Raw genomic sequence first — 72,089 nt, 5'->3', positions numbered from 1 at the left:
AAAATGTTCCACATTGCTAATAATCAGGGAGATGCAAATCAAAACAACAATGAGGTACCATCTCAAGCCACAGAGACTGGCACACATTACAAACAACAAGAACAATCATTGCTGTGAGGATGTGGGGAGAAAGTAACTCTCATGTACAGCTGGTGGGAATGCTGTCTAGTCCAGCCTTTCTGGAAAACAATGTAACTGTTTTCCAAAAAATATATATATAACATATAATATATATATGTTAAAACATGTATAACATATAACATATATAACATAGATAATATATATAACATATATAAAACATATACAAAATATAATTTTTTCCTCAAAAACTGGTAATTGTGCTACCATATAATCCAGCTATATCTTTCCTACGGATGGATATACCCTAGGAACACAAAAACACAATACAAAATCCCTTCCTGAAACAAGATTCATTCAGCACTATGTAGAATAGCCAGACTCTGGAAACAACCGAGATACCCTTCAACAGTCAAATGGCTAAAGAAAGTGTGGTACATATACATAATGAAATATTATGCAGCCATCAGGAGAGATGAAGTCGTGATATTTTCTATATATTGATGTACATGAATCCATTATGCTGATTGAAATAAGCCAGAGGGAAAAAGGGAGAAACAATAATTTCAGTGATCTATGGGTTTAAGAAAAATAAGAGACATTATTGTTATAATTGCCAGAGATTATAGTAACACTTAACAAAATATTAAGAATATTAGAATATCTCATACTATGCATGACAACAACATGAACAAATTGAAAAATATAAATATCATACTAAATTTATTTAGTACATTTTATGTTATTTGCTGCTGTGTGAATGGAACTGAAGGTATGATGAGTGAAGTGAGAAGGAAAGGGTCAGGTAAGAAAAAAATAGGCAGACTCTAAGGAAACATAGTCTGGGCATAAGAAAGGGTGAGAGACAGTAGACTTTGATAATGATTTATACAAGTGAGTTTACCAAAGTAGGTGAATGGGAGGGGATCCTAACAATTGTGGATAGAAGTGGACATTGTGTTGGGCAGTGTAGTGTCTGAACATTGTTTATATAAAATTGTAACTTTAACAGTATTAAAAATGATAGAGCTTCTAATAGAAATATTTACTATATTAATTCTTGGTCCCCAAACACTGCTGAGTGTATCCCCACCTTCCATTCCTGAAATGAAAGTTTTTATAGCTTCTAAATCTATAGGCTAAATTTTAATCTATCAAATCATTATATGTAATTTCAATTTTTGGTGCCATTTATAAAAGAAAATATATTTATTGATAGTTATAATATATGTTATTTATCTACATTTAAAATATAGTTCATTAAGCAACAAATGTTGAAATTTCTATAAGATAATTTTATTCCTTTATTTGACTATATTTCAAAGTTTTCTATACTGTTGGGAAAATCTCAGTTAAAACTACGATTTTTTCAGTGTTCAATATCCTCATATTACTAGTGGTTGCTATATTTCTTCTTATAGCCTCAGATCTAAATATGTTCAATACTTTGAGTAGCTAAGAATCTTGTCAGGTTAACTATTACATATCTTTTAGTTACTTTAAAAATACACTAAGTACCTTGCTACCCAACTAAGGATGCATACATTATTTTGCAAAGTTTATTTTTTAACTTGACCATACCTGTCCATTTGCAGGAAAGAATGAGAATAACACTGCAGTGAAACTCAGTAACACTGGGAATAATGCCATTTCTGGAAAAAATGGAACAATAAATTGTATAGTAATCCTTAGATTATAAATTAGTGGATACAGAAAAACAAAACAATATAATCTAGTATATCTAGTACATAATTAGTATATCTCAGTTATATCTCAGTAACAGAACAAGTGGAGATTATCACTTGGTGCATTTGAATGTAAATTAGTCTCAGAAACATCATCCCATTGTATAATAAATGATAATAGATGTACTTTACTGTAACTCTTGATATATTTCTATAAGTGTTGAAGATATGCCATTAAATTACTCCATAGGCCCATTATCTTATTTAGAATTTCTTCAATTCCAAGGAAAAGGCTCTCATTACTCAAGTATCAGTAGAATATTTTACTATTTGATGTCATTTTTACTCTTAATGGGATAATAAGGCATTAGTCCCATTTGGTTTTCTTTTTTTTCCATAAAATATTTTTTTATTTAAACACCTTGATTACATACATGATTGTGTTTGGGTTTTAGTCATAAAAGGAACACCACTCATCACCAGTGCAACATTCCCATCACCCAAGTCCCAAATCTCCCTCCTCCCCACCCGACCCCTGCCTGTACTCTAAACAGGCTCTGCATTTCCCTCATACATTCTCAATATTAGGACAGTTCAAAATGTAGTTATTTCTCTAACTAAACTCATCACTCTTTGTGGTGAGCTTCCTGAAGTGAGCTGGAACTTCCAGCTCTTTTCTCTTTTGTGCCTGAAATTTATTATTGCAAGAATGTCTTTCATTTTTCTTAAAACCCATAGATGAGTGAGACCATTCTGCGTTTTTCTCTCTCTCTCTGACTTATTTCACTCAGCATAATAGATTCTGTGTACATCCATGTATAGGAAAATTTCATGACTTCATCTCTCCTGACAGCTGCATAATATTCCATTGTGTATATGTACCACAGTTTCTTTAGCCATTCGTCTGTTGAAGGGCATCTTGGTTGTTTCCAGAGTCTTGCTATGGTAAATAGTGCTGCAATGAATATAGGTGTAAGGAAGGGATTTTTGTATTGTATTTTTGTGTTCTTAGGGTATATTCCTAGGAGTGGTATAGCTGGATCGTATGGGAGCTCGATTTCCAGTTTTTGGAGGAATCTCCATATTGCTTTCCATAAAGGTTGAACTAGACGGCATTCCCACCAGCAGTGGATAAGGGTTCCTTTCTCTCCACATCCCCGCCAGCACTGTTTGTTCTCATTCTTTGTGATGTGTGCCATTCTCTGTGGTGTGAGGTGGTATCTCATTGTTGTTTTGATTTGCATCTCCCTGATGATTAGTGATGTGGAGCATTTCTTCATGTGTCTTTTGGCCATTTGTATTTCTTCTTTGTCAAAGTGTCTGTTCATTTCTTCTCCCCATTTTTTGATGGGATTGCTCCTTCTGAGGAAACTGAAACCCATTTGGTTTTCTTAAGATCTCCTGAGTACTTTATAAATATCTCTCCATAAATATCCTTTTTAATTACTCAGTAGCCAAAATAAACTAATAAAATTTCTTTGTAATTAAAAATCTGGTTGATTTATAAATATCTAGAAAATCCATTGCCCTCAAAATAATTTGTGTCTCATTATATATTGCAATTAATATAGGTTTACAACTTATTTTGATAGAGTTGATAAATTTATAAGGCTACTAAAGAAAGTTAATAGAAAATTTAAGAGTCACATCAAACAAATTAGCCTTTAAAGCACTAAGAGCAGTGGGAGAAATAGTACATTATTTGAGGAACTTTCTTCCATGTGAACCTGGCTTGATCTGGGCATTGTATGAACAACAATCACTGCCAGGAACTAGCCCTGTGTACAGTGTTGGGTTAGCTTCTGATCATTTCCAGGTACAAACCTTACAGCTATAAAGAATATAAGTTTTTTGCTTTGTTTTGTTTTGGGGGGCACACCCAGTGACTATCAAGCACTCAGAAATCTCTCCTGGCTTGGGGGACCATACGGGATGCCGGTGGATTGAATTGCAGTCCATCCTAGGTTAGCATGTGCAAGGCAAACGCCCTACTGCTTGTGTCACTGCTCCAGCCCTAGAATATATGACGTCTTTAGAATAATATATTTTCTAGTGCTAAAATATTAGCTTTCCTCATGAAGAAAATAACATAGGCATTGTTCTTAAGGGTTAAAATATAGGAATAAATGTGTAGATTCCTTTTATTGTCAAAATTACCCCTCTTTATTTATTATACCTATAAGCAAAAGAATATGGCATGCATTTCCTGATTTTAATTTTTATTATGGTATTTAATTATATTATGATATGATATATTATGATAGTCAAGAATGTGAGATAGATACTGGAATGTATTTTCAAATCAATAGAATTGAATTGAGATCCTAAAGATAAACTCAAATTTTGGACAAACAATACATGACAAAAGAACCACATACAGAAATCAGAGTAAAGAAAATCTCTACAAATGGTCTCTAGATAGGTGTTTGGCCATATATTATTATATAAAAATATATGAAATTGTATGTAAATATATAAAATCTTTCATGATACATAAAAATTAAATCAAATTAGATTAAACCATAGACCAGAATGCATAGGATACATTGAGGAAAAAATAGGAATAGCCCTTCAAAATGTGAACTCAGTTATGTCTTCAATGACTTACCTATTTAGCAAAATAACAAAAATAAACAAATAGGACTAGATAAAGTTTAAAGGTTTTGCATGATAAAGGAGACTCAGACTAAAATAGAAAGGTTTCCACTGAATGGGAGAAAACAGTTGCACATCATAAGTCAAATAAAGTGCTAATGTCTAATATATATACAAATTTCACAAAGTTCATCAACAACAAAAAATAACAACCATAAAAATTTGAGAGAAGAGATAACGAAATTCTTTCACAAAGAAAACATACAAATGAGCACTAAAAAGTGTTGATTTCACTTACTATTAGAGAAATAAAAATATATAATCTAATGGCTCAATTAAAATGATTAGAAATAACTAGTATTAATGGGGAGGTTATTAAAGGAACTTTCATTCCAAGTTGGTGGGAATGTCATCTGGTTTAGCCTTTGTGAAGAAAAAAATACCTATAAAATTTCTCAAAAAAATTAATACTAGGGTTTCCATATTAGTTAGTAATTCCACTTTTAGCATCTATTTTATTCCAGTTAAACAAAAGCAAGGGAGTAGTCAGCAGCAATCTATGACAAGACCTTGACTTTAGATGAGAAATTAGGTTATCAATAGAGATGGAGGGGGGAGAACAAAGAGGCAGACTCAAAGCAACATAGTGCATAAAAGAAAATCTTAGGCATTTTGTAGAGGTGAGGTGTTTTAAATTTTGCATCAAAACAATTACCTTTAATACTGTTGCATCCATATTACTTAATATATAATCAAATAAGATATATGCATGTACCAGGTACATTATAGGTATTGACACATATTTGTATTAATCTTAACACAGGAAAGAAATGCAATCTTTCATTCTTTGAATCTGTTATTTAAGCTTTCTTTAGACTATTTTTTCACCATTTGTCAGTGAAACAAAAAATACTGACCCATTGTAGTATTTGAAGAACTTCTACATTTCATTATTTGGATAATCTGTAAATATATATACATTATACTCACTGAAATCTCAACTTTCCAAGAGTAAAATTAGTTCCTGTTTAACTGAATTTACTAAACAAAATTTCACTAAAGACTTAGATGACTCTGATTTCAAGAATGCTTGACTCATATTTTCCTTTCTACTTAAAAACCAAACTTTTCAGGATTAATTGACCTTGCAAGGAATCTTTAGATTTGCTCTTTGGTTTGTGATTTGTAATCAGTAAATATGTTTTGATCACTCTAAAGAATGATTTCTATTATAGGCATTTTTTTATGAGTTAGCTGATAGGCAAACTTAAATCTTATGATAATATATATATTCTCTAAGTTTTGTATATGACAATTTTCCACAAGCATAAAAACAAAAAATATATTTCACATTTCCATTGAAATCATTTTGTCATTTATTCATATGTTTATCCAGATTCACTTCTTATTTACTAAAGAATATTGAATTCTCTGTGAAAGTCACCTACTTATTAAAATATACATATCTAACATATACAGTTACAATATTTCAATTACTTATAAAATGTAGTTACTAGGTTGACCTTTGACTGAAAGTTCTAAATAGTTAATTTTTTCATTGTATTTAAGTACATTTCCTGTTTTTTTAATTATGCATTTTTGTTGATAATCTTTAAAAAGATATTCTATCTTAAGAAAAATGTTAAACATTTTCATGAATACATTAGACATAGCTTTCTGTGCTTGATTATTTAATACATTTAAATTAAGATATTACTACATGTTAACATGAAGTTATTAATATGGAAGTATGCACATATATAAACTTGGTATATCTTTTCTTATTAAAAGAAATACTAACACAATAAGTTAAAATGTCATCCATAGACATGAGAATTAATTTTGTTTCTTCTATAATGAAAGTTTAAAAAATTATTTAAATATTGATTGGAAATAAGTACTTTTGGATAAAGTTATAGTGATTCTTCTTGCTTAAATATTCTAAGACATTAAGATAAATTTAAAAAACTATCAGTACAATTTTGAAAATAATGCATTTCTTTATTTTCTATGATTTATCCCTAATAGAATATAAATATGTTGACACCAAAAATATATACCTTACAATTCAGATGTCTTCACTTGCTTCTTGGAGAAGAATAAAGTATCTGTTTTAGCTGCTGGGAGAAGAAAGGTGGAGAGAGAGAGAGAACAGTGAGACATATATACACTGAACTTATTTCCTGTTTTGGCAAGTTCTGGTTGTTCCAGTGCACTCAGGCCAGTAAAGGTGACTGAAACAGGATTTGTCATAATAATAGAGTCATATTTCACTGCTGTTTGTTCACTGCACCTTAGACATTATTTATAGATTATCCATACAGCTATTTAGGAAAATTTTCTTAATATTTATTTATTTTCTGATAATTGCCTTTTATGAAATCTATTCACAATGATCAATAATTTGATAAATTAATCTAAATATAATATTAATATTTTCAACATTAATATGTACAATATATATTTATCTATGAATGAAGACAATCTTATCATTTTGTAAACTCTAAAGATAAGGTCTTTACTTTCCTAGAAATCACTTAGCATGGAGGTAAGGTATTTGCCTTGCATGCAGGAGGATGGTGGTTCGAATCTTGGCATCCCATATGGTCCCCTGAGCTTGCCAGGCGCGATTTCTGAGTGTAGAGCCAGGAGTCACCCCTGAGCACTGCCAGGTGTGACCCAAAAACCTAAAAAAAAAAATAAAAAAAGAAATATGTTGGATTTTATTGTTTGTAAAATTTAATTTATTTCTTATTTTTATTAATATATTAATGTAAGCACCATGATTATGAGCATGTTTATAGTTGAATTTCAATCATATAAAGTACACTCCCCTTTACCAGTGCAACCTTTCCACCACCATCAATGCTCCTTTCCTTATTTCTCTCTTCCCCTACTCCCTGCCTTCTATTTCTCTCGCTCACTATCATCATGATAGTTGTTGGTGTCTTTATATCTCTAACTGTCTAACTGCACTCACCAATATTTATGGTAATTTTATTTTTTATTTTAAATTTAAAATCACAATGCCTTTCAGAGAAATATGGTCAAGATCCACATTAAATTGCTAAAGACATATAAGCAAGAGCTTCTCCTGTCATTATCTTTTACCTCTATGTAATTTAACATTTGCTTTCATTACCTACTTAATTATCAGCCTTTAGCTCTATGTATGAACCTGCACAGATGAATAATAGTCATACTGGTATTTAATAAATAATATTTTATAATAAAAGCTTGCATATTAGATTTAGTTCTTTACAGATTTTTTTTGTTATTCCTCAGAAGCAATAGGGACACATGGGGCCACTTCTGGTGCTATTAAGTCATCCAGGTTGGACTATTTAGTGTATGTCAGACAATGCCCATTGCTTGGATGCCTTAAAATCCTAAGATAAAATAGTTTGAAGTTATTCATAAGCTTCACTAGATCATTAAAGTGCATTTTCCTCATGTTATTTTTCATCCAAGGAACTGATAAATTAATACCTAACAACCTTCTCTATAGTGACTATACATGCTATTGCTTAAAATGAATTTAAATGTAAATCTAAATAAATGCTAGCAGAGAACATTCAAATGCATAATATGATAATTCTGGAGTTATTTTTAGGAAGAAAAGTTGATTTCCCTATTCATGAAGGTTACAAATATGTTCTTTTAAATAGGTAGATTATCAATAGCTAATATACTCAATGGTTGATCTATAACTCAAGATCTTTAATGACTGTCTTATTTATAATTACAGATATTTATTATGATTTATTACAGATGTTTTCTTTCAAAAATAAAATATAAGATAAAACCTACTTTGGTACTCTTGATTGTTTTCAATAGTTTTTGAATTGTCAGTAGGAAACTTGAATCTGTGTATGAAATTTGATGTGCGTGCCTACCACAAAATTAAATTTGAATTTACCAATAGCAAATGGTAAAACATGAAAGAATTTTAAAGTGCTTTCTGAGATTATTTTTCCAGTTCCTAAAAATGTGTATTACTTTAAAACATTTTGTTTACATAACAAGGATTATATTCTATATTGCTTTGAAGATTTCCCCAGGGGTTCTAGTTTCATTATCAGATTTGTAACTTTTTCTAACCAAAATTAATTATAGGTCTTAAAAAATAGCATAATGTTAAGGACTTGCCTTGCATGCAGCAGATCCTTTTTTGATACCTGGTACCACATATGGTCTTAGAGCACAACAGGAGTGCAAACCAGTGCAGAACCAGGAGTAAGGTCAGAGCCCCACTGATATGCACCCCCCCAACCAAGGAAACAAAAACACAACATTCATGACAAAATTTAGCATTTCCATCAACTCATTTAAAGAACGCAGTACTCTAGTTTGGCAAATGGCTCCAAAGAAGACATTAGTGGTTTTCTCCTGGCAGTTTTAAACAAATACTTCTGTAGGAGACAGAACATTTTGTAAAAACAGCCATACTAACTAAATAAAATTGTACAATGCATTACAAAATAAATGTGAACTCTTCCACCCTTTATTGTTCTCCCAAGAAAAATTTCAGTGGCAATTTAGTGTTTTCAGGCCAATGTTGTTGTTCAATCCACCTATGCTCCAGGACACCAAGGCAACAGAGGATTTCAGAGACACATGTAGTTATGTTAAAAGTTCCATGATGTGGCAGTTGTCTCAATCAGATCTAGGCATTTGAAATCATTTACTTCTGTTGACGAATCTCAGTGACTCTTATCATTAATAGTCAAATTTATTATTATTATATAATTATTAATAGTCAAATTAATACTCAAATTTTAAAGCATGATGCCTGCCAAAAAAAAAAACTGAGAATGGTACTTTTATTCAACTTTTTCTCCTCTTTCTTTGTTGCTCTGAAAAAGAACCAAATTTGCACTTAAAGCTCTATAAGCAGCTATTTTGATGGATTTTTGAAAAGAATGAGAGGTCTCAATCATCTCAAGAAAGTATATATTTGCATAACAGAAAAATTACATTTAAATACCCTAAATTTTATAAATGAGAAGCAGAGTCAGTAGTTTAGCTATAGTTCTCAAAAAGTCTAAAAGCAAAAAATTTCACTAAAAAAAATTCACTGGATATGGGGGTGACGAGGTGGCGCTAGAGGTAAGGTAAGCCTTACAAGCGCTAGCCAAGGAAGGACCGCGGTTCGATCCCCCAGCGTCCCATGTGGTCCTCCCAAGCCAGGGGCTATTTCTGAGTGCTTAGCCAGTAACCCCTGAGCACCAAACGGGTGTGCCCCCCCAAAAAAATTCACTGGCTACAATGAATGCTTAATATGACAATATTCCAATATTTCATTGTTCTTGATTCTATGGCTTAGATATTTATCTATGTCCCTTCTTACCATCACCAATGAACCTGAATTCCTTTGGCCCCTCTTCCCCATTATTTCACATCTGTCTTTCTCCTCAACTCAATTTATTTTCTCTTCTCACTATACTCTAGGGCCAAGAGTGTTCTTGAAGACCCCCTTTCAAACACTGAATTTCTTTATGAAGTTATTCTAAATACCACATATAACTGATATAATCTTGCATTTATCCTTCTGGCTTATTTCATCAAACATAACAGCTTACAGTTCCATCCATGTTGTACTGACTTGTGTAATTGTATCATTACTTACAGATATGTAATATTCCATTGTACATATGTAGACATGTACCATACCTTCATGATCCACTCATCTGTTGTTAGAAATCTAGTTTGATTCTACTCCTTAGCTATTATACTGAGTGTTGACATGATTAATGATGTTCATATGTCCTTTTGAATGTTTTTTTTTCCTTGGTAAGATACCCCAAAATGGAATTTCTCAATTCTAGTTTACTGAAAACCCTCTAGACTATCTTTTATAAGATTGAAATAGACAGAAATCTTACCAGAAACGAATGAGAATTTTCTTTTCAGCACAATCCCATCATCACACAAAAAAAGAAATGGAAAATATTCCAGGCTCAATAATCATAAGAATCAATGTTACCAAAAGGACCATATTAATATGATAAAAACTACTATATAGATTTAATGCAATTCCTATCCAAATTGAGAAAATATTCAAAAATTTAGAACAGTCAGTCATAGAGTTTATTTAGAACAATAAAATACCATATATAACCAACAAGAATTGAGAGGGACCTCAATACCTAACTTGAAGCTACAAAACCATACTATAGAAACAAAAACAGACATTTGGATAAATGTATCAGAATACAATAGAATATCCAATGACAATTTCCCAAGTATATTTTCAACTAATTTTTTAAAAAAAATTCTCAAATTTTGAGAACATTTTTTTTAATTTTTTATTTTGAATTATGAGAATAAAAGAGGCAAATAAAGAGGACAAGGTAAAGTTACAGTGGAAGGACAATCACCCATAACATAATTCTCAGAAGAAGTCCCCTTGCTGATATCTTAACTTTGAACTTTCAGCCAAAGAACGTTAAGATAAATAAAACAGAATTCATGTACAATTACTTTGTCCCTCAAGTCTGCAGATTCTAGCACATTATAATATTTCTTAACATCACACAAGGCAATCTAAAGCCATAAAACTTACGTAACTCTTTAAACATTAGAGGCATAGTATTTTTTACATTTCCATGTACATGCATATTAGCTTAAGTTAACCTCAAATTTTAAGTGTTTTTTTTTTTAAGGATTAGAGTCAAAGGAGCACAGTAAAAACGGTGTTAGAGTGGCAATTGTTGTTTGCATAGGCCCACCAAAATATGAGAGGCATGGAAAGGAATAATGAAATGAATAAAGATAGCCTTTTTAAGGGCCAGAACAGTTACACAGGCCTCAAGGTTTCTGCCTTGCACACTCTAGCCTAGGATGGACAGCGGTTCGATGCCCAAGCGTCCTGTGTAGTCCCCTAAGCCAGGAGCGATTTCTGAGCACATAGCCAGAAGGAGTAACCCCTGAGCATCACCGAGTGTGACCCAAAAATAAAAAAATGGTCTTTTTAACAAATAATGTTGGGACATTTGGATAGCCACTTGTAAGAAATTAAACTGGATCCATATATCACACCTTAGATAAAGTTTACTCAAAGTGGATCAAGGACATTGATATCAGACCTAAACCTATAGTATACTGAGAAAAATATAGGCAAATGTTCCAGACATAGATGTCAAAGGAGTTTTCAGTCTTTAAAGACAATAGCAAAGATTACAGAATAAAATATGAACAAACAAGACAACATCAAACTAAAAGGTTTCTGTATGGCAAAACAAACACAGGCTAAAACTAAAAGACAGCTAACTGAGTGGAAGAAAATATTTGCACTTAAGTCATTAGATAAAGGGTTGAAATATAGGATAGTCAAAATATAAAGACTAACCCCCCAAATTTAAATAACTTATCAGAAAATAAGGAAAGGAATGAATGACTCCCCAAAGAAGACAAACAAATGTCCAATAGGCACATGAAAAAAATGGACATCATCTTACCATCAAGGAAATCCATATCAAGTAATATCATCTTATACCTGTGAAGGTGGCAATGTCTTGCTCTTTTGAACCATCTTTCTAGTACATCTACTGAATTTATAAACTGAACAATGTATTTCAATGTGTTTCTCCAGATCATGATGGTCTCAAATCATTTGGCACATAACAATAAACATTTATTTTGCCATTTAGAAGTTATATATGCTTTCTGTACATAGTAACTCCTTTGGTGTATGGCTGGATATGTGAGTAAAAGGGATATTAAGAAGGTCAGATTTCACTGCTTGCTATTCCAAATGCAGTTAGAGGTCTTCTGAAATTCAGCACTTTAGTGTGCTCACATAGAATTCTCCTTTTAGCATCTATCATACTGAATATAGCTTATATACATGTCTGGATTTTGAACTGAACAAGGCCTAATCAATATGCTTATGTGTTGGTACAATTTAATCATTAAATTTGATGTTAAAGGCACAATTAGATGTCAAAGGCACAATTTTTCTGGAGAAATTCAGTGTCCTTACTAAAATAGCTTATCAATTTTGCTTTTCTATATCTTCTAAAAACTGAAATCCCTAGCCATAGTTACACTATAGAATTGTAAATTTTTAGTATATATAATACTTTCATAAATAAGTTGATAATTTGAGTTATTTTGATATATTTTAATAGAAGCAGTTTCAAGAAAAATTATCTTTTTTCAATTTATATGTTACTCCTTAAATTCCTGTATCTGCTATTAATTTGCCATTACTTTCCTTTCTTCCTAAACTATATTTAAATTTAGTTCTATAAAATTTATGATTGCTTTTATAATGAATTTAGTATACTTGTATATTATAATGTGGTTGTCACTATAATGATAATTACACAAAATGTCTAATGTATCTCTATTGCATTATCTAGTATCAAGTTAATTTTTTTATTGGTAGTTGAAAACATTAAGTTCTGGGGTCTTACAAGTTTGATGATTGCAATGGAATACTGTGATTTATAATTATCATATTGTACAGAAGATCTCATTGGAATTCATTGGATTTCATTGGAAATCACACCACTAAATAACATCTGTTGCACTCACCCTCATAGACCTCCTTTCTATATCTTATTACAAAAGAAAAGACTTGATGAGTTTAATTCTTTTTATAGATTGCACGTAGACAGAATTTTATACAGTCCTTGTTTACTGTGTGTGCATGACTCATCTGACTCAGCATAATGACATCCTGTTCAACCCATATTGTCACAGATTGCACATATCCTTTGTCGTGGCTGAATAATATTCTATTGTGAATATATCTTAACTTCCTTCTTGGTACTACATACCTAATTATGCTAGTAAAAAAAACTAAATTGTAAATAATCAATTGCTTCCTCAGTATTAGAGTCATTTGCATATGTCATACACACATCTATATTCTAATATGAAGTAATACTTACATAGCCTGACATTTACTGGGGATACATTCTTTAGGAAAAAGCAGTCAGTGAAAAACTAAGTAGAGTAGAATTATTGAGTACTAAGTAAAATCTCCTATTGCTTAATCTATAGGGGCAAAGCTACAAATAGTATTTTCTGACCCATAAACCTTATTTATTAACCATAATGGGATGAAAAGACTACATTAGAAAAGTGACTTCCACAAGTCAAATATTATACTTTAGAAGAAAAGAAGAAGTGGGGACTTGAGAACTCATATGCACAGTATCTATGGGACAGAACTACTGTCTCTGGAAAGAAGCTCTGTATGATGCCTAAACAAATCTACTAGTCTATAGGATAATGTTTATATTATTTTAATCAATGCATGTTATAAATGTAAACTAAAGAATAGTGATGCCATTTTTCTTCTCTGTGATTCAGCTATTAAAAATTAAAATCAGAGGGGTCAGAGAGACAGCATGGAGGTAAGGCATTTGCCTTGCATGCAGAAGGATGATGGTTCAAATCCTGGCATCCCATATGGTCCCCCGAGCTTACCTGAGTGATTTCTGAGCCTAGAGCCAGGAGTAACCCCTGAGCGCTGGTGGATATGACCCAGAAATAAACAAACAAACAAACAAACAAAAAATTAAAATCGGGGCCTGAGAGTTGGTACAAGTGGTAGGGCATTTGTTTTGTTTTGTTTTGGTTTGGTTTTGGTTTTTGGGCTACACCTGGCGGTGCTCAGGGGTTACTCCTGGCTGTGTGCTCAGAAATAGCTCCTGGCAGGCATGGGGGACCATATGAGACACCGGGATTCGAGCCAACCACCTTTGATCCTGAATTGGCTGCTTGCAAGGCAAACGCTGATGTGCTATCTGTCTGGGCCTGCGGTAGGGCATTTGTCTTGCACGCACACAGCTGTTCCATCTCCCAGCAACCCATATGGTTCCCCAAGCCAGGAGTTATTTCTGAGCTCATAGCCAGGAGTAAACCCTGAGCGCTGCCGGGTGTGTTCCAAAAGCTAAAAATAAAATAAAATAATATTGTAATCTGAATAATTTTAGAACTTTTCTGTCTTGGACAGAAACCAAAAAGAGGAATTTCTGGGTAATAAGGTAACTCAATTTTGAGTTTACAGAGAACGTTCTATACTGTTTTATATAAAGGTTGGATGGAAGATATTTTGTTAAATGAAGTAAGCCAGAGAAGAAGGATAGAGACTGATATAATTTATGTGTGGTATTTAGAATAACTGCATTAAGAAATGCAATGGTTTGAATGGGAGTTGTCTCCAACACCCACGGGCCCAGAATATAAAAAGGAGAAGGAAAGAAATGAAGTAGAGGAGGAGAAAGACAAATAAAAAATATGGGGGCCAGGGGCCAAGCTGTCTCAGGTTCATAGGAGAAGATTAGAAAATAAAGGACATAAAATATATCCATGCCAAAGACAACAATGGAATCAGAAGACCTAAACAATAACAATCTAAATTAAAAAGAAAATGTTATAGTGACAGGCTGGGGGAAAAGTGTGGGAGCAGGGATATGCTCTGGGAAAACAGTGGAGGGTATGTCAACACTGGTGTTGGGATTTGCCCTAATTCATTGTATATCTGAAACCCAACAATGAAGGACATATTATATCCGAATTGTTTCAGTAAAATAAAAAACAATATTTATTCCTAAAATCATGTTATAGTCTACCTTTAAATGAAAAAATAATGTTCAGGGTGAAAGATGCCACTGCACTATAAAAAATATCCTGCCACACCAACCCCCATTTTTTAATTTTTAATTTTACTTATACATTCTAGACTGAGGCACCCACCTTTTTCATAGAAACTTGGAATGCATTATTTTGTTTTACCTCATATTTCTACATTTTTCTACAAATTGAGAAAAGAAAAAATATTGGGGCCCAGGAACCAAGTGGTCACAGGTGGATTGGGTGGAAAAAAAATAATGGTCAGAAATAAATGCCCAAGCAAAGGCAATGACAATGGAAACAAGAGAACCAAGCTATAACAATCTAAATACAAAAATGGAGCTGTATCATTAGCAGTCCAGAGGTCTATGTGTGGGAGGTTTGGTATGCCTGCTGGGAACTTGGGTGGAGGGAGGTCACCACCTGTGGTCGGAATGGCCCTAATTCACTGTTACTATATGTCTGAAATACAACTATGAAGGACTTGTATTTCACAATGGTCTCAATAAAAATTTTTAACAAATGAGAAAATAAGATTTTACCTTGCTATTCTGGTTTTATTTAAATCTTATTGGCAGTTCAGTAAGGATAAAAAAACAACTCGTTTTCTTGACAGAGACAAAGTTTAATGTGACCTGAGAGATAGTGCAGGGTTCACTACACTTGACTTGTTTACTGCCTTCAGCTCAATCCCTGACACTGCTTATGGACCAAAGTGACCTCCAAGTACAGAGTGGGGAGTGGACACTGAGTACCACCAAGTGTGGCTGAAATTTAAAGTATATAAACATTTTTGTAACAGTATGGGGGAAAGATAAAATAAATATGTTCTTTTTTTATAGCCAAAGATCTTGCTTAGAATCTTGTGGTTAAAAGTTGATTAAAAGAAGCTTGTGATTAAAAGTTGGAATTTGGAAATGCTATATTTCACTCAAGATAGAAACAGAGAAGAAATTTCTTATATACATAAGACAAATTACATAGCAATGGTGCATAATACATAGCATTTATGCAAGTATTTGTATGAATGTTCTGATATTTTTCTCATTCAACTTTTAAGATATAACTTTAAATAACATTTTTGAAATTTTAGCTTTAGAATACCTAAAGCTTGTGTTTCCTGCACAAAGGAATCCAGCACCAGGGTCTGTACTCTAGTGTCCACTTTCTCCAAATATGTCCTAGTGTTTCCCCAGCATCCTAACCTACCTTTATCCCTGTGATAAATCCCCTAATGTAGACCACTTCTCAGGGTCTATTGCTTTTGAGCCTTTATTTTCTTACCTTGTTTATTTATATACCACATGAGAGAGAATTCTCATTCACATCACTCTGCAGAACCTTTTCCAGATTCAAGCAGTGATATTTTAATAAAAACAATGCATATCACTCAACTTTTGGTCAGATAATATTAATATCTAAGGTATTTATTTCTACACATTGCTATATGTATAGCTATAAGTAATATTTTACTTTGTTGATGCTTTTAAATTGCTTTATTCAAAGAAAATTTTGTAATTTTGTCTTTGAATTATGTACAATACAAATGACAACTAATATCCTTTGTTGCATTATATTTTAAAAGAAACACTAACAAAAATTAATATTTAACTCCATTTGAGAATGACATGCCCAATATATAATAGAGCAAACTTTCTTTTAATATCAAAATTTAAATTTTAATTATGTATTGTTCTCTTAAGGAAAAAGCCCACTGATGTTTATTGGCATCATAGTAAAATTTCCTTTGGAAATATTGAGAGTTATATAACAGTTATACAATATACAATGAAATATTTATAATTATATAATTGTGTTCTCTTACATAAGAAATGTTATAGCTTTCCATATTTTGGTTGCATTTTCCCTTCCATTCATTCATTTTGATGGAACTGTTTAGATATGTAAGGATTTAGATATGTAAGATTTGCTTTTTCTATCTGAGTTTAGTTCCATGTTTTATCATTTTATGCCTGGCAGCATTTAAGGTTTACAGATACACAAAACGATTACACCATCAAGAGTATTTCTTGGGCTGGAGTGAAAGCGAAAGCGCAACGATATGCATGTGCCTTGCATGTGGCTGATCCAGGATGGACCTAGGTTCGATCCCCAGGTATCCCATATGGTACCCCAAGCCAGGAGCGATTTCTGAGGGCATAGCCAGAAGTAACCCCTGAGAGTCACAGGGTGTGTCCCTAAAACCAAAAAAAAAGTATTTCTTGAAAAATATTTAAAATATTTGAGAACAATATGTAATTAAATGTAAATTAACAAATTATGTCATATACCAATACTTATGACATTGATAATTATTTCTAAAATTGTATTAAAATGTAAATAAGAAAATAAATAAAATATATTTAACTCTCTGTATACCTGGATACCTAGTACTGAGTTGTCAGAAATGTCAAAATTCTTTGCAACTGACATGCCATATTACAGAAATAGTATCTCATAAATAGGAATCACCTGTGACTGAAAGGTAGAATAAAATTTAAACTGAATTTGAAATAGATATAGAAATATTTTATTGTATATAATTGTTAAAAGCTAATACGCTTTGGTGGTAAGTGGATCTTATCTTCTGAGTAAAAGAAAGGATTAAATCTAAAGACAAATTAAATGCGAGAGATCATGATATTATTATACTGGTCACAGGCAAAATATATATCAGCTATTAAATAAGTACAGGATAATGTTAATGACAATTTAAATCTTATAGAAAAGATCTAAGAAATCAAATGTTATTGATTCTGTTCGGATCATTTATATAGACTGTAGAATTTTGGAACAAATAAGTATCTGAAATACTTAAAAGTAAAGATACAAAAGTCAAAAATCAGAGATTTAGAAATAAGACTGACCTGAGCTGTACCATCTGTCAATCATGTGGCAAATTGTAAGGTGGTTCTATTTATGTGACTGGTTACTTTGTAGGGTGCGATATACGAAAATAATTCATGTTGGGGCCGGCAAAGTGGTGCTAGAGATAAAGTGTCTGCCTTGCAAGTGCTAGCCAAGGAAGGACCTCAGTTTGATCCCCCCCCCTGTGTCCCATAAGGTCCCCTCAAGCCAGGGGCAATTTCTGAGTGCTTAGCTAGGAGTAGCCCCTGAGCATCAAACGGGTGTGGCCCGAAAAAACAAAAAAAAGAAAATAATTCATGTCATCAAAATTTAACATACTTCTGTTAATAATATATAATTTTGCTTATACATATTCCAGAAAAGTAATGTGATTTCTATTTTTTAAATACCAAAATATGGGAAAGTTATTTAGTTGTTAATTTAAAAATAATGAAGAAAATGTGCCATATGTGTGGAATGGCAAAATTTTTACATACTCATGTATTGCTAAATCTCTTATTGGGGGTTTAGCTAAAGATTTAAAATCATAAAAATTTTTAGATAATCATAATAAGACTTTATAATAATAGCCTAAGTATCTAGTTATTTTTATTATATAATTATTTTCCCATTAAAATTATTAAGCAAGTACTCAACGAATAGTGAAAAAATTGTTATCCCTCCTTACTACTTATTTTTCTTCTTTTTAAAGATATTAGTTTTTGAATATTTGAATTTAATACAGTGTTTGGAAGTTAATGGGAAAAGTATGAAAGCAAAGATCGACTAAATGGTAGAAGTGTTTGCTTTTGTTCTTGTGACTTCTATACAAAATTAGTTAATGAAAATTTAGCTATTGACATGGATATGCAGAACGACATAATTGCTATAGTCAATTATTTGTAAAGTATAAAATAATATATATATTATTATATAATATATATATATTATATATCTATAAGATATAAGATGTGCTCTAATTTTGTTTTTGTTTTTGCGGGCCACACCCGTTTGATGCTCAGGGGCTACTCCTGGCTAAGCACTCAGAAATTGCCCCTGGCTTGGGGGGACCATATGGGACGCCAGGGGATCGAACCGCAGTCCTTCCTTGGCTAGGGCTTGCAAGGCAGACACCTTACCTCTAGTGCCACCTCGCCGGCCCCTTATGATGTGCTCTAATTTTAATGTTATGAGCTGCATAGGTGTCTCAAACTCAATTTACCTGGGGGCTACAGGAGGCAAAGTCGGGGAGATCCTTGAGTGCAAAGTCAGTAGTAAACCTTGAATATTGGGAGGGGGTATGACCCAAACAACCAAAACAAAACGAAACAAAAAATGATTCCTCTAGGGCAGGGCCACAAAATGTACGGAGAGCCATTTGCGGCCCGTGGGCCGCGAGTTTGAGACCCCTTATGTCATTATGTATATGCATATACTTACATATATTAGTCATTGATTATTTATTATTCTAACAATACATACAAAGTGTGAATATTCATTAAGGTGAAAATATTAACCACTTTCTTGTACTATCATACATGATTGCAAATAGTTTTATTCACTTGTACTGTGCATTCTTAGGTATTAGGTGTGGTATTATGTGTATAATGATTGGTAAAATAATTGTTTGGATAATTAACATTGATAACATTTACATGATTACTTTTAAATGAGAACTATTGTGAACTATTTTCTTCATGACGAGACTCAACCAAGATTACTATCTTTAAAAGATCATTTAATTATTTTCAATTCATTATCTCTACAATTTATATTTTGTTCTGACACTACAAATCATGCTTCAGATTCTAGTTTTCCAGCTTATTTTTTTCCAGCTTATTTTTTACTTAACTTCCTTTCTTATTTCTTTTACTTCATCTTGTATATGAGTATGTTTAAAGCTGTAAAAGAACATTGATTATGTGTATGAATACAAGAACATAAAATTTGCTAAATATGTGATGCATAAATACTAGCTACCTATATGAATACAAATGCCATTAATATAACTAGACCATTTATTTTATTTTTAAAACAATTTTATTATATACTACATAGAGCCATAATATTATTAAGATACATCTCAATATATACCTAGTCCAGTGAAATGTTATTACTAATTTAGTAGACTTTAAGTTTTTATAATTTCTCCTGACCATAGCTAGGAAAATAATCTTAATATCACCAAATAAATTTATGACATTTATTTAATGTATTAATTTGCTAAATTGCAAGTAGGAACCAGAAATTCATCTATTTATAATAGATTAATAATTATCCTAGAAGATGTTGATGAAAACAGAAAACACAATACCAAGTTATGCTTGTGTACAAAAGAGGAAGAAAGTGAAGAAAAAAATTTTTTAATCCTTTTCATACAAACATGTATGAGCTCTTTTTGTTTAGTGAATATTTATTATCAAAAATTTTAGGCCATAATAATTGAAGTGTTATAGAGACTGTCAGAACTTCATCATCTAATTTCGCATAAACTTCATAGATGATAAAATTTTAAGAGTATTCAAAATTCTGTATATCTCAGAGTATTTCATCCATCAGTTTATCAAAGTTCAAAATGTCTTATTTTATTTCCTATAAGAGAGAAAATAAGTATTTCATTATCTTATTTGGAATGAGTTGTGTACAGTTGATTGCAAAAATACTTTGAGGGGAGGATGAGTCAATTTGGGACATTTTAATTCATTTTTATTTTAATTTACTAGTAATATACCTATGAATAGTACAAATCTACTAATTTCACAGTTGTTATAATAAAGAAAATGTTTGTAAATATTGTATTCACAAAAACATTGATTTTATGTTTTATAAAAGTATTAGTTATAGATAAGAGAGAGGGTAAAAAAATAAAGCATTTGTCTTTTATAAAATTATGGAGGCCATGACCTGGTTTTTATCTTCACACCACATATAGTTCCCAAGCACCGCCAGGAGTAGACTAAAATAGGGTCAAGTATGGCCCTTGAGCATGACTAGGTATATCATAAATGATAAAAGCAAAAATAATTTCAAATAAGAAGATTAAAATAGAATGCCTATCTCGAATACAGGTGGTGCTGGAGGAGGGAGATAAGAGGCATTGGTGGTGGGAATGTTGCATTGGTGTAGGAGGTGTTCTTTTTATGACTGAAATCCAACTAGAAACATCTTCGTAATCATGGTGTTTAATAAAGATATTAATCATAAAAGAAAAATTAAATACCTTTGATACACTAATATAATAAGAAATTATTCACCAGAATAAAATGTATTAGATAATTAGTTTTTAAACAAAGCAAATATATTTGAAATGCAAACTCTACAGAGTAGTATTTTGTCTAGGGGTGATGCTCTAATAGTCAAATGATGTGGAATTCTTGAATGAGAACTATTGTATTTCTCTTCTCTCTGAAAATTTGCATTTCAGGTTGCAATAGTCACCTTACAACTGCTTTTTATTTTATGTATTTGCCTTTCTAAAGTTCTTTTCAAATGAAATCAGAGAATATTCAACTTGCAGCAATATTCAGCTTAGTAAACCTCCCAACAATGACTTAATAACCTGTTGAGGTAACAATTTTCAAAAAACTTGTTTTGTTGGATATTCCCCCCAATAACTTCATTGTCATTCAGTTGTAATAATCAACGTAAAATAAATTATTTTGCTTCTGCCAAGGGAGTAGGCTTGGGGAAATGTGGAGGGAGTATTTTACCCATGCTGGGCTTGGCATTGTAAATAGTTTTCCTGTTACATAAAAATCCTTTTCATGGTACAAAAGTTTTTATGGTTTGCTTCCTTTTGAAACTTACCCAACTTCCACTCAATGTTTTACTATTCAAAAAAAAAATGGCATCTTTTATAGCTGAGCTTTGTTGATTTATAAAACTGAGACTCATAAACTGAGATAGGTTGGCGAAAAATGAAGTAACAGTTGTTGACTGTACTTGAAACTTCTGTGGTGATGATGTATGATAACCGTACATCAAAATCCTACGTGTTAAATAAAGACTCTCAATTCCATGTCTGCATGTTTTGCCATCAGCTATCCAGGTCATTTTATTTCCCTACTTAGCTTTCTCCTAACTTTTTGATATTGTATATAAATTAGCTTAATTAGTGTATATAACTATATATGTTTGGTTTTGAGGGTCACACCTGACAGCGCTCAGGGGTTACTCCAGGATCTGTGCTAAGAAATCGTTCCTGGCAGGTTCAAGGGACCATACGGTATGCTGGGATTTGAACCACTGTCCTTCTGCATGCAAGGCAAATGCCCTACCTCCATGCTATCTCTCAGCCCCTTACTTAGATATTTTAATAATAATCGTTCTTAGTTCTTTTAGCAGGATTGTAATGCTTTTATGATGCAAAATTTAATTTTCCACAAATAGCTTAATCAGTAATTATAAACTCTGAGTTTATGTGTATATAAATATATATATAGTAAAATGAAGTTATTAATTCCTTAGATTTTAGATATATTTTTCTCTAGTTCTTAATACTTTCTTTGCAAATACTATATGCCAATATAGGTTGATATACCATGGATATGGAATAAATAATTATTAAAGAACACATATTTAGGAGTTTATATATGCTTATAAAGATTGTTTAAAGTTAGATTGGAATTGATGAATCCAATGAATTTTGAGTTAAATTTGTAGGAATTAATAAATACAGTAAAATGAAAAAAATATTCATTACATGCCCAGTGAGTGCAATAACTACAGCAAGCAGAGGAAAATAATGGAGTACATAGAAGAATAGACAATGATGCAATTTTATTAAATGAGGAAATATATGGGTGAGAACTATTTCAATATATTTTATGTAAGTTTGATTATTTTAGAGCTAAAGTACATCTAAAGTTTTGTCTTCTAACACTATTCTTGGATATGCAACAATTGACAGTGTGTTCTTTCCTGGGGCTTAGTTCCAACTTTGTATAATGTTACCATCTATGTACCAGAAAGATGCAAATCCAGGTTAAGCATTAAATAACCTTTCTGTGTGTCAACCTGCCCTTAGCTCATCATGTTCCTTCAAAGGTCAACTAAATTGTTTGGGTCTTTTGGCTTATTGTCCTAAGCATGTGGGTCTTTGTCAAAAGCTAATCCCGTTTAAACTAAGATCCAAGAAATAAAGGGATTCATTTAATGACTTATCTGACTGTGTCTACAACCTACATTAGTTCCTTGCTCTTTGGTATGTGACCTTTCTGTGTTTGTTTTAATAATGGACTATGTGCATAGGTCAGCTATGACTCAATAGAAGTCTATCTTTGTGGCTGTAAGCTTTATTTCTTGAGCTTCCTTTAAGGATATACCTCAGAGTTTTTAATGTAAGACTTGCTGATTAATTTCACTTGTTGATTTCTATTCTGTTTCTTCAAGTCAAGAATTTTTACTCTAGGGCTTATTGAGTGAAAGAATCAACGCTGTATCAGTTTAAATATTTTCTAGACTCAAATTTTATTACTTCTTTCAAGTTAGACAAAATTAAAAATGACCTGTGTTCATTTTAGGGTAATCTTACTAGTAAATCATTTTTGTAGTTTTGGAATTCCTGTTTGGTAATCAAAAGAAAATTATTAATATATATTTCTAAGTGTGGATAATTAGTGTTAGTAACTTTAAATGATGCCAAGACATGTTACTCGAGTGACTATCTTTGGTAATTTTTAATATAATTTATTAATATACAGTGAATTAAAAATTTAAAAAATTACTCATGATTGAAAGAATTTTAAGCTATGTCTCTCATACTATTCAATTAAAATTAGAAACACTTACTCATGACTGTGATCCAGGTGTGTATTGTTTGCACATCAATCCCTTTACCAATACTCACTTCCTTCCACAAATATCATCAGTTTTCCTCATGTCTCTCATACTGCCTCTCTGGTAGGCATTTTTGTTTTGTTTTGTTTATTATTTTGGTGCTACACTAATAGTCATCAGGGTTATACTTGTCTCTTACTCAGGAAATACTTGGCGTAGGTTTGAAGATCATATGGGATTCTGGGACTCCAACTTTGGTTGGCAGTGTGCAATACAAACACCCTACCTACTATACTATTTATTGCTCCAGCACCTACCAGGCACTTTCTGAAAAAGATGTTTTTTAGGCAATTTGATGACAATATCTTTACTGATAGGATATTATGCATATCACTTATATGCTGAAAAAATTTCTCTTGATGAAAAGATATTGGTACTTAGTATTAGTATAGTAACATACACTTAAAAACTATGAAATTCATTCTTTTACTTTATATTATCATGTAGCTAATGTTATATAAAATAAATATTAAGAAATTAAAATATTTTTGTTTGCTGGTAAATTTTATAGTTATCACATGTTGCTCTCCAAATTTCAAAATTTTTGAATCTTAAAATGATCTCTAATTGGATAACTTGGTTACCTAGACATGCTGTTATTTATGTTGCTGAAAGCTTTTATGTTTAGCATTTTATATTTTAAACTATGTCAGATGTTTCATTTAATATAACATGTTATTCATGACAAAAGTTTCTAAGTAACCCATTAGAAAAATTCCATTTATAGAAATATTACATTTAAAATAAATTTTAGTTGACTCATCATGATATACAGTTACAAAGTTGTTCATGATGGACTTTCAGTCATACAATGCTCAACAGCCATCTCTTCACCAGTGCACATTTCATGCCACCCATGTCTGCAGTTTGCTTCCCATAGTCTTCCTTGCCCTCCCTCATGCCCATCTCTATGGCAGATACCCTTATTTCTCTATTTATCTCTCTTTCTCTCTAGCTTTCTCTCTTGCTTATCCCTTTTATTGGTAGAGAGCACTTAAGAGTGTGATTATCATTTTATAAGCACTGTTCTTGAGATAATTTTAATCCTCTTTCAAATCATTCATTAATTTTCTGAACTTTGTGTTCTAATCTCTTAAGATGTTATTTTTCCAAAATCTGAGTTGATTTTTTTTTTACCAATTTCATCATCAGAAAAGTTTTCTTCTAATATATAGCATTTTGTGTTTTCCCTGTAAAACACAAAACACAGTCGTATTCCTAAGGATGCTATAGCTCTCTGATTCTTTTCACTCTACAGAACTGGTATTTTCTAGATTCTCCCTGAATAACTCTTTGAGTTACTTTACTTTCTTGAAGAAACTTGAAACTTTTTAGACTTTTACTTTTTTGGATCACCATTAATATTTTATTCCTCAGATATATCAAGTTTCAGTTTAACTATTTCTTTTTTTTAGGAGTTTTTTTTCCTTTCATATTATTTCTTCCTTTCAATTATTTTTCTTTCGTTTCTTTTTATGTGGGAGGTACACTCTACACAGTCCCCAGAATTACTCCTGGCTATTCCCTCAGTATTAGCTACTAGTGGAGATTGAGGTACTCTAGAAGATGACAGGATCAAATCCATTTCAATTCCAAGCAAGGCAAGTGCCATACCTCCTGTATTATCTTTTTGTCACCTATAAAGGTTTTATTGACTTCTTCACACATTGTCTTTTCATATGTGCATTTTGAGCAGATGACTGTAAAGATCTAATAGCCCATGTAATTTTTAAGAAATGTGCTTATGAGATGGCAGAGCCAGAAATGTATGTTGACCATTATATTTAAAAATTGAAAGTAACTTCCCATATAGTGAAGTTCAGAAGCCATTTGAATTTTTAACAAGGATATGGACAACTTATTATCTTCATTTTAAAACAATAGACAGCTATGAAAGTTATCCGACATCTCAAGATCCTACTGATATTAATTAGGTGAAGTTGGAAGTTTGACAATATTTTTATCTTCAATTCAATGTCTTACATTCTAAAACTGTATTCCTCAGCTTGGAGCTTAGGAGCATTTGTTGGACTTCAGGATATTCCAAAGGGGCCCCAGATAAAAGTCATGTAAATGGGAAGACATAGCATGAGACTAGGTAACTGTAGGAAGAAAACAAGCACTGGGAGTCAGAGTGGTAGCACAGAGGTAGGGCATTTAAAGTATCAGTAGTTGAAAATTTTTATGTATATTAGTTATTTTTATTACTGCAGACATAAAAAGGAACAGCTGTTCTTTGTACTAGCTACAATTCAACCTATTCCTAGTTGTAAAACTGTTAATTTTGCTTTGTTTATCCATAAATAGGGATAATTATGGTACATGTTTCATGCATGGCTTTGAAAATTATAGTTTATATACAGCTGTGGGCCAGGAATATGGATCAAAGAATTAGGACACATATAGCAAGTATTCCTGGGTTCAATTCCCAACATGAATGTCCCTGACTACCTCTATAAGTGATTTTCTTGCTGAAAAAAATCTTTAGAACATTTTTATCACAGATTATAGTTAACACAAAAACATCTAGAAGGTTTGAATATGCTCTGAAATAGCATTACTGACTTATTCTTATAACAGTCAGAGGATAAAGTAGGATATTTTAAGGGCATTATCCAATTGCACAGAAAAGCCCAGCATCCAAATAGGATACACAGATTATGCTCTGATCTGAGGACAATAAATTAAATTATATTCACTAAATCCAAGTATCCACGTATACCAGAGGAAGAAAGCAAAGAAACTAAAAGTGTTTCATAATGAATCACACATATATTTATACAACAATTTTATACATTTTAATGTAAAATGATAATGAAGTTGTCAGGTACCGAAGCCACTTAAATGAGGATATCTATTATATTTTCTATAATTTTAGGTTATTTTTTTCAGGTGATGGTATGCAGAAACCTATACTTGACAATGCTCAAGGTTTTCTCCTGGCTCTGAATTCAGGGATCACTCTCTGAACTAGTATGTGTAAAGGATTTAACCAAGGTTGGCCACATGCAAGGCAAATACCTATTGTACTATTGCTCTAGCTCCTAATGAAGACATTTATATTTAATAGTAAAAGAACTTCATAGTCGTTCTGGACCATAAAATTAAATAATAGAACAGGAATATGGTTTGATAAGAGAAAAATAGGATCAGCATAGTTAGAGACCAATATATTTATTTGTATGTGTTAAGAGTAAGAAAGAATTTAATTGAATAAATTTGAAATTTAATAAATTTTGGATTAAATATCAAGGCAAGAGGTAGGTTGATAAATTTATCAAAAAAGCAAGATATTCCTGTTAAATAACTATTGGTATTTATAATTACATTATTAAAGTTACACATTAGTTGCTGAATAGACAACAGAAAGGACTGAAAATATTCTCAGTTATTTATTTGCTATTTGATCAGTTATTTATTTGCTATTTTTTGCCAACCATAATATCCTAATGATGCTCTTTGAATTTTGCAATTCTTTCATGAGAATCAGGATACATCTTGAAACCTTCTATTCTGTCTATTTTATTCTGATATCTTTATCTATAGCTCAAATTCCAAAATGTGAAAGGGTCATCACTGAGTTTGATACATCCATCACTTATTAAATTAATCAATTCCTGCTTGAATAGGTTTATAAATTCTTAGTTTGATGAGAAGCCCTTGTACTCTTTGGGATGATCTTTGGAGGAGCAATATACTCATGCTTAATGGTCATCTACACTGCAATATAATGTGTTCTTTATTATTTACACTGACATTTCACCAGTAAAATTTAGAATGTCTATGTATTCTTGGCCCCTCTCTTCTCTTTCAGCACCATTGTTATGTACCAATAATTGTCATTATCAATAATTTCAAGAATACAGGGGCTGGGCCTCTATGAGCTGCTATGACTGGTATAGTTTCTGATCTTTATGTTTCTAGTTGGTTTCTTTTACTGTTTTAGCAACCTGTTTGATGTCTGAATTTTTATCATCACTTATAGGGTAATAAGCACATATTTCTCAACAGTCATGGTGCAATTAGTGCTACTGTTGGGACCTGTTTTGTTATTCTTTATGACTGTGAAATCTTTCAGGTACTTTCCAAACATGAAACATATAGACTTAAATTATGTAGACAAGATCTAAATCAACATATCAACATCATTCTACCTATAAAGAATGAAGTAGCAAGTGGAATGATACAGGTCATGCCCTTCCTCATCACATTATTTTCATTCAACTTGGGTGTCCAGTGAAGTCTACTTTATTCCTTAAATTAGTAGTAATATTAATTTTTATGATTTTTTTTAGCAGTGGACTTATGACAGAGACACTATATTCCAGGAGATATAAAAGTCATGTCATAGAAGGATTATGGTTACCAGATTACCTCTATGTTAAATCAGACCATTTTTGTGGAAAATAACAAATGAAATCATACTCAAATTTCTTGAGTAAGATAGGCAATGGCATGATGGGATAATTGAGGCTTAACAATTAAGGAAATAACTGCTATATCAGGCTCTAATTTGCTTAGCACTGAATGTGTCAAACTTAAGGAGCTGAAGATGTTTTTCAAATATGGAGTTTATAAGAACAACCTGATAAGATTAGAATTGTTCAGAAATTTTGCTCTAGGCATTATGAGCTGCAGCAAATATAATTAATATTATAAATTGAAGTTACCAAATGAATGATAATGGATTTACATTGTTCAATTAGAGGTGGAAACTTTTTAAATTGAAGTAACTCATTGTGCTGTTATGGGTGGTAGTAGTGGTGAGTATAGTGCATATTAGTAAGCTTTTGAAGCCTTTTCAAATGTTCAAGTTGCAGTTGGATTCTGCTAGTATCATACAGGCAAGGTACTCAAATGCTAAAACACATATCTTTAAGTTGTTCTCCAACCTTCTAAGTATAAAGTGGAATTGGAACAAAATCACAGCTATCTTATCTTGAATGCATACATAACATAGGTCAAGCACACTTTAAGCATTTAGTAATTAAGATACTACTAGAAATCATGTTATTTTTATATAAAGTTTTATTGATTTAAATATTGTCGTTTTCAATACTATTAGTAGTGGTTCTCATATATATAATCGCAATACCATACCTAACACAAATGTATTCACCTCACTCCCTGAAGCACTTTAACATCTTTCTTTTCAAGTCATCTTACCTACAAGTCAATTATGTGGATCAGTTCACAGTTATATTATCTTTGCCTCTTTTGTTGCTATCTTTTTGAGTATCTTTAACTCACACATATGAAAGAGACCATTCTGCATTATCACTTTCTTTTTGAAGACTTCACTCAGCATGATTTTCTCTAGTTCCATTCATGTTGATGAAAATTGCATAATGTTCTTTCTTAAAGCTACTAGTATTGGACTGTGTGTGGATATACCCCAACTTCTGATCTATTCATCTGTAGGAAAACTATGTGCTTAATGAGATGGTAGGGGTTACAAATTATGTTACCAAAAAGTAAGTAACTCAAGAGGCTCTTCAAGAATTAAGTGATATGTTGCATATTTCTCAATAAATTGAGAAATGGTTTCTGAATAAATTGAGAAAGATTGCCTTTGTTGCATACTAAAGATTTGAAAGGTGTCTTAGTATAGTAAAAGGAATATATGAGACAATTATTAGATTTATCTCAATTTTAATGCTGCCTGAGTGAATACCAGAAACCAAAGTTCAAACAGAATACACATATCTATAATTCTTCAGGAAGAAATGCAGACTCAAACTATGAAAGAGACATTACATGACTTGTTTCTTTCATTATAATATGATATCAATTATCTGAAGAGAAGAAAGCCTAAAATATTTCCTTGTATAGTACACCATGCTTCAAATTGGAAAAATGCTGGTCTCCTGCAAATCACTGTATAAATAAATTGTACTTTATTCATTAAGGATCACAGTGTTTTCTTTAATTAGTTCACTTGAGTTTTGCTGGTTAGTTCCCTGCTTAGTATGTATGTACTAGTATCATGTGGTATAGTGGCGATGTATATAGTAATACTTTTAAAATAAACTCAGAAACAAATTTCTCATATTATTATAAACTGTCATAGTAATAGCTTCTGAAATGTCTGTTGCCTTCAGTATATTTCCAACTCAAAAAAATGAAAAATAAGAGTCAATGTTCTAAGTTAATGGCTAGTCAAATCATTTTAATTTCTTGTTTGTACATTATTTTCTTGACACCTTTACTTTACCTTGTTATTCCCAAAATATTAAATTATCTGGGTTATTTTTTCTCAGCATATGTTCTCTGAATGGGGAAGAAGATACAAACTTGAGACTAAACACTAAATAATTTTATTTCATTATATCCTTGTAATTTTGGTGATTATTTTCTAAATTTACTTTAATATTTAATTTTTTTTTATTTTCAAATGGGGACCAGAACCTTCCACAAAATCTGAAAAACCTGCGAAGTAGGATTTGCATCAAGGAATTTTCATGTATGCAGGTACAAGAATATTTTAAATATGTAAACAGTACACATATAAGACAAAAACTTACAACAGTATATGTATTTACTTAAATATGTTGGTGCTAATTAATAAGGTTGATTACAAAACCTTATACAGTAATGAAAACAGAGGGATCACTGTAAATCCACTAGTAGTCTCATTGATCCATGTCGCACTGGAACTCAATAATGCGCTTTTATGAGAGCCCATAGTATGGACTCTGAGTCAACTCAACTCTTTGTTTGACATGCAGAGATCCTTTTCTCTCTCTCTTGCATCAACATGAAACAACGCTCCTTTCCTCAATGTGGCTGCTGACATGGTTGTATTATTTATTTTTATTTTTTGATGAATATTTTGGAAAGACCCGCAAAGCACTGAGGTGGCAAAACATGAAGAGCAAAGTGGAGAGGGAACATTGTATTATGGAATAATTCTAATTTCTCAAGAAAACTTTACTTTTTCTTATGAGGATACATAATAACTTTTCTTTCTCTGATTAGCACTTTTAAAAATAGTTCTACTAATGATAATTCTTCTAATCTTTTGTTTTACTATAAAGGTGATTTTTTTTTAAAGAAATACAGTGCTTTCTTTAATTCTACTTGATCCCCCTTTTTGGCCCCCTGAATTATGTTCATAGTGTTTGATCTCTGAAAGAATTCGATGGTGATTGTTAATTGTCAAAATATAAATGCCTTACATGTGTAAGTCTATGTATTAATCCCAGAAATTGGAAGGGAGGAAAAAAACACACAGGAAAAAAGCCCAAGGAAAATGAACAGTACATAACTGACTCCTGAAGAACATTCAACATTCTCTAAGAAGGGAAAGGATAAAGAAAAGTACAGGAATAATTCTAGAAGAAATAGTGATCAGAACTTCTGAAATATGATCTTTTACATAAATCTATATCTCAAAACAACAAACTGTGTTTATTCCCCAGTTCTAAAGCAAAAAATGGGCTGATAGGAAAAAATGTAATAAAGAACTCTTTCTAGGAGAATCATACTTCCTAAGTGAAGGAGAAGGGTTGGAGGTAGGACAAACTGTAAAGAGACTCCATAATTCAACTTTGCACAGTGTACATGTTCTACATTGAAGATTTTTACTTGTCAATATTATGATACTATTTTGTAAACAATAAATCACACACTATTTAGTAAAGTACAATGTCAACGGACTGAAGTAAGTTCTCAACAAATAGAATACATTAGTAACCCAAGAGAAAAATAATAATTGTAGTAGCAGTTATAATTGGTCACTTAGTGAGCTGACTCAATAAAGCCTTGATTTTCTGTAATGAGTAGATCATTATTATGTGCTACAGATTAAAAAATAACTAAGTTACAGTTCTAAACAGTGGATTTGAAAAAAGTTTTGAATGTAAAGAACATAAATATATTGCAAGATATCACAGAAGCAGTTATCAATTGAACAAGAACAGGTCTTGTTATTACTGGGTCTGCAAAATATTAAAATGTTACTAGTCTTTTGGCATCATAAAAAAACAAAGATTGTGTATGCCAAAACTTTAGTGGTGACAGATTGACCCGTTTCATCAGTAATGAGCAATACTAATTCAACCTTTCATATATCAAGCAGGCCTTAATGATCAATAAAATTGCTGACACACAAATAAGATATGGTTTGATATACTTAATAAAATATCCAACCCAAATATTGTTAAGGATGTTAAAAGATCGTAACAAAGATAAATAAAGGTTTTGTCACATTTTATGGGTCTGATCCAAACTTGTTTAAGATATGTTTTTCTTTTAATGCTACTTTCCAAAGAAAACTTTGACCTTTTAAAAATATTATGCAGCTGTCAGGAGAGGTGAAATCATGAAATTTTCCTATACATGGATGTACATGGAATCTATAATGCTGAGTGAAATAAGTCAGAGGGAGAGAGACAGATGCAGAATAGTCTCACTCATTTATGGGTTTTAAGAAAAATAAAAGATACACTTGCAATAATTTTCAGAGACAAAAGAGAGGAGGGCTGGAAGTTCTAGCTCATGAGATGAAGCTCACCACAGAGAGTGGTGAGTGCAGTTAGAGAAATAACTACACTGAAAACTATGATAACAATGTGAATGAATGAGGGAAGTGGAAAGTCTGTCTAGAGTACAGGCGGGGCTGGGTGGGGAGGAGGGAGATTTGGGACATTGGTGATGGGAATATTGCAGTGGTAAAGGGAAGTGTTCTTTACATGACTGAAACCCAACTACAATCATGTTTTTAATCAAGGTAAAATAAAGATATTAAAAAATCTTTTTAACCCTTTGTGTTTGTTACGACATACCATTGTCACAATAATTGTATAAGTATTTATTTATTCATCAGCTATATCTGATGTGTTCAGGGAATAAACACTCTCAGCCCACTGTCTGGGAATTTCCCCAAGATGTACTTGAAATCAACAGATGAATGGCTAAAGAAACTGTAGTACATATACACAATAGAATATTATGCAGTCGTTAGGAGAGATGAAGTCATAAAATTTTTCTATACATGGATGTACATGGAATCTATCATGCTGAGTGAAATAAGCCAGAGGGAGAGAGATAGACGCAGAATAGTCTCACTCATCTATGGGTTTTAAGAAAGATAAAAGTCATTTTTGCAACAATCCTGAGACAATGAGAGGAGGGCTAGAACTTCCAGCTCACTTCATGAAGCTCACCACAAAGACTGCTGAGTGTAGTTATACAAATAACTACACTGAGAACTACCATAACCATGTGAATGAATGAGGGAACTGGAAAGCCTGTCTAGAGTACAGGTAGGGGTGGGGTGGGATGGAGGGAGATTTGGGACACTGGTGGTGGGAATGTTGCACTGGTGAAGGGGGATGTTCTTTACATGACTGAAGCCTAATCACAATCATATTTGTAATCAAGATATTTAAATAAAAATATATAAAAAAGATTTATTTGAAAGACCCTGTGGCATTAGTTGTCAGATCTGGACCTCTTGCATACAAAATATGTACTAAAGTTATTAAGCTGTGTTTCCAGCCCAAGTGCTTAAATACTTAGAAACTTTAATAAATAGTAATGAGCTTCTTAGAAACTTCTTTTGTCATCTTTCTACACACACACGCAAATCAGAAAATATTTACAATATTTGCATATTTCAGGCAAGAAGAATGCATGTATATACCAATTACAACACAGAATATTTATTTTAGATGACTTGCAATATTATCTTCTCATTGTGTAGAAACTCAATGGTATAGCTCTAATAATTTTTTATTCTGTACCCTACTTAGTCTTCTTTCCTTTATGCATAATGAACAATAATTTATATTTAATATTTGGTTTTCTCTGTCAGAGGAAAAATTCATCCTGATTATTAAAATAAATTTCCTATCATGTAGAAACAGATTTTCTCTAATTGTCCAGTTCTTATTGTACTACGTATATTTGAATGTTATGCATTAAAAAAGAAAAAACTAAAAAAATAAAAACAAAGAAAATAGGAGTTAAAAAGAAAGAATGTATTCTTATACTTAGAGTATCTAAAGGATATGGATTTTAAACAAAAAAATTTAATGTTAAACAGAAAAAAAGTGGTTTACATAAAGAACAAAAACTTGAGTAGCATGGTCATTTCTCTAGATGCATGGATGAAGCAGGAGGAAAATGCTGAAATAAGACATTTTTATGAGTAGATTATTTACTTTTTCAAAAAAAATGCCATCTCTAGAATTTTCAATGTATATATTCTTTGTATTATTCAAACAATTATATTTAAAACTAATTTGTTTTTGCTTTTCTGAATTCATAACACACATTGAAAAATCATGTTCATTTTGCTAAATTTTTTAATTTTTTTATTTAAAGCATTGTGCCTTACAAAGTTTTCCAGAGTTGGGTTTTAGTCATATAATATTTCAGTACCTATCCCACCACCAGTGTCAACCTCGCTCCACCACTATTGCCAGCATTTATCCATGATTCTCCTCCTTTCCCTGTAGCCTGATAACATAACAGACTAGTTTTTAAATTTGGTTGTTAAAGATTGGGTCTTACGATTTCATTATCATTGACTCTGTGGCTTGCATATTTAGTTCTGTCCTTTCTCAACATCACCAAAACACCTGCGTTCTCTTGGCCTTTGTCCACCATGATTTCACATTTGTCTTTCTCTTATTTCACATTTGTCTTTCTTGTCCTCCAGTCAATTTCTTTCTCCACACTATATTTGGGGCTCAAGAGTGTTCTCAACAACCCCCATTTAAACCACTACATTTTCTCACACAGTTATTCTAAACACCACAAACAAGTGATATTAGTCTGTACTTGCCCTTCTTCTGGCTTACTTTAACTTAATATTTTCCAGTTTCATCCAAGTTTCAGTGAATTGCATGATAGCAAAATTCCTTACGGCTATGTAGTATTTGAATATTTATATATGCATCATCATTATCCACACATCATTTTTTTTTTGGTGTTTTGGGCCACACCTGGTGATGCTCAGGGGTTACTCTTTGCTATGTGCTCAGAAGTATCTCCTGGCTTGGGGGACCATATGGGGCACCCGGGGATTAAATCCCAGTCCGTCCTTGGTTAGCCACGTGTATAGAAAACACTCTACCGTTGTGCCACCACTCCGGCACCAATGATCCACTCATCTATTATTGGACATCTTGGATGCTTCCAGATCTTAGCTATTATATTGAGTAGTGTGATGAATAGCAATGCATAACAATAATCTTAAGGTCTCCACTGTATCTTAAATCTTAACTTCTGTGAATTAAGTAATGAACATTTCTCATAGGAAAGTCTATATTGCTTTAGCCTGCTGCTAAGGCATAATCTCTTCACTGCATCTAAAGACTCAATTGCTAATAGCTATGTATAACAAATGAATTTTCTCTTAGTAATATGTGCTTATTAAAATTTAAATCCAGTCAATATATCTTTGTTTTTTAATACACTGAAAAAGTGTCTGTCTACTCTGAGCTTACCTGAAATGTGAGGGAAAACTGGGCAATTGGTAGAGGGATACTCTTGTGGTATGTATGGAACAATATATGCATTGTGCTATCATTCTATTTATTATAAATATTATCACTAAAATAAAATGGAAGGGGGAATGCACAGCTTGTGATCTAGTTTATTGATCAAATTTATTCTTTATCAATATCCTTGAATACTTAGGTATTTCTAGTTGGCCAGCAAGATTGACATATTTTTCTTCCAATCTCTAATTTTCTGACTGCTTCCCAAGCTTCTATTATGATCTTCCTTCCCTCTTTACTTATTCAAGAAATCCTATGAAAATTATTATTTTAACCTGTAGTAACTATATATAGTGATATTTTGCTTTAAAGACGAGTAAGGATAAAAGCATCATTCTGAATCAGTGTCTTAATATCTCTAAACTTTTATGGATATAGTAGGATAATTGAAGAGAAATGTTTTGAGAAAATTAGTTGTTTTATTTACAAAAATATGTAAATCATTCCATCTTTTTTTCCAATATAGACTTTTCTATACAGTGTCTCTAAATAATATATTTAGTATATGCACTTTGCTTTCTATTAATGGGATTACATTTGTTGACAGAAAAAACAACTAGTATTTAGACATAATTCAACTAAACTTTGGTTACATAGCAAAGATAAAACATGCATTGTGGGATTAAAGTTATTACATCATTGCCTTGTGATAATAGAAAGACAGAATGTTAATATTATACATATTTAGAATTAAAAATGTTCACAGCATAATAAGTTAAATGCAAAGCCTCAATAGGTTTTGTGTGTGATATCATCGTGAAAGATACAGGGAAGAAATATTCTAATATTTTACATTTAAATAATGGTCCTAATCTTTCTTTTTTATGTTTTTACACTTAAAGACATCTTGGTTTTTTACGAAAATAAAATCTATATGTTTTGTTTCTTTAGTTTGGATGACAAAAGAGTACTGGAGGCTATGTCAACAGAGGCCTATGAAAGTGTCTCAACAGATCCATTGCAATTTGTCTTACACTTGGTAAGTTTCACAACTTCAGGAAGCAGAAAATAAAGCAACTGAATTGAGGTCCATATAGAAAATTTCACTAGGAGGGAAATTGTGATTTAAATAAGGCAGCATTAGAAGAAATAGCAATAAGGATAATTTTTATCACCTGGGAAAACAATATACTCTACTGACCCACAGAATGTTGTCGTTGATCCATTGATAGCTATTGAATGACTAAATGCTAACATGGAAGTCCTAGATTTTTTTTTTAATTTTTTTTTATTTAAACACCTTGATTACATACATGATTGTGTTTGGGTTTCAGTCATAAAAGGAACACCACCCATCACCAGTGCAACATTCCCATCACCCAAGTCCCAAATCTCCCTCCTCCCCACCCAACCCCCGCCTGTACCCTAAACAGGCTCTACATTTCCCTCATACATTCTCAATATTAGGACAGTTCAAAATGTAGTTATTTCTCTAACTAAACTCATCACTCTTTGTGGTGAGTTTCCTGAGGTGAGCTGGAACTTCCAGCTCTTTTCTCTTTTGTGTCTGAAAATTATTATTACAAGGGTGTCTTTCATTTTTCTTAAAACCCATAGATGAGTGAGACCATTCTGCGTTTTTCTCTCTCTCTCTGACTTATTTCACTCAGCATAATAGATTCCATGTACATCCATGTATAGGAAAATTTCATGACTTCATCTCTCCTGACAGCTGCATAATATTCCATTGTGTATATGTACCACAGTTTCTTTAGCCATTCGTCTGTTGAAGGGCATCTTGGTTGTTTCCAGAGTCTTGCTATGGTAAATAGAGCTGCAATGAATATAGGTGTAAGGAAGGGGTTTTTGTATTGTATTTTTGTGTTCCTAGGGTATATTCCTAGGAGTGGTATAGCTGGATCGTATGGGAGCTCGATTTCCAGTTTTTGGAGGAATCTCCATATCGCTTTCCATAAAGGTTGAACTAGACAGCATTCCCACCAGCAGTGGATAAGAGTTCCTTTCTCTCCACATCCCCGCCAACACTGTTTATTCTCATTCTTTGTGATGTGTGCCATTCTCTGGGGTGTGAGGTGGTATCTCATCGTTGTTTTGATTTGCATCTCCTTGATGATTAGTGATGTGGAACATTTTTTCATGTGTCTTTTGGCCATGCGTATTTCTTCTTTGTCAAAGTGTCTGTTCATTTCTTCTCCCCATTTTTTGATGGGGTTAGATGTTTTTTTCTTGTAAAGTTCTGTCAGTGCCTTGTATATTTTGGAGATTAGCCCCTTATCTGATGGGTATTGGGTGAATAGTTTCTCCCACTCAGTGGGTGGCTCTTGTATCCTGGGCACTATTTCCTTTGAGGTGCAGAAGCTTCTCAGCTTAATATATTCCCATCTGTTAATCTCTGCTTTCACTTGCTTGGAGAGTGCAGTTTCCTCCTTTAAGATGCCTGTAATGTCCTGTAGTGTTTTGCCTATGTGCTGTTCTATATATCTTATGGTTTTGGGGCTGATATCGAGGTCTTTAATCCATTTGGATTTTACCTTTGTACATGATGTTAGCTGGGGGTCTAAGTTTAATTTTTTGCAAGTGGCTATCCAATTTACAGCACCAAGCAAGTTTCTTCCTGCTCAGTTCTTAACCTCAAAAATCCTCTTAATTTATTTCTCTCTACAGCACACCGGGTGTACTTCAGGTATACATTCAGAATATAAAGGCCTGTTTGTTTTTGCTTCTTTTCTCTCTTGACCACTAGTGGCATAATTTTATTTGATATTACTTATTTGCCTTTCTCCTTGTGATTAATTTTGTTAGTATAAACTTCTTCAGTTCCAACTTCTGTAGCAAGAGACAAGACAATCTTTTCTTATAACAGAAAGCATTCCAGAGTCTCTCTTCATTAACCATGCCTCTGTAAATGGGCACTTGCACAGTTTCTAACTTTGTTTTTAAAAAAAGAACTTCAATGAACATGAGTTAACTCACATCTTTTCAAATTAGTGTTTTATGTGTTTTTTGGATACAAACTCAGTAGGGCATTTCTGAATTAGATGATATATCTGTTTCTTGAGAAACATGTTGTAGAAACCAGTTTTTAAAAAACAGTGGATTTATATTTTGAGAAATCAGATTCTGTTTTTCATAGAGGCTGACCTAATTGGCATTTCCACTAACAGGTTATGATGGTTCCCTTTTCAAAAACCCACTTACATTTGTTCCTTCTCAGTCTTTGAATAATGGTCATCCTAGCATGGATGAAGTACTATCTTCCAGAAAACCAAGTAGTAATAATGAGCATCCTTTACATATAACTGTTGGATATAGGTTTATCCTTTACATTGGTAAGGTGTCTTTGTTAATTTACCTTGTTCACCTATTATCGATGAGGTGCTTTGTTTTATTCTTATTGAATTTTTTGATTCTTATAATATCTTGGACCTTATTATCTGTTGTGGGTTCTTTTAATATCTTAGACATGACACTCAGATTAATCTTTTTCTTTTGTTTTGTTTTTGGGTCTCATCCAATGATGCTCAGTGGCTACTCCTGGCTCAGAAATTGCTCCTGGCTTGTGGGTCAATATGGGACGCCAGAGGGATCGAACCATGGCCCATCCTAGGCTAGCCTGTGAAAAGCAGATGCCTTACTACTTGTACCATTGCTCTGGTCCCAGATTAATCATTTTTTTTATTTTTTAATTTAAATTTAATTTAATTTAATATTATTTAATATTATTTAAAATGCATCACCTACTTGAAATAACTGGTCACAATACATTTGTTTCAAGATTAGAAACATCAAAGTTATTTAAAAAACAGAAAGAAAAATTAAAAATGGAAGAAAAATGAAAAATTCAGTAGCAAGTATATTTGTGAAAATAATTGTGTCACCAATGAACTCATTAAAACAATAGCAGAAGTTTTAGTAAGCTCTGTTTTATTAAAGATAAGAGATAAAAGTACAGTAAAAATGGTGTGTGTGTGTGTGTGTGTGTGGCAGTTGTTGTTTTTATGGGCCCAGAAAAATATGGAATAAATAGAAAGGAAAAACCTTTGGCCTAAATACAGGGAAAACTTACCTCTAAGGTATTCTGGCATACGACCAACTCCAGGCTGCAGGCATACTAGGTTGTCCTATTCCTGAGTCATTCTCTGTGGTCCCATGGTGTAAAGGATTTTCACACAATCTTGGTTGTTGCAGTCAGGTTTCTCTAGTTAGAGATCCTGCTTTCTGTGCAGATCTGTAGGGGGAGATCAAACCCCTTGTTGATGGTCTCCAAGTCTAAGAATGACTCCCAGAATGATAAATTGAATCCCATTCTTCCATCCCCCCTTTTGAGGGAGACTTTGATAATAATATCCGACGTGAATAATCAACGAATGCAAAAGATTAGGGGACCAAAGGTTCAGCAAAGAAAGTCTTTTGTCAGTTGCAGCCAGCTCCAAAAAGCAAACCGAACAAGCAGTCAGTTCTGGCAAAAGAGCTCCCTATGCCTCCCCAACAAGCTATTTATTTCTTTCCTTAATCACCCCCACCTGGAAGATCCAGGTGGGATGACAGGCAAAAGCAATATTACAACAATTACTCAACAATTCCCCCTTTTTTGTTAGCAAACAATAATATACAATACAATAATAATATACAGTACAACACTACATAATTACAATTACAAAACTTTAATGAAATATTAAATACTATCAAATAAAAACATTAATTTCAATTAATTAAAACATTTAATTACACTAATCATAAATTAAATATACTTTAAAAGATTTTAATAATAAAAATACAAATATATAAGTTAAAAAATTTTACCAGGTTCAAAGTTACTCTCAAAAAATAAGGAGTATAGAACTCCTAAAAGTCCAATCAAAAACATTTGATGAATCAGGAAAGATGAGTTGTAACTTGATAAAGGACACAGCACTGGAACAGTTAATGATGTATTCCTCAGTTCGATATCAGGAGGCTTGCAATTGTGATGAGATTCCTACAAATAAAATGTTAAGAACTAGGAAGAAAAGGGGAATTATGAGAAATAATAAATTAAGGGATAAAGTGTCAGGAAAAGAAAACCATAAACAAAATTTACAAAACCGATAAACATGCAAATACATACTATACAAAATTATGGGAATAGCACTCACTTATAATTGCCAAAAATATCTATTAGACAGGAATCAAAATAAAGCCAAAGAAAAATTTGAATTGAATCAAAAAGAAAAAAGAAAAAACACTTTGAAAATACAATAATGAAAAAACTGTTTAAATGATTATTTCAAAATAACAAAAAATTATAGTAATGAAAAAAATTTTTTAAATCAAAGTCGAGTGAATCTAGACGATCAAGAATTTAATGCACAACATGACCATAAAATTCTATAATGCAAATATGAAACAATAAATATATTATAATCAGTTATCAATAATGAGCATTGTGAACAGAGTCTACCCAAAATTATGGTTATATCAAAACTATGATTATACCTCCATCTCAAAATCTATGTTGAGAGCAATAAAACACTGATGTTACAATGAAAAGTCAAAAGTTGCCAAATGAACATATATCATATATATACACAATCATAAAGCAACATTAACATGATTAAGAATCTTTCTTTCATATAGGTCTTAAGTAACATCAATATATTGCAAAATCTTCTAATTAATAGTGACCTAAAAACAATACTGAAATTAAGGCATAAATACATCATACAAACAACCACAATGGGGATTCATCGTATTCATTCCTATTAAGGAATTATACCTAAAAAATGACCAGTAAAACATCAATGATAATTGACAAATAAAGGAAATGATCATTAAGTATTCATAGTAGATCTCTGAGAAATATAAAACAAGATATATGCTGCTGTAGATTTTACTGATGCAATAGAGATTTTCTTGATCTTCTTATCATCAAAATTGATCCAATACCGCTCTGTGGCAATTTTACAATATGAAGTACAATGTCCATAATGAACTTGACCAAAATGATTTGATACTGATGATAAATTATATTTTTCAATCTTGTTATTATCTTCTTGAGTGAACTCTGCTAAATTGAGGTCTTCCAAACGAAAATCCACATAAGTGTATAATTTTTTAATCTGTTTTCCATCAAAAGCAAAATGTTTCAAATGAATTATCAATACGGGAGGTATTTTCCATAAATATGTTTCTTTGAAAAATCTCTTTTAGTGTTGCAATTATTACAGTGAATTCTATTATTATCGCTCAAATCTTCTTCTTTAAAAAATTCAACAAGGCATTCCTGTAAAGTACATTTATCTGCAGACTTGACAGCCAGGGACAACTGAACAAATGTTTCATAAACCTCAGACTTTTGGTAACATGTAAGACACTGTAGTATATATAGAAAATGTCTGATACTAATACGCAACCGAAGATGGATTTAAAATTTAGTGAAAAAGATGAAATGCCTATCTTCAAACTTGATTACAATTATTTTATCATCTGCTTCATATAATTATTATTTCTGGTACTGATACTGTCCGGCAAATATTTGATGAGGCTTTACCACCCCCTCTTTTGAAAAGAGAACTTCATATACACAAGAATGTGCTGGAACCCTACTACAACCATCTTTGGACCAATCACCCTTTGGGTGGAACATGGCATCTGCTTTACCCCCCAAACAAGGAGCTTCCGCAGTCCAAACAGTTTGACTTATACCTCTTGCTAGATCTCATAAAATATTTGAATGTATTCCCTGCACCCAAAAAAGGATGGAAAATGGAACCACCATCTTCTGATCTCTCTAAGTCTGCAGACATCCTGAGGCTGTGCAAATACAGGGATATGCTCCTTAGTGATATTTTGATGAATGGGCTCACTGAGTCAGAATTCAATTCCATTTGGGACAAAGTTTCAGACATTCTTCTGTGCCTGGGAATGAAGCAAGAGGATATTGACAAAGTGAAGGAGAATCCCCTTGAAAATGTCTCCCTTGATTATCATCAGCTGTCCATCTACCTAGGCTTACCAGTACCAGAAATTATCCAGAGGACGTTATCCTGCTATCAGCAAGGAATTGCTCTGAAGTCAAGAACAAGCAGACAGTTCTGGCAAAAGAGCTCCCTATGCCTCCCCAACAAGCTATTTATTTCTTTCCTTAATCACCCCCACCTGGAAGATCCAGGTGGGATGACAGGCAAAAGCAATATTACAACATTTACTCAACACAGATCTACATCAAAGTCAGGATGATGTGGAGCATCTTCTGGTTCCATTTCACCTTTTGGGGACAATGCGGAGAACTCTGCCCTGAAAACAGGTTGTTGCTGGTGTTAAATTGTCTGCATGTCAAAAGAGCCCTCCTTGGACTAAGTTGATGTCAGGGTATAAGTAGGTTCTTCCCTGATAGAGGTTTTCTTCCTGGGGATGGTATAGACAACCGTAATTGATTCCATAGGTGGTTTCCATGATTCAGGGGTGAATGGACATTGTCCGTTCTTCGAAGATTAATCCCTTTTTATAAGAATATTTTATTTAAGCACCGTGGTTACAAAAGTGTTCCCAGTTGATTTTCAGTCATTGAATGTTCACCACTCTTTTCCAGTGTAACTTTCCCCTCACCAGTGTTCCCCATTTCACTCCTCAAGCAACCCTTCCCTGCCTCTCTGTGGGACAGGCATTTTATTTCTTTCTTCACTAGGTCATGGTCACGGTAGTTTTTAGTGCAGGCATTTTTCTAATTGCGTTCACCACAATTTGTGGTAAGCCTGATATCATGGACTGGTCAATCCAGTCCTTATCTTTCTTGCCTCTAGGTATTATTACCATACTGTCTTCTATTTTTCTTAAATCACAAAGATGAGTATAATATTCCGTGTGTCTCTTTCTACATCTGCTTGATTTCACTCATGTCCATCCATAATCAGCAAATTTTATGCCTTCATTTTTCCTTAGAGCTGCATAGAAGTTCATTGTGTAGATGTACCACTGTTTCTTTAGCCATGCATCTGTTGTTGGGTTGTTTCCAGATTCTTACAAGTGTAAATAGTGCTGCAATAAAAATGCAGAGAGTATTTTTGTATTCCTAATATATATCTATAACAGTTGTAATTCTGAATCATCTGGGAGCTCAATTTCCAGTGTTTTGAGGAATATCCATATTGCTTTTTCAGAAAGGTTGGAGTAGACGGCATTTCCATCAGCAGTGAATGAGAGTTCCTTTCTCCCCACACCCATGTCAGCACTGGTTGTTCTTGTTCTTTCTGATGTGTGCCTGTCTCTGTAACATGAGATGATACTTTGCTTTTGTTTTGTTTGGCATCTCACTTATGATTAGTGATGTGAGCATTTTTTCATGTGCCTCTTGGACATCGGTATTTCTTTCTTGAGTAAATGTCTTTTAAATTCTTCTCCCAATTTTTAATGGGATTATATAATTTTTCTTGTTGTGTTCTTTCAGTACCTTGTATATATATATTAAATATTAGCCCCTTATTTGATGGGTATTGGGCGAATATTTTCTCCCATTCTGTGGGTGATCTTTTTACCTTAGTTGATGTTGCCTTTGCAGTGCAGAAGCTTCTGAATTCAATGTAGTCTCATTTGTTTATCTCTGTTTTTGCTTAATTGGACAGTGATGTTTCCTCCTTGAAGATGTCCTTAGCTTCAGTATCATGGAGTGTTTTGCCTACATTTTCTTCTATACACCTAATAGTTTCTGATTATAATGGGTAAATATTTTCTCTGATTTAGTAGGATTTCCTTCTTTTTTGTCTTAGTTTGGTTTGGTTTTAAGGTCTCCGAAGCTTGCTTAGGACTTCCTTCTGGCTTTGCTCTCTGGGCAGGGTTGTGGGAACCATATGCAATGCCTGCAATCAAACCCTGATCAATTAAAGCAAGACAAATGCTTTACCTTCTGTACTCCCTCTCTGGTTCTGGTCTTTTGATTTGAATGATAATTTTTATCGCTGTATTGAAGATTTAAAAGTTTGATGTATTTCCATTTTATTATGTTTTGTTACTCTTGCCTTTAGAGATGACTTGCTGAAGACATCACTAGTCCTAATATTATGTAGTGTTTTTCCTCTTTCCTTAAATATGTTTTATGGTTACATACAACAACCATATCTTTAATTAATGATAAATAAACATTTCTGCATGATGTGAAAAAGTGAGCCTATTTAATTATTTTGCTTGTGGTTCTTTGGTCCCAAGACTGGACTTGAAAAACAATTACTCATACTTTTGTCTCCTTTGTGGTAAATTAAATCTATTTGTGACAATTTATTTCAGGGTTCAACTATGCTCCATCCACATATGTCTATATTTATTTCAGCACTATAATACTTTATTACTATAATTTTATAAGATAAAAATTTATACTATGTAGTCATGGATCATTTTATTTTTCTCAGGATTCTTTGGCTTGATTAACACTTTTGTGGTAATAGATTTCAGCTGTTTTCTCTATGTCATTAACAATGCTAATAAATAGATTTCAGTGTATTTTAATAATTTTTTAGTTAGATGGTCAATTTTGCTATGATATTTTATCCAATCCTTAATGACAGCACATCTTTCATTTCACTCGTGTCCTCACATATTCCCTCCTGTATTTTTTTGTCTTGTTTTGTTTTTGGTCATACCTATTGGTGCTCAGGAAATACTCCTGGCTCTGTGCCTATAAACTACTCAGGGTACCAAGCAGAACCAAAACAGGTGAAGTTAAAGTAAAAAATATATATAATATATAATTATAAAAATATAAATTAAATAATTGTAATTATATAAAATATAATATATATTATAAAATAAATAAAATAAATTTTAAAAAGTAATTAAAAAGGATGGAATCAACTCCTTTACATTTGGGAATAAACACACTAAGAGGTATAAATAAAATAAAATTTTAAAAGTAAATAAAAAAGGATGGAGACGACTCCTTTACATTTGGGAATAAACACACTAAGAGATATAAATAAAATAAATTTTAAAAAGTAATTAAAAAAGGATGGAGACAACTCCTTTACATTTGGGAATAAACACACTAAGAGGTATTACTAAGGAGATATTAAACATACAAAGGAAATATGGGTAGTCTCAGAGGACAACCTGGAATGCTGGGGATTAAACTCAGGTCAGCTAGAAGCAAGATAAACTTCCTACCTGCTGTACTATTGCTCCCTCCATCCTGTTTTAATTAAAGTGATATGTTTTACAGTGTTATCAGTAATAATTTTATGCATGTAATCTTTCAACATCACACCCACCACCTGAATGCCCACTTCCCTCTACCAGTGTTTAAAGGAATGCTCTAGCTCCTAAAGGTAAACTAGTTCTATGGACAAATTTTTTAGCTGTGGACTTTGACAATTTGTTATTCCCTTAATATTATTACTCCCCATATATGAGAGATTATTCTGTATCTGCTTGTTTTCTTGTAACTGACTTCACTCAGCATAATATTCTCTAGGTCCATTCATGTAGCAGCAAAGTACATGATTTCATTTTTCTTACTTCAGAGTAATAAAATGGTGTAGAATTTCATCACATGTATATAACAAGACTTCTAATGAATTTATTTGTATTCAGATATATGTGTTATTTTCATATTCTGGCTAATGGACTGTGTTTGAATAAAGATAGGTCTGCATATATTCTTCCAAATTAATGTTTTAATATATTGAATAAATGTCAACAAGTGGTCTTGGAGCCTGAGAGATAGTATAATAATAAGGTGCTAAGCTTGCAAACAGCCAACCTGCTTCAATACTTAGCATCTTATTTAGTCCACTGAGCCCAATATGAGTGATCTTGAGCACAGAGCCAAAATTAACCCCATGCTCCACCAAGTATGACCCCATAAATCTCTCAAGATAATAAAAATAAAAGGTCTCACTGGATCTTTAAGGAACACTATTCTTGTTTTTTAATTTAATTAAAATTTTTGTTTTATTTAAACACCTTGATTACATACGTGATTGTGTGTTGGTTCCAGTCATGTAAAGAACACCACCCATTACCAGTGCAACATTCCCATCACCAATGTCCCAAGTCTCCCTGCTCCCCACCCAACCCCCGCCTGTACTCTAGACAGGCTTTCTATTTCCCTCATACATTCTCATTATTAGGATAGTTCACAATGTAGTTATTTCTCTAACTAGAGTCATCCCTGTTTGTGGTGAGCTTCATGAGGTGAGCTGTAACTTCCAGCCCTTCTCTCTTTTGTGTCTGAAAATTATTATTGCAAGAATGTATTTCATTTTTCTTAAAACCCATAGACAAGTGAGACCATTCTGTGTCTTTCTATTTTTAATTTTTAGAGTAACTTTAAAATTGTTTTCCATAGAAGTTTCTGGATGGCATTCCCCATAAGAATTAAAAAAGGTTTCTTTCTGACTGCAATCCTGTCAACATCAGAAATTTCATTTAAGGTTTGTAGCCCGAGGAGACAATATATTGCAAAGCAAGTATTAATGAATTAATCAATTTGTAAATAAAATTATTGATATTTCTAATTATTATATATATATTTTTTGTTTTTGTTTTTGTTTTTTGGGTCACACCTAGTAGTGCTCAAGGGTTACTCCTGGCTCTATGCTCAGAAACCGCTCCTGGCAGGCTCAGGGGACCATATGGGATGTCGAGATTCGAACCACTGACCTTCTGATTGCAAGACAAATGCCTTACCTCCATGCTATCTCTCCAGCCCCCAATATTTTTAAAACTTTATTTATTTTTGGTTGATAGATTGATTGGTTTCTGGACTACACTCAGGGGCAGTCAGGGATTAATCCTGGCTCTACAATCAGAAATCACCCCTAGCAGTATTGAACATGTTGGTTTTATCTTTAAAGACAGGCAAATAATATCCATAGTGAAAGACAGTTCTGCAGCTAGAAACTGTAGAACTTCTCACAGATTTTAGTATTTGTGAAATCAATGGACAAAATGTCATTGGGCTGAAGGACTCTAAAATTGCTGACATACTGTCAACCACTGGGACTATAGTTACTATCATAATCGTGCCTGTTTTTATTTTTGAACATATTAAACAGATGACCCTGAGCATTATGAAAAGCCTGATGGATCATGCCAATCCTGAGTTTTAAGCCATACCAAGTTAACATAGCATGGCTATTTTGTTTCATTTGAGATATTCAAGTTAATGAGTATTGTGAACTTTCTTCTAAGTGAGCAATCTCTTTTTCTAACTAAAGAAAAAAGGAGTCCTCTGGGCCAGAACAGTTGAAAAAATTGCTTTGCAGACAGCCAACTTGAGTTTGATCCCTGCCACACAATACAGTTCCTTCATACTTGCCAGGAGTGATTCCTGCGTGAAAGAACTAGGAGTAGATTTGGAATCAAGCAAACAAAAACAGAGTCTAATGATAGTGTTGAGTTATATCAGACAAACATGTGAAATGAAGATGGTGAGGCAGCTGAATAACAGATTAGATGAACTCCTGTTTTTACGTAACTCAGTGGTTTGACTCTGCCATAATCTTCTTGTCCTACAGCGTGAAAATGTTCAAGAGTATATGACTTTCCACCAAGCATAACAGTGATGACATAGCTGACGAAAACAGTTGGAATATATTCAGAAGGAAATACATTTCTCATATAGGCTAAAAGGAGACATGCTTTTCTAATGACACCATCACTCACAATGCACCTAACTATCTGTTTTGCTGAAACAGTTTTGTATCCACTTTATTTCCAGTTAAATATTACTTCATATTGGCATCACAATGGTGTATCCTTGAACAGATAAGTCTAGTTTTTAATTAGATGTTGTTTCTATACTTCTGAATGTAATGCTTTTATATCAATGATTTTTAATCCTTTAAACCTGTGAACTGGTAAAAGTAGAAAAATTATTTAGTGAACTTCTGTTGGAAATGCTTAAGTGTAAAAAGAATTTTTATATACCATTATCTAATTCGTGTCTTCAGATTTTACATACATTTTTTTAAATTTAAAGGGTTGGAAAATAATTATGAGTTATTCCTCTGTATGAGACTATTCAGTTTTCAAAACTCCAGTGAAAGTATTTTCATTATAGTATCATGGTTTTCATGTCACAAATATATTAAGGGGTAACTTTACTTTTACTCTACTACCACACAATTTTAACTACTTGTATTTTGTAATATTATTATTTTTGTTTATTTGAGCCACATCTGGCAATGTTCTGGAACTTCTCTGCACGCAGAGCTCACTTCTGGCAAACTCAGGGTACCATATGGAAGCCAGACACCCAACCCAGGTTAGCTGTGTGCAAGGCAAATGACCTAACTGGTTTGGGATCACTCCAGTCCCATTTACTTTTTTTTATCCATAACTAAGATGTCATTAGTTTTTCTTTTTATGCTCCTTGGAATTGCATTGCTGATTTTCTTTCTCCTATAGCATAAGAACAACAGCACTTTTGTTTTCATTTCTTAAATTGACAACAAGGTGACTAGAGGAGAAATGGTGACATTGGGTTTTACTTTTTGTGGAGAGTGACACACTCAGCAGCTATTAGGGGTTACTCCTTGGTTTGCATTTAGAAATTTCCTCTGGCAGGCTCAATAGACTACATGGGATGCTGAGGATCAAGTCTAGGTAGGACAAGCAAGGGAAACACCCTACATTCTGTGCTATCGCTTAGGCTATAGATTTTCTAATTTTCCATTGTATATGGAAGCTGTAGTGTACACAATAAAGCTTAAAAATGAATAATGTAAAATAAAAAATTCAATGCAATAGGGAACACAATAAAGAATTAAAATAACATTTGTCATCCAGGTTTTTAATCATAGCACTGCATTATCCCTGTCATAGACAAAATTGGAGGCTCTCTGTGAGCATTATTGGACATAAGTACAAAATAAAACACAAACAAAATAACATTTGCATGTAGTTACTTAAAAACTATATATTTTATAATATACACAATATATATATACCATGGGTGGTGGTGAATTACCACTCCAATGATGAAGTAAAGTGAACTCCTGTGTGGAGGGTGTGATACTAGAATATTTCAATTATAAAATCTTACTGCCAACAGTTTTTAAATCATTCTGCCTATAATAAAATTAAAAATATATGTGGGGCCAGAGCGGGGGCTCACTGGAAGGGCATTTGCCTTGTATGCAGCTGACCGAGGATAGGCCACCATTCTATCCCACGGTGTCCCACATGGTCCCCCAAACCAGGAGCAATTTTGAACACATAGCCATGAGTAATCCCAAAAACAAAACAAAAAATTACAGCACAACAATAATATGAAAACTCTACAAAGTAAATCAATCAAGAATTTAAATAGATATGCTAGTTTAAATAGATAGACATAAGTGACAAAGTATTTTGAGATTTTTATCTAAACATGCTATTTGCAAATCAAAAACCTGCTATAATGTTAACTCAAATAATGATTTTGACTACAAGCAACACTAGTTTGAGACCTCTCTATTTAAAATTGAATGCATAGTAATATTAAATAGCTATGATTAAATAGCTAGGGTCATTGATAACTTCCTTTATATGTCAGCTCATATTTTCTTGTTCTATCTATATGTTCCCTTCTGTTATTCTTGCACTCACTTTATAAGAAAGGACCTATTAATATCCAGATGAGGAAATTGAATCATAGTATTTACTTTAAAATTAAAATGTAATGTGTATATATAGTCTGTGACAAATCATCTCCTGACACCTTGACAATGAGTGTATTCACCTAAAAGAATGCCTTTATATATGCAATTCATTGATTAAAAGTAAGTGAAATTTGAGGGTTTATTTCAATATACTATCATCTAAATTATCTAATGAATCTTTAGAATGATTTCTTGATAAAAGCTAAATTAGAATTAAAATATTTTCATTGGCATCCCAGGTAGGCGACAATTGTGTGTATACTGTCATCTTTTTTGGTTGTTCCTAGAATTATTTGTCAAGGTAATGTAAAACTTCCACGAACTGAATTCTTTGTTTTTTTTTTCTTTTTTATGTAATTTTTATTGTGACCAATGAGAATTACAAGTCTTTCACATTATATTTAAGGTTCTTAGAGACAGTGAATCAGGGCCATTTCCACCACCAGTGTTGTCCTTCCACCACCCCTCTTCCAAGAATGCACCTTTTATCTTCCTATTTGCCCCATAGACTGCCAGTGTAGCAGGTCCCCTTTGTGAATAATTTGTTGTAGGTTTGAGGTCTTAATTCTGTTTTGTGTTGACTTTGATTTGGTGTACAGGTATGATCATTTTTTTATTTTCACTCCAATTTCATGAGACTGTTTGCTCCTTCTATCATCCACTCCACCACCCTCAATTTATGATGCAGAACCAAATAATTCTACTTCTGTGGTTCTGTTGGGAAAAAAACAACCAGAAAATGCAAAAACAACAATAAGAAGAAAGAAAAAGAGAAAGAAAAGGAAAGTAAAAAACAGGGGTTGAGCTAGTGTGGCAAGGTTTTTGTTTGTTCATTTTTTTTTTTTTTGATTTTTTTTGGTTTTTGTTGCCCTTTTTTTTTTTTTTTTTTTGGCGTACACACAGTACGTATTGGGAATATTAGAAAGGGAAATACCTTGGTCTAAGAGAGTCAGGATTTCTCCACTCCTGAAACATACTGTTCTGGTAACATCTACATCTCCACACATGCACAATGCTGAACCCTAAGATCTTTTTATGGTACCAGAAATTGTTCTACTCACTTGTGACTGACTCAGTCCTCTGTCATTAGAGATCTTGGTATTTGCACAGATTATAGGTAGAGGTCTAGAATAGAGTCTTTATTGTTGCGGGCCAATTCTGTTGCAGACGCCAGCACCTCCAAACAGATTCTTCGTGGAGTTCAGGAAACCTTCACGGGGAGAGAGTGGGTACACGAAATGGCGAAAAGACGGAATAATATTGTAGAAATGAATGAGACCACACAAAATGCATGGGGACTTGCGTCTAGAAAGACGAAGACAAATTTATTTTTTGAGCTGGGCTGCTTTTAAGGTTTGAGGTTTGGAATGCAGGGTGCAAATTCTTGACATCAAAGAAAATGGGAAACAGAATGAAAGACCCTGGCTAAAATTAACATATTAAAGAACCCATACTGAAGGTGAAAAAGCAGTTTCTATTATGGGTTTGCTTTTGTTTTGGGTAAGCAGGGAAACCAGGTAATTTTCAGGGAAATGGGAAGAGAGAGAAATATTTTAGAGTTTTGGGGGAAAACTGAAAATTGCTTTGTTTTGAGTAAGCAGGGGAAAACTGAAAATTGCTTCACTCATGAGCTGAGTGTTTGGAAAAACCTGATCTTGGCGACAAAGTAGCAAAGATCACAGGGAGCTGTTTAGTGGGAGACTTTTGGCGGGATTTGTACTGTCCTTCTTTGTTAGGAAGAATTACTAAGGCCTGATTTTTAGTAATGGTTAAAAATAAAGAGAGAGAGGGCCCGGAGAGATAGCACAGTGGTGTTTGCCTTGCAAGCAGCCGATCCAGGACCAAAGGTGGTTGGTTCGAATCCCGGTGTCCCATATGGTCCCCCGTGCCTGCCAGGAGCGATTTCTGAGCAGACAGCCAGGAGTAACCCCTGAGCACTGCCGGGTGTGACCCAAAAACCCAAAAAAAAAAAATAAATAAAGAGAGAGATAGTTGCAGCCACTTTAGAATTATGGCCAAACAATCCACGCAAAGGGTCAACTGATTTTGACTGCTCTAAGCGGGCCTTTTTGGCAAATAATTCTTTTTCAAGAGTGCAGCACTTTTAATGTGTGCCCTTCCTGAGTGGGGCACAACACTTTTTGGTACTAGAAGTTCTGCTCTGTCAGTGTTATTGTAGTCAGTTTTCTATAATTAGTGATCTTGGTTTTTGCACAGATCCTAGAATGAAGCCTGGCATAGTCTTTCTTATGGTTCCAGAATTTCTGTTCAGTCACTTTTCTCCTTTTCTCATAGACCTCTGGAAATAGAGATCTTAGTATTTTTTTTTTTTTTTACAAATCCTAGGCCGCAGAATAGACTAAGATCTTACTTATGGGTCCCAGAAAGATTTCTGCTCAGTCGTGGTTGTCAAATTCAGTCTTCTGTAATTAGTGATCTTGGTTTTTGTACAGATAAAAGGATGAAGTGTCTTCTGATTTCATTTACAATTAGGTGATGAGGTAGAGCAATCTCCTCTTAGATCAAGTTTTTGCTGTTTCCTTGTTGTCAGGATGTCATATTGACCTGATGCAAGATGGTGTCAGTGGGTATTAGGAATTACCCAAGGGGAGTTTGATTCCTGGTGCTGTTGCAGGGATCTGTGCTGGTTTTATGGTTGGGAGTCGAGGTTAGGGGTTGGACGGTAGCTATCCTTTCACATGGAGTCCAAGTGGAATCCACATAAATTCTTTCTTCTTAAAAGAAAAAAAAATGGGGGCCAGAGCAGTGGTACAAGCGTTAAGGAGTCTGCCTCATGCACACTAGCTTAGGACAAACCATGATTCGATAGCCCAGCATCCCATATGGTTCCCCAAGCCAAGAGCAATTTCTGAGTGCATAGCCAGGAGAACCCCTTAACATCACCGGGTGCGGCCAAAAAAACAAAAACAAAAAAGAAAAGAAAATAAAAATGTATCACAGCTTCAACTGATTGGTCAAATAGTTATTATATGCTATAATATCTCACATTATAGAATACCCCATTTGTGTAATTATAACTTTTCTGACTATATCACCAAAGTAACTAGAAGTTGATCAAACTGCTTATAGTGGATAACTCACAGCTAACTACTTGTAGTGGCTACATTGGCTAGGCCTCTTTCGCAACAGATCTTTCCTGAATGTAGCTCTAGTACCTGGTTTCTATAAAATGACTTTTGAGCAAAATTTTGTGTTTGTTTTTTTTTTGCAAAATTTTGTTTTTATAAATATTTATTTAAGCACCATGATTACAAATATGTTTGTAGTTATGTTTCAGTTATTACAAAGAACACCCTCCCTTTACTAATGCAACATTCCCACCACCAATTCCCCCCCCCCCCACCTCCCACAACCTGCCTGTATTTGAGACAGGCATTCTACTTTTCTCAATCATTAACATTGCCGTGTTAGTGTAGTTATTTCTCTAATGGCACTCACCACTCTTTGTGAGTGCCCTCATCTCTATTGTCTCTGGATGTTATTATAATAATGTCTTTCATTTTTCTCAATCCCGCAGGTTAGTAGACTCTTCTGTGTCTATCTCCCTCCCTCTGAATTATTTCACTCAGCATAGTAGTTCCCATATCCATCCATATATAGGAAACTTTCATGACTTCATTTTTTTCTGACAGCTACATAGTATTTCATTGTACATACGTACCAGTTTTTCTTTAGCCACTCATCTGTTGTGGGGTATCTGAGTTGTTTCCAGATTCTGGCTACTAAAAATAGCACTGCAATGAATAGAGGTGTGCAGAAGGCATTTTTGTATTGTGTTTTGTGGTCCAAGGATATGTTCCTGGGAGTGGTATAGATGGGTCATATGGGAGTTCAATTTCCTAGCTTTTTGAGGAATCTCCATATTGTTTTCCATAAAAGCTGAACAGATGGTATTCCCACCAGCAATTTATGATAGTTCCTTTCTCTCCACATTTTAGCCAGTACTGATTGTTCTTATTCTTTGTGGTATTTGCCAGTTTTTATGGCCTGAGATGGTACCACATTTTTTTTAGTTGTATGTCCCTGATGATTAGTGATATGGAGAATTTTATCATGTGAATTTGGCCATTTGTATTTCTTCTTTGTGGAATTGTTTGTGTATTTCTTCTCCACATTTTTATGGGGTTAGAATATTTTTCTTGTTAAGTTCTGTCACTACCTGTACATCTTAGATATTAGCTCCCTATCAATGGTATTGGGTGAATTGTTTCTTCATCTGTAGTTGGCCTTTGTATCCAAGACACTATTCACTTTGAGGAGCAGACGCTTATCAGCTCAATACATTATTTCTTTTTATATGGTCATATATATTTATTTTAAATATAGACTATCACAGAAATTGAACTCATTTGTTTAAAAATGTCTTAGTTTTAGAATTAGCTATATAATTCTATATTATATAATCTGATGCTATATAATTCTCCTAATTTGTAATATCTAAGTGTATGTGATTTAATTTTCTATAGTATACTCACGGTGTTTTTTTTTAGCTTTATCTTAAAGTAATGCTAAGCTGAACTGGAAAATTCTCTCTTTTTTAAATAAAATGTCCAAAAATTGTGCAAGATGCACAACATATTATCTTTACAATATCTAGCCCTAATCAATGCAATTTGTCTTACTCTCTTTTTCTTGTAAAATGTCTACATTTTTGCTTCCATATGTTGTCTTACCATATTTCTCATTCTTCAATATAATCTCAAATGTTGAAAATAAAAGCATAAAAATAATACCTCAATTTTCCCTGAATTACTGTTTAGAATGAGAAAATCTTCCTGCTATAACTCCTTTATAAAAACTCTTTTTATTTTGCTTATTATGTCTAAGCCATTCTAGGATTTTTACATTTTCTGTAATAGTATTCCTTCAACAACAACTTCAAACTCACTATTTTCCTTCTCAACATTTTTTTCAATCAAATTACCTCTTTTTTCTCACTTCTATTGTATTATTGATCCAATTTTATCAAGTTAGAGGGAATTTACATAACTATACTATTTAAACACCCATCAGTGTTCTTGAAACTTATCCATTTAATATTTGTCACATATATTTCTGAAGTATGTTAAGTATTTACAATATGTTGCTTTATGTTATGGTCCCATTAAAGTCATTAAAATGTACTTGCTCTGAAATCTGAATCTTTGTCTCTATTTCAAATTGTTCAGTTAAATATCTGACATAATTTTTTTAGTAAATACTTGTTGAATGCATGAATAAATCATTGAGCTTTGTGATGTCCCTGGCTAACTTTAGAGTCAGGCTGCATTAGAGAACTTTGAGTTCTCTTGAGGAAAGAGGGTGACACAAAATGCGAAATATGAAGAAATAAGAGACCACAATATATCTATGTGGAAGAATAATATCATAAGTTTAATGTCAAGAAAAGGGGAAGTATAATGCCAGTCACAGGTATAAAGAAGAATGGTCACATATTTTTTTCTTTGCAAAGTACAACCTATCTCTTGTTAACAGAAACTTTTCAGTGTGCACTGATTTATTTTCAAAACAATTCACATGGCTCTATGTGGTTTACACACCTATGAATAGATTCATTACATTTAGGAGTCCAGAGGATAAAAGGAAGGTAAGTTTTAACATCTCAACATAGTTCCACTATGGCCAGTCCCTAGGTGTTATACTGATGTAAATGAAAGGATTAGTTAGAAGCTAAATTTCTTCATCAAATTTTCTTTTCCTGAGGGAACAAGTTTTTAAATCTAGGGGCTTGTAACAATTACTAATTCCCTAGGTCTAGTTTATGGAAATGGCAATAAAATGATAAATTTATATGAAGGGATGCAGAATATATATCTAGTAAAGAGTAATAGCCAGCTTTTTTTCTGGCCAAACCTTTCTGGAGTGTAAATTAGTTAGCAAGTATTTAAAATATCTAGGGGAAGTTCTTTTTGAACTGCACTGAACCTGACCTCATCAGTGACTTTTAAGTCTTGGAATCTGACATCACCAGTGTCATTTACAATAAATTATAGATAAGCCATGTGAATTCTTATTTTAGAAGCTATTAGTTATGGGGCCAAGAAATAGTAAAGCAGTAGGGCATTTGCCTTGCAAGAAGTCTACTTGGGACGAACCTGTTTTTGATTCGCGGCATCCCATATGGTCCCCTTCCCCGCCAAGAGTGATGTCTAAGTGCATATCCAAGAGGAACCCCTGAGTACATTGGAGTGTGGCCCAATAACAAAAACAAAACAAAAAAGAAGGTATCAGTTATAAAGTTAGTAATGATTGATAATGTCCAGCAAACATATAATTGATATATTTGGCTATTTTAGTATTTTCTCCAGGAATTATGATTCTTAATATCAATGTATGGTTCTGATGGCATTAGTCATTAAATTCAACTTTCATAATCACCAACTTGATGAAACTTATTAAACTTTAATCACCAATTTTACAATAAAATCGAAAACTATTAATCATGCATTATGTTTATTTTTAGCATTTTATTTTTTTTGTTTGTTTTGTTTTTTTGGGCCACACCCGTTTGATGCACAGGGGTTACTCCTGACTAAGGGCTCAGAAATTGCCCCTGGCTTGGGGGGACCATATGGGATGCTGGGGGATTGAACCGTGGTCCTTCCTTGGCTAGTGCTTGCAAGGCAGATACCTTACCTCTAGCGCCACCTCACCAGCCCCTATTTTTAGCATTTTACTAAATGATTTCTACAGATTACTAAGAGAGTCCAGATAAATATGTATTACTGTTTGGGATCAAATATGTAGCTAGCATACTACTAATTTTCATGATAGTAAATATCAAATATAAGCAGATGATATATCTCTGTCCAATCAGTGTTGGGAATTTAAAAAATCTTGTTTTTACACTTGCACTGAGCCTTGCAGCCATTCATGGTGAGCTCATGTTCACAGCCCACCTTCTTCACCAGACTTGCACAGTTTTCATATTTATTTTGTAGAATGCAACTGTTAGCTTAGATTTAAAAGAGAGAGAAATGAATCAATTATTCGAATTACCATTCAGAGCAATAATACAAACATAAAGGGTGAATGATTAGGAAGGAACTGAACAATCAAATTGATATCATTACACTCAAGATCATGACCATTTCTCAGAACATTGATTATTACTAAATTTATCACTTTAATTTATCACTCTTAGATAAGGAGAATGAAATTTAAGCGAGTCTTTCTAGAATGCAGTATCCAAAATGACAATCATTAGCCACGTGGTTGCTTATTTTAAGCATATTTAAATTAAATAAAATTAAAAATTCAGGTACAAAATGGATCTGTTATGTTTCAAGTGCTCAAGCTAATGTGTCTAGGTGATACTATTTTCAGAGCACTATAAATACTGAACATTTCATTATTGAAAATTATGTTATGTCAGAAACTCTTTTCAGACTCTATTGATATTAGTTTTACAGAAATTAGTAGACGATATTAATGAAAAAATTAAAACATAAGGAAGGTTCAATATAACTATTTTTAGTTGAATATCTAGCATCACATATAAACCCAAGAAATTTCAAATTAAATTTATCATTATGAGTTGTTGTTAGGTGACTAATATTGTTCATAGGTCAGGGATACAGGGCTACATGTTGTATGTGCAAGGACCTAGAATTGATCTTTGGAACAATATGATCTTTAGCAATACTACTTGCTAAGGGATGATAACTAGTAGTGATTGAGGGATTCTCCCCATTATTTTTTATTCTGATCTGGACTCTCATGGTGATTCTTGGGAGATCAAGAAGTACTTGGACATAAACCAAGATTTCACATATGCAAATCATAATCTCAGACCTTTGACTATTTCTCTGTCCTTAAATGTGTTCTTCATTACAAATTATACCTAGACTCTATGAGCTCATATAAGGATGCAATAAGAATTTTTACTTAAGTTGGCTACATTCATAAGATTTTTAAAATTCTTATAAAATTATCATTTTATTTTATTATACTAATAATTAAATGAATTCAAACTTACTGCATAGTCCATTGTCACAGTCATTAGGGCAGGCAGCACACCGTGTTCCACTGATGTAAGGCACATGCTGCTTTCTCTGAAGATTACCACTGTAATTTTTAAAAAAATTAAAACTTTTTTTTGGTACAGCAGAGAGTGTCATTGCTTTGCATGTCATTGAGCCAGTTTACTCCCTAGCATCCCATATGATACCCCAAACCTTCCAGGAATGTTCCCTGAGCAGAGACAGGATTAATTCCCGAGAATTGCTGAATGTGGCCCCCCCCAAAAAAGAAAAAAATAACATTTATATGACTCTAGACAAACATTATAAATGTATATTAAATATGTTCATAGATTTTTTTCATATATGTATGTATAATTAAAATATATTATATAAAGTATGGTACTATTTTGTGTTATAAATTAAGATGTTCATAAATGATTTCTTTTTTAATTAATATCTTTATTTAAAACCTTGATTATAAATATAAATGTATTTGGGTTTCAGTCATGTAACGAACACCCCCCTTCACAGGTGCAACATTCCCATCACCAATGTCCCAAATCTCCCTCCTCCCCACCCAAGCACCACCTGTATTCTAAACAGGCTTTCCACTTCCTTATTCATGAATGATTTCTTGAGAAATTTTATGTGGGTGCATATGTGAACAAGTATTCAAAGCACACATGATGAATTATGAGGGGATTTAATATTAACTATTAAATTCCCTATAATTTACATAGTAAATTATCAGAATATTACCCATTCTTAACATTTTGAAGTTATCAAGGATATTTTAATAAAACTTTGGAATATGAGATTTAATGATTTCTTAATGATGCTATAACGGAAATAACAGAAATAATGATATGAAGGCATTTAAAGATAATTAGTAGAAACATTTAAGAAAAATATTAAAGACATTGAAATAATTCTCTCTGCCTCATGATTTTGAAGCTCACCACAAAGAGTGGTGAGTGCAGTTAGAGAAATAACTTCTCTGAGAACTATCATAACAATGTCAGTGAGTGAGAGATGTAGAGGACCTGTCTTGAATGCAGGTGGGGAGTGCAGAAGGGAAGAGATGGGGGCATTGATGCAAGGATGAAAGGGGGTGTTCTTGTTATGACTGAAACCCAACTACAATTATGTTGGTAATCAAGATGTTTAAATAAAAAATATTGAATTAAAAATAAAGTAAAAAGATCTACAATATCATGTGAATGTTTTTCTTTGCTAAGTCTTTTTTACACATAAAATAACCATAAAACTTTTGGTTTTCAGTGTAGGATTACAGAAGTTCAACTATCAATTACAAATCTAGAAAATGCATCACATTTACCCAAGGGGTAACCTTGAGTCTTGAGAAAGGCAATTTACATGGAATGTAAATAATTTTAGACTTGAGGTAAAGGAAGACAATTTCAGATTAATATATTTGGAATTAAGATTTTTTTTAAATTTTCAGTAGTTGGTTGTGTCAATTCTGGAAAGATTCCCCAAAATTTTCATTATTTATAAACGATTAAAAATGCTTGGTGGGTCCTCCATGTGTTGTTTATACTTCTTCCTGACTGTGATCTGGGATTATTCCTTGAAGTGACTAAGATACTTCTTGTAAAGGCAGGGATCAAACCCTGGCTACTACACAGAAAGCAAGTTTTCTATCCTTTGTACTATCTTCCAGTTCATAAATATTATTTTTATCAGTTTTTTCTATTACAATAATGAAAAATAAAATAAATTGCTAATGATATAATGAAAGAAAACTGTCAAGTGTATACTTACGCAGGACAGTAATGGCAAACATAGTAATATTTTAGTTGTTCATTTGGACAATAGGCAAATGCGCATCCAACACGTGCAGAAGAATACCAAACAATCTTCATATCCATAAGAGGAGAGAAATGAATCCATTAGCAATTAGAAAATATTAAACAGAATGAAATATCAAATTGAAAAATAACACTAATATATTTTGTTTATATCCATGATGCATTTAGTGTGATTACTGAATAAGTTGCTATTTAAAATAGTATTAACTATAATAACACAATAAGTTTATAGTGATAGACTGGTAATAAATGATATTTTTTAAAAAGCAAAAGTCTTAAAATACTTCATTGTATGAAGGTCTTTCACTACTTTATCTATGTAGCTTTTTCAAAAAGTAAAGGATTTTCTTGCAAGACATGGTAGGACTTTGAGAATGAAAAGTCAAAACTGACATGTGTGATAAAAAGCCAAAATAATTTTTTACCCATTTGGTCATTCCTCTCCCATGTTCAACATTGAAAACTGTTAAAATTTGGTCAGACTTTTTAAACAGAGTACTTATAAAAGACATAAATTGAGGGGGGAAATGGATGGCATCAAGCCCAGACAATCGTATAAATATTTAGTGGAAATAAAACATGATCAGACTTGAACACCAACCCAAAGTCAACAACAGAATCGATACTCAATCTACAAGCTGTACAAGTGGGGAATCAGTTACATTAGCATTCTGGAGGTAAGAGAGGGAGATATGAGATGTCTGCTGGGAACAAAGGTGGTGGGAGGACAACACTGGTGGTGGGATTGCCCCTCATTTATTGTCACTATGTATCTTAAATATTACTGTGAAAGATTTGTAATTCACTTTGACCACAATCAAAAAAAATTTTTAAAAGGACAGTTAAAAATGTTTCCTTACCTGTGTGTAATGTCCAATCATTGCACCAGGAGTCCTTGGTCCTACTCCATGCTTGAAATCCTTCTTCTCATTATTCCAACTATTGATTACTGTTGTCCATGTAACTGCATTACTTGATTTAAAGAGATTCTCACCACAACTACTTGTACCTGAGGGGAAAATATCATTAATGAGGAAAATTATAGAACAACTGGGAATTTTGATATATAGGTAAATGAGTCTGAATCTCTAGTTCTATCTCTATAAACTTAATACCTATATGTCATCATCTCTTTCCCTTAACCACATCTTTTTCTAATATTTAAACAACTTTTGAATAAATAATTTGCATTATGTATGCTCAGGCATACATTATTATAAATCAATATCTATATCTATACTGTATTAGTTTATACTATGGTTATTGTCCATTAAATGATTTCCTTATTAGCTATAAACCAAGTATCAGTCAGATGAGCCAAATACATTGTCAATGGTCTCAAGACAAAAAAACCTTAAAATTCAGTTATCAAGTAGAAAAATATTTTTCTTTATTATCAACTGATCATTTATTATAACTAAAAGACTTTACTGACACAGTTAATCCTTTCTTCACAAAATATAACTATTTTTCTCAGTTTTTGATTATAAACTTGCCAATAGCAGAAGTCAGGTTGTATTACTTACATTTTTGTTACTGCTATCATGATATATGTTTTACTTATGAACCAGAATAAATATATATAAGTGTAATTTTGCATGGACTTTGAAAAACTCACTGTATGTAATAATTGAAACTTATCGCTGAGAATAAAACCAATGACTAAGAATAATAAATTTTGATAAGAATTTTTGAATGTCCTCTTATCAGTAACATCTAAACACATGGGTCAACTTCTCTTGGATAAATTAGGGAATGCATGAAAAACAGAAGCAAAAGATATGAACTGCAAAATAATGGAAATAAGGGTGAATGAACACAAATAGAATTGAAAGACACAAATGAAAGAATTGGGTGACAGAAAGAAATTTTTCAAAATAGTTTTCTAGATTTATAATTTATATTTAGATTTTGGAAAGATGAACATTTGTACATTGCTACCTGAGTGTACCAGTACATTCCTCAAATACCTTATGGTTTTTAGAGCCCAACTGTGTGTATTCATAGAACCTCTTGAGCAGTGCCTGAAATACCTGGTGTTCTCAGTACTGCTGGCAAGAATAGTGCATCAATTGTCATCTCTAGAACTGATTCTAATAATTCAGGACGTGATATTCCATCTCATTCTATTGTTGTTCCTTGGTAGAACTCATGTTATTGATAAAAGGATGATGTTGGATATTTGAAATTAAAATAAGAAAGTTTGACAAAAATTCAACAAACTTTGTAACAACTGAAACATTTTCTTTTTTTTTTTTTTTGGTTTTTGGGCCACACCCGTTTGACGCTCAGGGGTTACTCCTGGCTATGTGCTCAGAAGTTGCCCCTGGCTTGGGGGGACCATATGGGACGCCGGGGGATCGAACCGCGGTCCTTCCTTGGCTAGCGCTTGCAAGGCAGACACCTTACCTCCAGCGCCATCTACCCGGCCCCTAACTGAAACATTTTCAAACTAGCTATCAAACACAAATAGTTTTCAAAAACAAATAAGGTACACAATATAAATAGGCAAACAGATTAAAATTCATAATTATACAGTTCACAAGCTGATGTCATTACTGATTATTTTTACTCCTGAAATCCAATTTTGTACTCTTTCCAATAGAGGAAGAAATGTGGGAACAATAGTAGAGAGGATGAGAATCTTGTCTTCACTTGGCTGAATTGACTTAGGTCATTCATTATGGTCCACTGAATATGACAGGATTGATACCTGAGTGCTGAGCCATGGGTAAGACATGGACATTGCTGGTGTAGGACAGGAGAAAGAGAGAGATAGAGAATGAGAAGAGGAGAATGAGAAGAGAAGAGAGACAATACATGACCTACTTGGCTCATGAGTCCCTTAGGAGGAAACACTGTGAGACTATTCTGTAAAAGGTGTTGCTGTGAGTCCTTTCTCACTCAAAGTTATTTTAACTTGAGAGAAACAGCAGAGAAATAAATATTTATGAATCATGGTTGTTTAAGTAACAAAATTTTTCTCTGATATTCATTATTCATCTAAACAACATATATGTATTAATTAACATACTGGTTCTTCGAAGTTCACGTGGACTGTGTTTCCAGATGCATTTATTTGCCCAATTTTGGGCTGTTTTCATTGCTTCATGATCCCATGACTGAAAGAAATAAGTAAAAAATGATATCAATTTAGTGGATCATACACAGAATAGAATAAGCTTTATTGTGTGATCAGTAATGATTTATGTCTGAATATATAACAGTAAATGTATCTGCAAATTATTCTTATATTCATATCATAAAATAATTTAAGCAATTGGAAAATATTAGTTAATGGGCTATTTATAACTGCACAATGTTTAAGAAGACTTTTAGTAATGTCAGTAATTATTGATAAATGATAAATGATAAATTATTGATAAATTATATTTCCTATTACTATAATTAGAAATATTTTATTCTCAATTTTCTTTTATTTTTACTGAATCTTCGTGAACAAGTGACCACTTTATTTCTGGATCCAGTAAACTATACATAAGATTAATACCATATAAATTTTTCTAAGCTGTGGTCTTCTTGATCTTAGATAAAGAGAGATGGTGATCAGAAAAACATATGCACTGATTGTTCAACGTTCAAAAATTTGGTTTTAATTCTATCCACACAACTTAAATAGTTCTGTGAGTGGAATTAGCTCTTAAATCATTATTTCATTTTAATTTTGACTTTTGGACAATACCCAGCGGCACTCAGGGGTAAACTTCTGGCTCTTCACTCAGAATTCGCTCTTGGCAACCTTGGGGGAACATTTAGAATGCAGGAGACTGAACCTAGGTTGTTCCTGGGTCAGCTGTATGCAAGGCAAATGCTCTACCACTATGTTATCACTCTGGCCCCTCTTTAACCATTATTAAGTGACATTAAGAATTCCACACTATCTTAAAAGAGCTGAGTTTTGAATATGGCTTTTCCAAGGTCATGGTCAATTATCTAAGATTGAGTTTAAAAACATATGTTTGATAAGGTTTGCAAGTGTAAGCCAGTTTGGAGGTACTTCATTTCTTTAAGAAGTTTTTCTTTGAGGCTGGAGAGATAGCATGGAGGTAAGGTGTTTGCCTTTCATGCAGAAGGACATCGGTTTGAATCCCAGAGTCACGTCACATATGATCTCCCATGCTTGACAGGAGCAATTTCTGAGCATGGAGCCAGGAATAACCCCTGAGCACTGCTGGGTGTGACGAAGAAGAAGGAGGAGGAGGAGGAGGAGGAGGAGGAGGAGGAGGAGGAGGAGGAGGAGGAGGAGGAGGAGGAGGAGGAGGAGGAGGAGGAGGAGGAGGAGGAGGAGGAGGAGGAGGAGGAGGAGGAGGAGGAGGAGAAGGAGAAGGAGAAAAGGAAGAAGAAGAAGAAGTAGAAGAAGGAGGATGAACAGAAAAAAATTCAATGAAATGTGAATAATGCTAATTAGTCAATTATACAAAATTAAGAAGAATATGCTTAATTAAAAAAAACAAGATCTTAAATTAGATTTATTGGACGTCTTCAGAACTATAGTTACCCTTAAGTTGTATTTTTTATTTTCTGGAAAGAAAAAAATTATCTAAAAATATGTGAGGTCCAGAGAGGTAGGGCTGACATGGAACAGACCTGGGATCTATCCCTGGCATTGCATATGCTCCGTGAGCCAGAAGCAATTTATTTTCTTTCTTTTTTTTTTTTTTTCATTTTTTAGACCACACCCGGTGACTCTCAGGCTTTACTCTTGGCTGTGCACTCAGAAAATGCTTCTGACTCAGGGGACCATATGGGATGCCAGGGATCAAACCCAGGTCCCTCCTGTGCACTGCATATAAGGCAAATGCCCTACCACTGTGTTATAGGACTTCCCCATAGGAGCCATTCCTGAGTGCAAGTCAGTAGTAATCCCTGAGCAACACTGGGTGTGGTCCAAACAAACAAATAATAAAAACTAAAATAAAACCAAAGAAATATGTGAAATTCTAAAATACAGCTACAAAAAATAAATTCTAACAGATTATTTTCATTTACTCTATAAATTTGATGGTTTATTTAACCATAATAAGGGGGACTCTAAAGTTATGTGGCCTGCACAGCTCTGATAGAAATATAGAGCAAAAAAGTTTTAGACAGAGTATTTCTGTGCAATGCCAATGGCCAGATACCCACTTTTACCCAGGTTGGCCCATACCACTATCCTAGCTACTCTAATACATGCTGGTCGATAGCATACTCCTTACATTACTGCCTCTTACCATCATTTTTCCCTAAATTTTGTACTTAAATACTATGGTTACAAAATTGCTCATGACTGAGTTTTAGTCAGACAATACTCACACACACCCTTCATCAATGTGTATTTTCCATCACCAATGTCCATAGTTTTCCTCCCAATTTACCTAATTTCTCTGGGGCAGTTATTTTACTTTTCTCTCTATATCCCTTGCTTTTCCTTTTTCACATTGTGGTTAAACTATTATTAATGAAACATCTTACCATTTTTACCATGTTGGTGGCAGGTGGAATGACTGTTCTTCTATATTCATTGTGGGAATTTACAATCTCCATTTGATTTTTACTTAAAGAAGTTGACAATGATTCAACAGATGGTTCCTAAAGATAAATAAAATAAAATATATTTAAACATTTCTGAAAACTATATATGTGACTAATTCATTAAAGGTCACAAGGCTCGCTTTTAAAAATAGTCTCTAGTCAATATTCAGTAGTCGTTATAGAGGAAACTGGTATAAAATTATAATTATAAAAAGTGACTATTTTATTTTATTTTGGGGGGTGTCTTTTTGGGGGACACACCAATTTGTAGCTCAGGGATTTCTCCTGGCTATGCTCTCAGAATTAGTCCTTGGCTTGGGGGTACCATATGGGATGCTGGGGGATCAAACCACAGTTCGTCCTAGGCTAGCACTTTCAAGGCAGATAAATTACCTCTAATGTCACCTCTCTAGCTCCAAAAATGGCTTTTTTTTTGGTTTTTGGGCCACACCAGGCGGTGCTCAGGGGTTACTCCTGGTGTCTGCTCAGAAATAGCTCCTGGTCAGCACGGGGGACCATATGGGACACGGGGATTCGAACCAACCACCTTTGGTCCTGGATTGGCTGCTTGCAAGGCAAACGCCGCTGTGCTATCTCTCCGGGCCCAAAAGAGGCTATTTTAAAGCTTGAAAGTGAGAAAGTAATTTGTGGTTGAAAAATTAAAAATTACTCTGAAACACAAATGCCAATTTCTTTGTTCAAGGAAACTATGGATTTGATTTTAAATGGCCACAAAATAGATAATAGGAATAGTAAAAATCACATGCAGAGGTTATTAAGATTAGAGTCATCCTAGAGTTGAAGATCTAACATGAAGTCTGTATTAGTAAAAGAATGGTTAGATCCATTCCAGATGCATTCCACACTGTAAAACATGATCATCCTGTGAATGGTTTTCATAAAGTTGCTCAAAAGACAATGTGGCGATATTACAATTTCCCCAAGGCAATTAGGATTCCAATTAATGACTTATTTTTGACATTTTTTGTTTGTTTGTTTTTGGGCCACACTTGTTGACTCTCAGGGGTTATTTCTGACTATGCTTTCAGAAATTACTGCTGGCTCGTGAACCATATGAGATGCTGGAGATCGAACCCAGGTAAGTCCTGGGCAGCTAAGTGCAAGGCAAACACACCACCACTGTACTATCACTCTGGGCTCTATTATTGACTTTTTTAAGTTAGTAAGTTAAACATAACTAATAACACATTAAATTACCTGATATATTTGGTTTATTTTTGTTGGCATGTGGAAAATGGTGAAGCAGTTGTAGGCCAGGGGATGTATGAATGATTTACCTAAGTACTATTTGATGGACTAAATATAGAAATGATGTGATTCTGTGGGAACAATATTCATACAATGGATATGGCACTTGTCTTGCAGTCCTTAGTATCATCTATGGTTCCCCAAACCAGACATATAATCCTTTAGCAGAACTTCAAGGAGTGATGTTGGGCTTAAGGCTGCATAAGCCTGAGAACTGCTGTGTTGACCTCAATAGGAGACAAATATTAATAGCTTACACTGCATAGGTAAAATGTCATAATTAATTGCCATATCTCATGGACATGGAAATCTAAAGTAAAGTTTTTGAACTACATAAAGCAAAGGAAGTATTAATATTTACTGAGATCAAGAAATACTTTGCCAAAAATGGCCTGGAATAGCTTGTAAAAAAATAGTGGTTTTTTAATATTTTATTTTTGGTTTGGGGTATGACATGATATATGTTGTTTTCTACATAATTTAAAGATCCAAAAAAGTAATCCACAGGATAAACAATCAGCACTCATTTAGCATATATATAGTGAAAATGCCAATTGATGCCTTCTTCTTAAAGTAATTAAAGAATATCATGATAAGGACCAGAGTATTATCAGCAATTGAAAACTGACATGAAGGGAATATGAAGAAAAAAGATGTGAAAAATAGCAAAGGAGGTGAATGAAGCTAAAAGTGGCCTTAGTGTCAGATTAAAAGTGGGTTATTCCATGATGACTGTATTTATTAGGCTAGCTTTGAGTCAAAATCCTCTGGCCTGAGGAACAACAAGCTAATTAGTGTGTCCAAATTTAAAGATGATATGGGATCAAATAGCAGTATCTAAAGAAGCTCACATTCAAAGTTTTTCTGATCAGGAGGTTCATCTTCATACCAATCATTGAGTAGAATGGTTATCTCAGTTTGGAGTTTAGCAACACTTAATCTCATATAATACATGCCAATAACATGTATAAAATTGCAAAATATTAAATATTTTACTAAATTTACTTAGTATATTTTATGCTATTTGCAATGTGTGAATAAAACTGAAAGGTATGCTGAGTGTAGTGAGCCCAGAAGGAAAGGGTAGAGAAAGCATAGGCAGTATGGGCATAAGAAAGGGTGAGAGACAATAGACTATGACACTGATTTACATAAGTGAGTTTACCAAAGTAGGTGATTGGGAGAGATCCTAACAATTATGAATAGAAGTGGACACTCTGTTGGACAGTGTAATATTGGAATGCTGTTTGCATAAAATTGTATCCTTAGCAGTATTATAAATGGCAGAGCTTCAAATAGAATTATCTTAAAAATAAAAAGTAAAATATAGGTATTTGAAGGCTATAGCTTGAAGTTTAGGAGCTCAGATTGGATACTTGGAAATCATGGTTCCCAAGTACTGTTGAGTGTATCTCCAACCCTCATTATTTAAATGAAAGTTTCTTGAGTGTCTAAATCTATATTTCTAAACCATTAAATCATCATATGTCATTTCAATTTTTGGTAGAGTTTACAAAAGAAAAATATATTATATTGATAGTTGTAATATATTTCATTTAACTATATTTAAAATATAGTTCATTAAGCAACAAGTGTTGAGAATCTATAAGATAGTTTATTCCTTTATTTGACTATGTTTTAAGCTTTTCTATACTATTGGACAAATCTCAATTAAAACTAAACAATTGAAGTGCTCAATATCATCATGTAACTAAAGGTTGCTATATTGCTTACCAGAGTCTCAGATCTAATCATGTTCAAAACTTTGAGTAGCTGATAAGAATCTTGTCAGATTACCTATTACAGATCTTAGTTACTTTAAAAAATATTCTGAGGGGCCGGAGAGATAGCATGGAGGTAAGGCGTTTGCCTTTCATGCAGAAGGTCATCGGTTCGAATCCCGGTGTCCCACATGGTCCCCCGTGCCTGCCAGGAGCAATTTCTGAGCATGGAGCCAGGAATAACCCCTGAGCACTGCCGGGTATGACCCAAAAAAAAATATTCTGAATAGCTTGCTACCCCACTAAGGATGCATAAATTATTTTGCATTTTTTAAATTGTATTTTATTCAAACACCTTGATTACAAACATGATTGTGGTTGGGTTTCTGTCATGTAAAGAACACCCCCCCCATCACCATTGCAGCATCATCACCGATGTCTCAATTCTTCCTCCTCTCCACCCCACCCCTGCCTGTACTCTACACAGGCTTTCTATTTTGTATTTTTTAACTTTACCATACCTGTCCATTTGCAGGAAAGAATAAAAATAACACAGCAGAATAACTCAGGAATACTGGGAATAATGCCATTTCTGAAAAAAATTGGTACAATAAATTGTATAGCAATTTTTAAATTAAAAATTAGTGGATATCAAAAAACAAAACAGTATAATAATCTTACTATATCTAAGTAGCAAAAAAAGTGGAGTTTATCACTTAGTGCCCTTTGAATGATAAATTAGTGCCAGAATCATGCCTCATATGGGAATAATAAATAATAATAGATATACTTTACTGAAACTCTTAAATTATCCCTATAAACATTGAAGATATACAATTAAATTACACCAGTGGTCCATTATCCTTCTTAGAACTTTCTTCAGGTCCTAGAAAAAGGCTCTTCATACTCAAGTATTTGTAGAAGCTTTTACTATTTGATGTCATTTTTACTCTTAGTGGGATAACAAAGCATTAGTCATCTTTGATTTTTCTAAGATCTCCTAATTCTTTATAAATATCTCTCCTTAAAAAATCCTTTACAGTTACTTAGTAATCCAAAAATAGACTCAAATTTAGGACAATTAATGCATGACAAAGGAACCATACACATAAAGAAGAGTAAAGAAAATCCACAAATGATGTCTTTATAGATGATTGGGCACATGCAAATATGTGAGTGAAACTGTATATGTATCTTTCATGATACATAAAAGTAAATTTAAATTAGATGAAAGCTTAGACCAGAATCCATATGATATATTGAGTAAAAAATAGAAATAGCACTTCAAAATGTGAACTCAGATGTGTCTTCAATGATATACCTCTTTGACAAAAATAACAAAAATAATTAAATAGGACTAGATAAGGGATAAAGGTTTTGCATGATAAAGGAAACTCAGGCTACCATAGAAAGATACCCACTAAATGGGAGAAAACATTTGCACAATAAGTCAAATAAAGTGCTAATATCTAAGATATATATAGCACTCATGAACTTCATCATCAACAACAAAAAAACAACCACACAAAATTGGGAGAGGAGATGAGCAAACACTTTCACAAAGTAAATATACAGATGATCACTAGGCAATTTAAAAAGTATTGATTTCAATTTTATTATGAAACTAAAAGTCAAAACAGATATAATCTAATGGCTCTTATTAAAATGATTAGAAATAACTAGTGTTGATGGAGAGGTAGTTAAAAAGGAACTTTCATTCAATGTTGGTGAGAGTGACATCTGGTTTAGCATTTATGAAGAAAAAAATACCTATAAATATTTCTACAAAAAGCGGGTGGAAAAGTGGTGCAAGTGGTAGGGCATTCGACTTGCATGCAACTAACCTAAGATAGACCACATTTCAATTCCTTGGCATCCGATATGGTCCCCAAGCCAGGATCAATTTCTGAGTGCATAGCCAGAAGAACCCCTGAGCATCACAGGGTATGGACCAAAAAGGAAAAAAATTTTTTTTTCTCAAAAAAGTAATACTAGGGATTCCACATTACTTAGTAATTCCACTTTTAGCATCTACTTTATCCCAATTAAACAAAGCAAGGGAGTAGTCAGCATCAATTTATGACAAGACCTTGGCTTTTGATGACAAATTGAGGCTGTCTAGAGAGGGTGGATTGTGGGGAGAATGAAGAGGTAGACTCAAAGCAACACAGTCAACAATAGAAGATATTAGGCATTTTGTAGTGGTGAGGTGTTTACTTTTTGCATCAAAACAAATAGCTTTAATACTGTTGCTTTAATACATGTGTGTACAATGTACAATATCAGTATTGACATGTCTGTACTAATCATTACAGAGAAAAGAAATGCAATCTTTTTACACTTTGTATCTGTTATTTAAGCTTGTCTTGACAAAATTTTCACTTGTCAGTGAAACAGAAAACCTGGACCACTGTAGAATTTGAACTTCTACATTTTATTATTCAGATATCTGTAAATATACATAAATTATTACCCGCCCATGGATACTCACTGAAACCTCAACTTTCTAAGAGTAAAATTAGTTCCTGTTTAACTGAATGTATTGAACTATATTTTACTGAAAGTTTTAGATGACTCTGCTTTAAAGATTTCTGGACTGTTGTAGTATTTTCCCTCATAATTTACCTTTTTACTTATATATATCAAACTTTTCAGAGTTAATTGACCTTGCAAGGATACTTTAGAGTTGCTCCTTGGCTTGGAATCTGTAATCTGTAATTTTTCCTTTGATCACTCGAAAATGATTCCTAAAGGCATTCGTTTACTATAGTTTGCTGCATATACTATCATATATATACTATCATAATATATAATATATGTATATTTACACATATACATATGTACATATGTGTATACATGTATATACTATCATATTAAAGTATCTGTATATACTATCCCGTGATAGCATATACATACTCTAAGATATATAAATGACAAACTTCCACAAGTAGAAAATAATAAATATATTTTACATTTTCTTTGAGATCATTTTGCCATTTAGTTATAACTTTATCCAGGTTCACTTCTTATTTACTAAAGAAACATTGAGTTCTCTATGGAAGTCACTTCCTTAGTAAAATATACAAGTGCAAATATAAAGTTACAATATTATAATTACTTATAAAATGTAGTTACTTTACTAGTTGACCTTTGACTGAAAGTCGTAAAAAGGTGATTTTTATATTTGTTGTTGACAAATATGAAAGAAGGTATCAATAGCAACACAATATAGTGGGAGACCTCAACACTGCCCTTTCACCCTTGATATGTCAACCAGATTGAAACCTAACAAAAAATACTTGCTCTAAAAAGAGAAATGAGAGAAAGTGGCCTAGTAGATATATCTATATCTGTATCGATATCGATATAGATATCGATATCGATACAGATATAGATATAGATATAGATATAGTACACTCCATCCCCAGAAAACTGCATATACATTCTTCTCCAGTGCACATGGGTCATTCTCCAGGATAGACCACATGCTGACCCATAAAATATATCTCCATAAACCAGAGGATAGAAATTGTACAAACTACCTTCTCAGATCACAAGGCACTGAAATTAGAAGTAAACTACAAAGAGACACAAAGGAAAAACTTTAAAACCTGGAAACTAAGCAACTCACTACTGAACAACCAGTGCGGTTCAGAGATGAAATCAAAGAGAAAATCAAAACATTCCTGGAAACAAATGACAAAGAAGACACAATTTATCAGAATTTATGGTACACAGCGAAAGCTTTACTAAGAGGAAAATTTACTAGCAGGGGTCCTCAAACTTTTTAAACAGGGGGCCAGTTCACTGTCCCTCAGATCATTGGAGGGTCTGACTATAGTAAAAACAAAACCTATGAACGAATTCTTGTGCACACTGCATATATCTTATTTTACAATGAAGAAACAAAACAGATACAAATACAATATGTGGCCCGCAGGCCATAGTTTGAGGACCAATGATAGCTTTGGAAGCACACATAAGAAAGGAAGAAGGGACCTATATAAAAAGCTTAATGATACAGCTTTAAA

The 72,089-nt window shown here is 33.1% G+C and overlaps 2 protein-coding genes across 2 annotated transcripts in view; both read right to left on the bottom strand.

Moving 5' to 3' along the window:
- The window catches only part of LOC125996486 (cysteine-rich secretory protein 3-like), a 15,716-nt gene extending 13,988 nt beyond the window's left edge, over window positions 1–1,728 (bottom strand). Inside the window, exon 1 of the mRNA XM_049765434.1 lies at window positions 1,660–1,728. Within this exon, the coding sequence (XP_049621391.1) occupies window positions 1,660–1,728 (69 nt within the window). The remainder of the gene's footprint in view (window positions 1–1,659) is intronic.
- Window positions 1,729–50,855: 49,127 nt separating this feature from the next.
- Window positions 50,856–68,092, bottom strand: LOC125996285 (cysteine-rich secretory protein 3-like). Its single transcript, XM_049765226.1, has 7 exons — window positions 68,072–68,092; window positions 65,009–65,125; window positions 62,568–62,655; window positions 60,394–60,542; window positions 59,487–59,581; window positions 57,716–57,804; window positions 50,856–50,926 (listed from the first exon to the last, which is right to left on the bottom strand). Exons 1-7 carry the CDS (start codon window positions 68,090–68,092, stop codon window positions 50,856–50,858), a joined length of 630 nt encoding a protein of 209 aa, XP_049621183.1.
- Between the last annotated feature and the right edge of the window lie 3,997 nt (window positions 68,093–72,089).

Source organism: Suncus etruscus, chromosome 18 (assembly GCF_024139225.1).
Source record: "Suncus etruscus isolate mSunEtr1 chromosome 18, mSunEtr1.pri.cur, whole genome shotgun sequence".
Taxonomy (NCBI): domain Eukaryota; kingdom Metazoa; phylum Chordata; class Mammalia; order Eulipotyphla; family Soricidae; genus Suncus; species Suncus etruscus.
Note: the sequence above shows the minus strand (reverse complement) of the source record. Positions and strands in the feature narration are given on the sequence as shown.

What these genes read in the sequence shown, in the direction of transcription:
- LOC125996285 (XM_049765226.1), bottom strand. Translation starts at nt 68,092, where the DNA reads ATGATTAGATCTGAGACTCTG. An exon ending in TGATTGGACATTACACACAG is followed by an intron (nt 59,582 to 60,393) that starts GTAAGGAAACAT and finishes ATGGATATGAAG; the next exon opens with ATTGTTTGGTATTCTTCTGC. An exon ending in GTTTGCCATTACTGTCCTGC is followed by an intron (nt 57,805 to 59,486) that starts GTAAGTATACAC and finishes TAAAAATTACAG; the next exon opens with TGGTAATCTTCAGAGAAAGC.